This window comes from Gossypium raimondii, chromosome 6, assembly GCF_025698545.1.
Source record: "Gossypium raimondii isolate GPD5lz chromosome 6, ASM2569854v1, whole genome shotgun sequence".
In the NCBI taxonomy this organism is placed as follows: domain Eukaryota; kingdom Viridiplantae; phylum Streptophyta; class Magnoliopsida; order Malvales; family Malvaceae; genus Gossypium; species Gossypium raimondii.
Window position 1 is genome coordinate 19,810,436 of NC_068570.1, and position 72,089 is coordinate 19,882,524.

The following is a 72,089-nucleotide window of genomic DNA, read 5'->3' on the forward strand; positions in this document are numbered from 1 at the left end:
TATTAGGGCTAAATAAAATAAATAAATAAAATTCGCAGTGGTATCACCTTCTCCCTTTTTTAAATTCGTAAATAAGTAAAAAATAATCGAAAAAGAAAAAAAACAGTAAGCCACCTTTGAAAAACCGCCAATCGTTCTCCCTTTTTTATTGATTCTCTTTTTTTCTACAATGAAGGGAGAGACCTCTATTTATAGCTGAGCCTCCCCAAATCCAACGGTACAGACCAATTACATCAACGGCAAAGATTAAAGGGTATCTACAAATTAAATCTCTAATATTACAAAATCATATCTTCTAAGATTACATATCATATTTAAGATTGCATATATCATATCTAAGATTGCATATCCTCGAAGATTATGTTTCTATATGTGAGTCCAGACTAAAATTGGGTATTACAGCTGTCCCTCTTTGCTCGTTGTCGTGTAACAGGAACGGAGCAAAGACTTTAGAAATGGCCAATTTTTGCCCGGTCACGCTGGATCTTGGTGCTCTTCTTCTTCAAGCAGCCACATCCATCCTACTGCAGCTTCAGAGGTATAGGAATTGGTGTCTCGATCTACTCCACCGCAATGTCGGAGAGATAGGATTGGTAGCTTCGGCTTGATCTGCTGCAACTTAAAGATGAATTTGATGCGATCTGCTCTACTGTAATTTCAGAGAGATAAGATCCATCATTCTAATCCACTCCGCTACAACTTTAGGGAGATAGGATTTGTTTATTTAGCCTGATCCACTGCAACTTCAGGGAGATAAGACTAGATGCGTTCTGCTCTCTGCAACTTCAGAGAGATAAGATCCAAGGTTTTAATTCGCTTCACTGCAACTTCAGGGAGATAGGATTATCGGCTTTAATCTGCTCCACTGCAACTTCAGGGAGATAAAATTTACCATCTTCAATGTTAGGGAAACAAGATTCGCCGTCGTAGTTTCAATCTGTTCCATTACACCACCAGGGAAGTAAGATTCGCCGTTGCGGCTTCAATCTGCTCCACTGTAATGCCAAAGAGATAAGATTCGTTACCCACAGCTTCAATCTGTTCCACTTCAGCTAATCCAAGCCTTAATGCCAGGGAGATAAGATTCACCATCATGGCTTCAATCTTTTCCATTGAACATCAAGGCGATAGGACTGATGTCTTCGATCTGCTTCACTGTCGGTGCAGGAAGGCAAGATCTGCTATTTTCCACCTACTCCACTGCTACTCAGGGAGATAGGGTTCACAATCTTCAACCAATTTCGCTGTTGACCAGGGATATAGGACCTACAATCTTCAATCTATTCCACTGCTGCCCAGGGAGATAGAATTCTCAATCTTCAACCTATTCCACTGCTGACCAGGGAGATAAGATTCACAATCTTTAACCTATTCCACTATTGTCCAGGGAGATAGGATTCTTTAATCTATTCCACTACTACCCAGGGAGATAGAATTCTCAATCTTCAACTTATTCCACTACTGACCAGGGAGATAGGATTCACAATCTTTAACCTATTCCACTGTTGTCCAGGGAGATAGGATTCACAATATTTAACCTATAACACTGCTGACCAGGGAGATAGGGTTGGGGTCATCAATCTGCTTCACTGTCGGTGCAGGAAGGCAAGATCTGCTATTTTTAACCTGCTCCGCTGCAACCTAGGGAGGCAAGGCTGGTGTCTACGATTTGCTTCGCTGTCAGTGCTGGAAGGAAAGATCTGCTATTTTAAGTCTGCTCCACTGCAACCCAGGGAGGCAAGGCTGGTGACTTCGATCTGCTTCGTTGTCAGTGCAGGAAGGCAAGATCTGCTATTTTCAGCCTGCTCCGCTGCAACCCAAGGAGGCAAGGCTGGTATCTTCGATCTACTTCACTGTCGGTGCAGGACGGCAAGATCTGCTATTTTCAGCCTGCTCCGCTGCAACCCAGGGAGGCAAGACTGGTGTCTTCGACCTGCTTCGCTGTCGGTGCAAGAAGGCAAGATCTGCTATTTTTAGCCTGCTCCGCTGCCACTGAGGGAGGCAAGGCTAGTGTCTTCGATCTGGTTCACTGTCAGTATAGGAAGGCAAGATCTGTTATCTTCACTGATTTGTTCTCTGGGGAACATGACCTGTATAATGCATTTTATGAACCTAATTATGCCTAGAGATTAGGATATCATGATCAGAATGAATCAAATGCTCCTAACTAGACGTGTATGAATGATGTTTGCATGAATGCAGAGTTTTTTTTTTGAATGATCATTTTCAATGCTTAGGTTGTCATTGCTCACTATTCATCAAGGCTTTAAGATCGACACGTCAGAACGTCATTTTATTCGACTGGTATTTCCAAAAAAATACTCACAGATTGCCCCCACTGTAATCCTCCAGATTCAATCCACTGGGACATAAAATTTGTACCATCTTCCTCCCACTGATACCCAAGGGAAAAAAGATCTGGCATTTACTTAATCCTTTGCTATACAATTTTAAGGATATAGAATATGAAATTCTTTGGTCCTTTACACCATTCACAGGGTGTCATACCAAATGCCTATGCATAAATGAAAGATTCTCTTCTTCGAGAAAACCTCTTCTTATCACTCGGTGATCATTGCTTATTTGTTCATTGAAGCCTTGTCACCAACACGACATCTTGTCATTTTGTTCAATCAATGTTTGGACAAAAAAAATCCAAAGAGAAAATCCTAATTTAGATTTTTCCTTTTCAGATTTCCAACCTTTAAACATGGTGCGTTCTAAACAATAGTCCTGTTTCAGGTTCCTGTATTATTTAGAAACTTCTAAAGAAATATGCCAAACTTCCCTTGTGAAAGTTTTATTAGTCCATTAATCATTATTCCAATGCAACATGCTTGCAAAAAGGGTATAACAATGGATGAGAATACAATTGATTCTGAGCATAACTCGAAAAGAATAGATCATCAAAAAATAGTAAATAAGGATAACAAAGAAATTGATTGGGAATGTGTATCTTGGGACAGAATGAAGTATTCCAAGAACAACAAATTCAATATAAATAGTATGAAAATTGGGTGCCGCAGATATCGCAACTTGAGCTTCTCTGTACAAACTTTCTGAAGACCATTCTGAGTTTGACATGTGTTTAGGAGATCTACAGTACTTCGTCGATGTCCCAAGATGTCGTCTACCCTTTCCTGTTGATTCGGGTATAGCAAGATCACAACATGCCTTAATTTGATCAAAATTTGAGCTGCTCTGATCACCTCATGTCCCATTCTGATCAAAATTTGAGCCGCCCTTTTCGGGTTTTCAACTCAAATCCCCTTTGGTCTCAAGGCGTCATTTGCAGATTTTCACCTTGGCCTCTCCTCTTTTTTTTTAAATACTTTTTTGATTGAATCTGAACTCATAGGATTAGGCATGTCCTTGTTATCCTTTCTGATAAAAATCGACGCTCTTCCAGATAAGGCCTTCTACATAAGGTCCTTCCCAGCTTGGGATAAAGTTCTTTTTGTATGGGAAGGATTTTCTTCAATACCAGGTCCCTCTCAAGGAATTCTCTAGGACAGACCTTTTTTGTGAGCTCGCATCATTTGCTTTTGGCGCATTTGACCATGATGGATAACTTTGAACATTCCTCTTCAATCAAAATTGGATCCAAAAACTCAGAGAGAAAGAATCTTGTCTTCAATAGGCAAAACCGCGATAGGCCCAAGAGAAAGGCATTGCCCCGGTAGAGTTTTTTTTTGCTCCATCCTTTTTTTGGGAAATATGGCATTAATCGTGAACAGACTGCAAACTTTTGATATTGTGTTGTTGTTCAAATTTAGTACATTGTCAGATATGATCCTTTTGGCGTTCCATACTGACATATAATTCTTCACGAATTTGCTAACTATCGACTTTGTGACATTGGCCTATGAAGCAGCTTCCACCCATTTAGTAAATTAATTGACGACCACAAAGATGAATCGATGACCGTCAGATTCTTTTGGTGAGATCGACCAAATGACCTTCATGCCCCACATAAGGAGAAGTCATGTATCCCAATGATTCTTTGTAGGGTAAGATTCGTTTCTCGACTTGTTCTACCATCCTTAACAAGTTCGGAAATAGGTTAAAATCTATGTCATCTTCAAAGTCATGAGATCCCTCTAAACACATGCCTCGCTCAAAAGGAGATTCTGAATTTGTAGCAGCGTCACTCATGCCGTTGATATCCAGGGACCCATAGTAAATACCAAAGACTTTACAAAGGAATATATGAATTTATTTATACAATATGATCATGAAAAGAATGATTGTGGAAGAAAATCCAAAAGAATGAAAGAATAATTATTCAAAAAGAATGAAAAATATTGGCTCAAAAATAAATGCAAAGATATATTTTATTAGAATAATGATGTTCAGACATGAACCTTTTTCACAAAAGAATTTCTATCATTTTTAGGCTAAAAACAACAAAAATGTTCTGAACATTACTCTAAATAAGCTCTAAAAACTACAGGAATTTCTTTCGCAGTTCAATTGCTTAAAACACTCCAGATTTATAAGGGTAGATATCTAACAAGGTCCCTTTTCATTTGTGTCCTCATATATGTCATTGATGTGAACACTTCCCATCATTATGTGCATATTTTTCTCCTCTTTAATTTCCCCATAAAGCTTTATCTCCTTGTCGTCCATCATGCCCTGAATCAAGGTCTTCAATTTCACACTCTCCTGGGTCTCGTGCCCCTTCTCGTGATGGAACTCACAATGGTTCCTTGTCTTTCCATGGTTTCCTTCTGAATCAGAAATAACTAATCCCATTCCTGCCCTCACGTCTACCCCATTATCAATATGATTGGGTAGTGGATTTTCTGCGCTAAATGAGTCATCAAATATAACAACACCCATGTTAATGAGTCTTTCAACCAGTTTCTTGAAGGCGGTGCAATTCTCTATTGAGTGCCCCGTAATTCCTGCGTGGTATTCACACTGAGCATTTTCATTATACCATTTGGGAAATGGAGGCAACACTGGTTTCTGGTAGAAAGGGGACACCACATGCACATTAAATAGGTTTTGATATAACTCGCTATATGACATCGGTATAGGCGTAAACTGAGGCTTTTCTGTATTTGTCTTCGTGTAAGATTCTCGCTTTAAAAGACTCTGATGGCTGGTGGTTTCTGTCTTTGGCCGGCCTACAGCGATTGGTTTTAAGTGGCCCTTGTTATATCGGCCTGCATTATCCCTCTTATTCCCCTTTCTCTTTGGGGCTTTTATAGTATCTGAGTATTCTACCCTTGCCTGTTTTATTTCTGATGGATTATCAAGAGCAATAGGATTGACTAAATTGTTCTTCAGATTGGATCTTGAGCCTGTCGGGTGATTCATTGGTGTTAAGGTATTGGTCTGATATTGCTGGGATTTGATTGTAAAGGGTGCCCCTTGTGGGTGCATATCTGGCTGGACACTTATCGGGATAAAATTTGAGGGATAATTAGGGCCTTCTTTATCCTCCCCAAAGTGGACCACTAGGCTTTCCTCTCTTTCTAACCCTCTAGCCAATAACTGGGTTAACTGGTTTATCACATTGCTTTAGAATTCTAGCATCTGATCCTTCATATTTTGTTGAAATTTGGTCAATTGCTCTTGCATCTGTATTTGCATTTGCTCTATTCTTTCCAATCTTTGGTCCATGCCTCCTAACTTTGCTCGGGTACTATAACGGTGTTTGGCAGGTTGGTTGGTTTCCAAATTAGCTGAAGAATGATTTTAATCGATTAGGCTCTTTTAATGGATTTTAATGCGTATGATGTCATGTAACGCGAATGCATGCAATGAATGCATAAAGAGATGTTCATTCTGATTCAATTCCATTTAGAAAACTTTACTAGAAAACAAATCTCTTTACATAAAGTAGATATTTATACGGCCCTGCCCTCATAGGCGAAGATATTCGATCCTCTTCTTCATTCGAGCGTTAAGATAAATCTCACTAACTCTTCACAAAATGTCTCTTCTATCTCCTTTTTGCTTGATCCATGCCGTAACTTGTTGCTCACTCATCCTCGTGATGCTCGTTGGCTTCTCTTTAAGAAGGTTTAGCAGCTCTCGAATAATCTTTGTCATCTTGAATCCTTGGGCAACGGAGCCATAGTCGTGTAGTCCTCCATTAAATTATCATATTTCTTTTATCACATGTTCTTGGACCATATTCAAACAACCATATTGTCATCCTTTTTATCAAGAAACCCATTTCCTTATGACAAGCTCTCTATTTAGCAACTGAACGTGAATCAACACCTCTTTTTTAAGATGCAAATGCAATGCAATCATAATAAAAACAACATAAAAAAAAGTTAGTACAAAGTAAAAGCAAATGAATAAAGTACCTACTCGGGAAACCACTAGGGTTTGGTGTAATTATTCCTAAGGTGGGCAACTAGGGTTCACTATATATAGTTTGGCTCTATGGTAAGGGTACCTGAACTAGCAGATTCCTTGATCCTCACCCATTATAGGCTCATACGGACCAAGTTCAGTTCAGGAGAATACATTTCCCTATGGCTGCACGGAGATGAAAATCTCACGAAGACATAGGTACGGATGTATCCCGAAAGCAATCCGCTATCCTGCTCGGAGGTGAAGACCTCACGAAGGAAATAGCTTCTCACTCCCACTTAAAAGGATATAATCGAGTGGTTATGTAATGTAATATACAGAAACATCAAAATTCAAACCAATAAAGTAATTACAAACCAAAGTAATTATAATTGTAACAAACATGGACAAAATACAACAAAATGATCGTAAATTTAAACCAAGTTTTCGGGTGACCTCTAGGTATTCGGTGTGATTCTACATAGGGTAGGCTCCTAAGGCTCATTATATGCGGTTCGGTTCTAAAGTAAGGGTACCCGAACCAGCAGATTCCTCGACCTTCACCCATTATAGGCTCATATAGATCAAGTTCGGTTCAGGGGAACACATTTTCCCTATGACTATACGGAGATGATAATCTTACGAAGGCATAGGTACCGATGTATTCCGAAAGCGATTCACTATCCTATACGGAGGTGAAAACCTCACGAAGGAATAGTTTCTCACTCCCACTTAGAAGGGTAAAATCATTCAACTCGTGTAATGAATAATGCAAAGATCAATTAAGCAAGAAAATGAATTAATGCACAATGATCTCATGATTTTTAAAAAATTTATTGTCTCGACAATAAGACAGAAATTAATCAACTTTGCGGCTTGACTCTCGTATGTGTCCCCAGTGGATTCGCCAAGCTGTCGAAACTATTTTTTTGAAAAACAAAAATTTTAGGTTGTCGACTTTAAAAAATTGAAAATTGGGAGTCGCCACCAATCTTTTCTTGAGGTGTGATTGGATCACCTAAAAAAACGGCTTTGGTCTACGAGTTTTAGAAAAACGGATTCGGGAGTCGGTTACGTTCGAGGAAGGATTAGCACCCTCGTAACGCCCAAAATTGGTACCTAGTTAATTAATTAGTGTCTTAATGTCGAAAATTTGAAAAATATAATCCTTAGCAAAAACTTAAAAACGTTACTTATTAATACCCTTATTATTTCGGAGAAAGAAAATATCACACCCAATGCGTTAGGGCACAACATTCTAATTTCCTCAAAAAAGAATTAGTCTAAAACTCGTGTAATAAAAATTTAAAAGAATATTCATTTGTTTAAGATTTAAGAAATCGCGGCCCAATACGTTAGGGCACAATTCCTCAAAATCTCAAACTTGAAATATTTCCTTTATTATTTTTTTTTCAAAAAATCTTTGTCTCGAGAAATCAATACGTCACATCCAATACGCCAGGATACAACATATTTAACTCCCCAACAACAAGCTTTTATTTTATATATTTTTTATTAATGAGCAACCCTCGATCGTTGGATTTAACGAAGAAAATTGGAACCCAATACGTTAGGGCTCAATTTCCTTGAAAATCCTAAATACGAGTGTTATCTCAATTTTGAAAATTTTAAAATCGAAAAAAAAATGATGTGATGCTACATTAAATATAAAATATAATAATAAATACAACAATGGCATAGAAATAAATGAAATTAATGTACATAAACAACGACATGTAAAATATCAAATGAATATAAATGAAAACATAAATCAATAAGCAAATGAAGGAAATAAACAAAAATATAAAGAGAAAAAGGTACAAAATATATATACATTTGAAACTATGAAGAATAAAAGACATAAAGATAATTTACTCATAAAATTTTGGGTTATAAAACTTATATATATAAAATACATAATGCATTTATGAAAACAAGGAAAATATAAATATATACATATAAAATATATTCATGCATTTATAAAAAAATGAAACATATAAGTATAATATAAAAACGTGGAAAATATTTATAATAAGCTTTGAATGGAGTATAAATATATGTGTATATATTACAAAAATGTATAAACATATAAAAATCATAGAATACAAACGTATAAATATTATGAAATATAAATGTGTATATATATATGTATAAAAAACTATGAAAATAAAATAATAATAAAGTATGTATATAATATGTATATATATTAAAACATTTAAAATATATATGTATATATATTAACATGCATATGCTATATATATGTAGGTATAATAATAATAATAATAATAATAATAATATATAATATAATAATAATAATAATAATAATAATAATAATAATAATAATAATAACAAAATTAATAAAATGGACTAAAAACCTAAAATGAAAGATTAAGGATTAAATTGAAAATCAACAGAATTAAAAAAATGAAGGGCCCAATTAAAAGGCGCGAATAACTCATAGGGCTCGAATGGGAAAATATATTCATCCTTTGAAACGCGTCACTTTATTAGGGCTAAATAAAATAAATAAATAGAATTCGTAGTGGTATCACCTTCTCCCTTTTTTAAAATCGTAAATAAGTAAAAAATAATCGAAAAAGAAAAAAAACAGTAAGCCACCTTTAAAAAACTGTCAATCGTTCTCCCTTTTTTATTGATTCTCTTTTTTTCTACAATGAAGGGAGAGGCCTCTATTTATAGCTGAGTCTCCCCAAATCCAACGGTATAGATCAATTACATCAACGGCGGGTATCTACAAATTAAATCTCTAAGATTACAAAATCATATCTTCTAAGATTACATATCATATCTAAGATTGCATATCATATCTAAGATTGCATATCCTCGAAGATTATGTTTCCATATGTGAGTCCGGGCTAAAATTGGGTATTATAAAAGTGATAAAGAACACAATGCCACAAATCCAAACAAATATTAAATTTTTCCCACAAAAATATTTACAAATGTACCTTCAAACCAAATAAAACTACAAAATCAAACAAATATTTAGTACTAAAAAAATTGATTACAAAAATATTAACAAATAACTACAAAAATAAATTTACTTTTAAATAAAAATTTAGATGTTGTTTCCTCTCCTCCTTAAACAAAAAAATTAAAATAACAATAAACACTACTCTAAAAATTAAATAATTAAAATTACCTTTAAAAAGCAAAGAATTTAGAAAGCCTTAAACTAAACCCTAAAACACTTTGTTACCTTCTTCTTTTTTCCTTTCAAACCCTCTTCTTTCTCTTCTATTTCTCAACCAAGCTGAACCTTCTAAGCACACCTTTTTTTTCAACACCTTAAAACTATTTTTAAACTTCAAAACCCCACAACTGGTACCGCCTATCGGGAAGGCACCACCAAATCCCCACTGTATCCCGTATTTTTTACCCGTATAAAGCAATGTCGCCTCTACACCACCCTCAACCCTTAAAATATTATTTTTTTAAAAACAGAACGCTAATGAATGGGGTTGAAAATACACAGTTGGTGCCGCCCTTACACCACCCTCAACTACCCACGAAATACCATTTTGGTAAATAATGTGAGTGGAATACCATTTTGGTAAATAATGTGAGTGGAATACCATTTTGGTATTTTTCTTTTGTTTTTTTATATTATTAAAGTAAAAAAAAGCCTAATTTTGATAATTATAAAAAGGTGAATGTTATAACATTTGATACGTAAATTATATTTATTTTTAAATTTTAAATTTTAAATTTTAAATTTTAATATTATTAATTAATAAAATTTAAATAAAATTTTAATAAAATTTGTTAATATGGTTTCATTTATTAAAGATTATTTTCATTAATAAAATATGATTAATAAATCTATATGTAAAATTTAAATATTTTATTGAATTGATATCTTAACCAAACTTTATTTCAATTAGGGCTATAACCAATTTCCTAAAAAGGTTGTTATAAAGAATTAATTTAATAAAGAACATACCTCAAAGCTTATCAGTTTTATAACTAACTTAGTTGTTATATTAAAACGTTGTGTATACCAAAACTTTCAATCATTATAAGCACTTAACTAATTAAGTCACTCAATAGCTAAACTACATTCAAACTAATTAACTATAACTAGAATATGTACAAAGCCCAAATTTGCTCCAGCCCAACAAACTAAATTAAGTCCAATTACAGAAACAAATCCCAGTGGCCCAAAATGTTTTGACATTTTCAGAATGCCAGAAACTCTAGGGTTTTTGGCGCCGTTCCCCTGCTGCTACCCATGTGCGCCTTCAGCGCGCACCACGCCCGAGGCCTACCACCACCAGCCGGCCTTGCACCAGTATAGTAAGTTGACTTCGCCCGAACTTGCAACAAACGACAAACCAATGCAGCAAAAGAAGACCTGCAAACAGTCACAAAAACAAAAAGAAACAGTAACAAAGAACAAAAAAATAGTAGTCGGCTATAAGAGCCGAACACAAACAATGTAAAAGGGGGGATTTTGGATTGAAAAAAATATTGAAATCAATAAAATCAAAAATCTTTGAACAGAAGGTTTCTTTTTTTTTATCCTTTTCATTCTTTTTTTTTTGATTTGTTTCTGTCTTTCTCTTTTTATTATGTATGTATATATATGTATATAAGAATATATATAAAGAACGAGATGCAATCTTACCTGGACTGGTGCGCCGTCAAAAGCCTCCATCTCCTCTACTCAGATCGGAGAGAAAAGGGGAAGGTTTTGAGCCGAAACGGCGCTCTTAGGAGGCCTTTAGTTTTATTTTTTGAGTATTGTTTAAAGAGGGATAAGGTTTAGGGTTTTCTGAAGTAGTTTAGAAGAGGGATTAAACGACGCCGTATAGAGCCTGCTTCAGTGGCTCTAAAACGGCGTCGTATGAGGCCTTTAACCCGCGCGTGTGACCCGACCCAGGGGAGGATCCGCGTGTTTTCTTCAAATGGAATATTTTCGCAATTAGTCCTTTTTATTTTATAGCGCTTCCATGGAAGTTTTCCGCATATTTGTGATTTGGCCACAAAGTTTTATTTTTGATTCATTTTAGTCCACATCTAAGCGCAGCGTTTTGGGGCTTCGGGATATTTACCATTTTGGTCCCCCCTTTTCGGCGCGTTATATAATTTAGCCTTTTTTTGTTTTTTATTTCAGTTCCGCCCCATACTTTAGACTTCACTTCGATTTAGTCCCCTTTTAACATTTACACCATTTTCTTCATATTTGTATCATTATCATTATTATTATTATCATTATTATTATTGTTAATGTTATTATTACTAGTAACTATTATTCATTTGCTTATACTTTTTAAAAACTTTAGGTGTTGCTATTTATATAACAATGTATCCATACATATTTTTATTTGTTTTTTTTTTTTGTATATATATATACTTATATATTATTTTATTTGATACTTTATACTCTATGTACATATATATTCCGTAACTTTTTATATTTGTATGTATACACACATACTTATATTATATATATATATATATATATATGTGTGTTTTAACTTAAGTACATACCTATATATATATACCCACCCTTTTATAATCTATATATATACGTGCCTATTTTTATAATTTATATGTATTTATATATTTTCACACATTTTTAAATTGTTTATATATATGTATATATCCATATTTTCACAAACACATTAATACCTGCTTATATATTGTTTTATACTTTATAATTCCAACATACGTACATATATATGTATTATATTTCTATTCCTTACAATTGTTTTATTTTGTATTTATTTCATTTTCTTTATTATTTTGAATAAATATTTTAATTTATTTGTATATGTATGTTTTTTTATGATTATAAGTATGACTTCTATTTATTTTGTATTGCTGCTATTGCTCGCATCATTTTCATACTTCTGCCTGCATTATGATTTTATCAACTCTCGTATTTTTACTACGATTTTCGTATTTCATTTTGCTCGATAACAACATTTGTTTAAAAATGGTGTTTCGTGTTTAGGTTTGAGAAAATTATACCCTAACTTACTGGGTTTCGATTTTCACGATAAATCTAAATGCACGAATTTTTTTTTACCCAAGTTTTAAATAATCTCGGGATTTTAAAAAGAAACACGTCCTAACTTACTGGTCATGATCACATTTTCAAGCCTGAGATGATTAAAATATCTTTTCAACGAACAAAATTTTGGAGTTTTTACGTATCGGGAATTCGATACATCGTGTCCTAACTTACTGGATATGATGTTTTCTTTCTCGAATAACGTGAAATATGCCCATGTTCCTAAAAATTTCCAACATTTTAATACGGGGATCGTACTTTTAAAATTCTTCAAAGTTCTCAATTTTCGACACTAAGACACTAATTAATCAGCTAGGTACCAATTTTGGGCGCATCGAGGGTGCTAATCCTTCCTCGTGCGTAACCGACTCCCGAACCCCTTTTTTGAATTTCGTAGACCAAAATCGTTATTTTGATAAAAATTAAATCGTTTATTAAAAACAACTACTTTTCGAGGTGACCCGATCACACCTCACCAAAAAAGATTGGTGGCGACTCCCGTTTTTAGTTTTCATTTTCAAAACCCAAGTCGACCCCGTTTTCATCCAAAAAATGGTGTCAACAGAATAAATTTGGAGAAGAACAAATACATTCATATAATGTGATACTCAAATTTGAGATATCAAAGTTTCCAAGAACTCAACCAATAAACCGTATCATTCAGTCAAAGCTTTTTCAACAAATAGAGCTCTCTTAAAGGAGGCTAAGGTAGATACCTAGATGTACTTTAGAATTGAAGTAGATTTATCAATTTTGATATGATCTTGAAAATTTGATCTGATTAATACGATTCTAATCTCCATCAAATTTGATTTGTCAGTAAACTTTTCCATGATGCAATGATCAAAAGGAAAAACTTTGGGCCGGGTCAACAAGTGTTACTTTTCAACTTCTACCTTATATTGTTTCCTGGAAAACTAAGGTCACAATGATCTAGGCCATACACTGCCAACTGTGTATTGGCCAATAAAGCTATTGAGCTCACAACGAAAGACGATCAACTGTTCTTAGTGAATGGGGAAAGGGTGAAACCATACCTAGGGGGCACAATGGACACGTTTAAAGAAGTTCAATACTTAGATTGTAGTCCCTACAGTGAAATAGATGACCAAATGATTGAGAAGGATGACGACACCGAAGGGTGTGTTGTCTTATCATCTAGGTTTAATGCTACCAAAGGCTTCCGTAATAATATTTTTTGTGTGCCATTGGCATTTGAACGTTGTGTAAATAATTAAATTATTGGAGACGAGACTCTATTTATTTTTGCTTATTTCATGTTTAGGATTAAGACCTAGTATAGGAATTTTTGTGTAGCTGGGGATTTTGGAGTTGAAAAACTAATATTTGTGTGCAAGTTACAGTGGTGTCGTGACTCCCAACTTAGGGTGCTGGGCCACCGTTGGTAGTTTTAGGGCAGGGCCTAAAACACTTTTAGTGTTACGACATTGACTTGTTAGTGTTACGACATGCAAAATAGACGCAAAGAAAAAAAAAATTGTTCAAAAGTACAGGGATGTCACTACATCAAGATGTGGAAGTTGTGACACTAAAGACAATTTACTTCTAGTATCGTGGCACTAGGCCCTTAATGTCGCGACACCCTTATCAGGTATGTAAGAGACTCGGTTTTAATATCGTGACCCGGTGTCTTTTAGTCTATTTAACAGCCAAAACACCCCTAAAATCACCCAATTCTCTTAGTTTTATATTTTGAACTCTCCCAAATCATTTTCCCCTTTTTGTTTCTCTCAATATATGTAACAGGCTAACAGCCCATGCCAGCTCGATTTTCTGATTCGGGAATGGAACGCCACAGGTTAACCCATTAGAAAACAAGTTATTTTTCTTTTTTAAAACCATTATCCATTTTGGTAGATACCCCCGTTATTAGAGCGGTATTCCACTAGTTTAAGACTACACTTACTTGGAAACATATTAAAAATGGTACCATGCAATATTTAAAGATACAAGAAATAGTTTTTGGCGGCCTCTTAAACAACATTTATAAATCACAAATAACGATATGCCAACAAGGCTTCCGATCAACATTCGAAGTTTTCAAAATAACGATTCAATATAGATTAATGGTTTTAAAATGATGATATCTAGCAATTTTCCTAACACTTCCAACAAATACATGTTACCCACAAAAATAAGAAGGCTCACAAATGGCTACAAATCTGGTTGTATCTGTAACAACCCGTTTTCCAGTGGTGTCGAAAATAGTGCTTTCGAGAAATCAAACAAGTGAGTTTGTAAATATTATTATTTAATATTTATGAGTCAATTATAATATTATATTACATTTTGGTTTAATATTTTTTTGCGAATTGAACGAATAGTTAAGTTCAAATGATTGTCCCTAAAGTCAAGTGATTTTAGAAAATGAGGTTTTGGGACCTTATTTTCATAAATCGAGCTCGTAAATATTTTTATTATATATTTATATAGTTATATAGGTAAATTAAAATTTGGTCTAGAAATTTTTGTGATTAGATAGTTAATCAAAGAAAAGGACTAAATTGTAAATGTCGCAAAAGTCAATCGCTATTAATTTAAAAGGGTTAATTGATTATAAAACATAATTTGATGGTTTTAAATGGTAAATAAACATTATTACTGTATAATGGACGGTTGTGAATGAAAATAATAATATATACGTTGCTTTTATATTAAAATGTTAATTAATTTATAATAAAATAACAGAAAAACATTACCATTTTTTCACCATCTTCCTCTTAAAACTAAATTCTCCATTGTTGTAGTAGGAAGCTTTTGGCTAAGCTTCAAATCTCTTGCATGGTATGTGTTTTGAGTCCGTTTTTAGTTATTTTTATGTTTTTGATATCATTATAGGTTAATCTAGCAAACCCAGGGACTAATTCGTAAAAATATTAAATATTTTAAATTATTTCATTGATGAATTTGTGATGTTTTGAATTTTAATGATATATTTATAAGCTTGGTTGTTAAATAGAACTATTTTGTAAAGTGATTTTGGTTCGTTTTAATTTTAAGGACTAAATTGATAAAATAATAAATTTAGCATGAAATTATTGTGAAATTTCAAAATTATGGTTTGTATATGTATAAGTAAAAATTTGGCTAGCTTAGTTTTGGGCCTAATTGTGGTAATTGTAAAAGTTGCAGGTTTAGGAACTAAATTGAATAAAAGGTAAAATTTTAGGGTAAAAGTGTAAAATGTTGACAATGAGTTATATATGTGAATTTAAGTGTTTTGAAGTATTTGAATTGATTAATTGAATGGAAATATTATGTTTAGATCTAGAATCGAATCAGTTGGTTGATAACCACGGGAAAGGAAAAGTCGTTGAGTAGTTAACATTAAAGTGTTCATAGCTATTGTGATTAGGTATGTAACAGACCGATTTTCAGTGGTGACGAAACAGCGGTTTCAAGATCACAAATTTCCATCGTTTTGATTCATAAATATTATTTATAGAATATTTACGGAGTCATTGGAGTCGTATTAAAATTTGGTTAAGAAATTTTAACGTTTAGATAGCTAATTAAGAAAAAAAATGACTAAATTATAAAATGTGCAAAACTTAGTAATTATTGCATTTAGATGATTTAATAGCTTAATTAATAAATGTGGATGAGCCAAAAAGGCAATTAGTCCTGATATAAAATAAGTGGACGGTCAAGTGTGGTTTTGATGAAATTTTAATTAATTTTAAAGGTTAAAAAGGTAAATAAATATTTAATAAACAAAACAAAAACATGGAATTGTCATCTTCTTCATAAATTCTTCATGTTCAACCGAATATCAATGGTCTTTTAAGCTTGGAGAACCAACCAAATTCAATTCTTTGCATGTGAGTGATTTCCTTACCCAATTTTTGTAATTTTTTTATTTTTGAGATCGTTGCAACTAGGTCTAACTAGCCTGTACCTTTTGTAAGGCCCAATTTTAGCCCGGGCCCATGTAGATTAAATAAACAAAAAAAATAAAACAATAAACAATGTCTAGTTTTTTTTACAAACCCAAAATCAATACAGCCCAAACCTAAACCCATTAAGCCTAGCCCGGCCCAACCTAGCCCAAAATATTCCCCAAACCCTGAAACCCTAGCCTTTAGCATCACTGCCCTCCAACCGCCACAACATTGGCCTCCTCACACCGCCACGCACGCCACGTTGGCATCCGTACATCCCAGCTGGCCCCCGTACGACCGTACATGCGGCAAACAACAAGACAACAGCAAAAAAAAGAAGGAAGAAAAAGCAAAAAAAAAATAGCAACAGAAAAAGAAAAAGAGAAAAAAGATAGCAGGAAAAAAAAAGAGAGATGTATTTTTGATTTATTATTATTATTTTCCTTTTCTTCTCAATTTGGCTATAAAAAAGCCGATTTGAAATCTGTAAAGATCCTTTTTTTTCCACACATATATTGAATACAAGAAAATCAAAAAAGATTGAAAGAGGATCGAAATAAAAAGAGATTCGTAAGGTGATTGAAAATTTTTCTTCAATTTTCTCTGTTTTTGTTTTTGAGTTATTTTGTTCATTAATAGGATAGAAATAAAAAAGAAAGAAAGGGGAGAGAGCGAAGAGTTTACCTGGCGATCGATTCCTTGCTTACTCCGTTGCAATCGGAGATCGAGTGAGGGATCTTGGAAAGGCCAGCTTGAGAGCATGAGAAGGAGGCTATGACTTTGAGAGATTTTGAAACGGCGCAGCCATGAACAAAAGGGACTAGGGTTTTCCTTGTTTAAACTGGCCGGATGTTAGTTTAACCTATGTTTTGTATCAATTGTGCAACGGCGTCATTTAGGCCAACTTCAATGGCTCTAAAACAGCGCCGTACAGGCCATGTCCAGTGACCCGATCCGAACTAAATTCCCGGTCCGCGCGTTTTGGCTTAATGGCTTATTTCCGCAATTAGTCCTCTGCTTTTGTAATATGCTTATATTGATCCTTTTACGGCTTTTAAATTTTGCCACATGTTTTCATTGTCTGTTTCGATTTGGTCCATGCTAAAATGTAGCGTTTTGGGCCTGGGGATATTGTCCTCTTTAGTCCCAATGTTATTTGCGTGTGCTTTTTTGGTCCTCCATTCTGCTTTACTTTCATTTTTTCTCCTTTTAATTTTAAATTAAATACATTTTAATCCATATTTATTTAATTAAATCTATTGTATTTTTATTTTGTTTAAATTTTATTTTTTATTTTTAGATATATCTATTTTTTTTAAAACTAACATTCTTTTTATGATTAGGTTTAATATAATTTAAGTTATTATCATATATTAGTACTTAATCTTATTATATACTTTTTTTAGTTATAATGTACTATTATTGGTATTATAAGCCTATTATGTATTATCATCTTATATTAATTACGTATTATTGTTTTAAAACTTGTTATATATGTATTATTATTGTAAATATATCATTGCATTTTTATCTTTTCATGAAAATTTGATATGTTTGTATACTTTCTTAATATTTTCTATTTATAATAATTCTTTAATTCATTTTTATTCTCTTTTATATATTGAAGATACTCTACATAATATTATTATTTTTATGTATGTATATTTTTTAATATATTTCTCTTAATTCATTTTTATATAAAGATGTTTTATAGAATATCATTTTATATATATATACAAATTTTTTATTTTATATATAATATTTTCCATATGTAAATTTTTTTGTACATACAATTTATTTTAAAGATTTCGTATGTATACCTTATTAATTTACAATTTCCATTTCTTTTATGCCATTTTTATTATTTCAAAACTTGTACATTTGGTTCGCATTTGCATTAATCGGCTTTTTTATTAGTTTTTGAACGTTGATATTGATATTGACATAATGTACAATTAAGATTATTGTTGTTATGTTTGTCGATATTAATTTATTATTTATTCATTATTCTTTAGTATGTGTTTGGATTATATATTATCTCTTATGTCGTACATCACCATTTAAATATGTTATATTTGTAAGAATTATATTTTATTAAAGCACTACAATCCTTTTATTTTAAAAGTTTTAAAAAAGAGGCTTGGTGTTCTTAATTTCCGAGAAAATTGCGCCCTAACTTACTGGGTTTCAATTCTTCTCGATGAATTTAAATAGCCAATTTTTTTATTTTATTAAAACCATACAATCTTTAAAATAAAGTTTTTAAGATTTCAAAATGTTGGATCCTAACTTACTGAATACAGCATTTTGTTATCTCGATTTTAAAATAAAGGCAATGTTTGATGTTTAGGAATTTCGAGAATTTGAACCCTAATTTACTGGACTTTGATTTCTCGATTGACTTAAATAATCGAATAACCTTCTTAAAACATATGCTTTTCAAAAAAGAGAGACAATTTTAATTTCGGGTTAAGGGACTAAATTGCAAAAGTTGTAAAAGTTAGGGGTAATTGTGTAAATTTTAAAAATAAAAGGGTATACAATGTAAAGTGATTTGAAAGGTGAAATTTAAGCTAATAATTGAGAGATTTTACATGTTAGATCAAGACCCTGTTGACATACGTGGAAAAGGAAAAATCATGGATTAGTCCCTAAACTTCTGCAACTATTACAATTTAGTCTAGGTAAGTTGTACGGTTTATAATTTAATATCTATGTGAAATGTGTGATGATATAATATTTATAATTGTTTTTATCATTGATGTAAAGTTGTTTGAAAAATATTGATGAATTTCAATACTTGAATCAGATGAGCGCGAGATAGAGTACAATCGAATTATGGCGTGTTATGAAGGGATTGGAGTGGAGATTGTTGTAGAGTGATATATATTTCCCTAGTAGATCGAGGTTTAGCATTTTTTGTGAATTCTCGTGTTATACTCTCTGTTTTAGCGTGTTTTCTATTGGACTAGCTCTTATGAGCATCTGGTATGTTGTCGGGTGGATTAGCTCTTATGAGCATCTGGCGTGTTATCGGGTGGATTAGCTCTTATGAGCGATTGGCATGTTTTGGTTGGAATATCTATGTACTCATATCTGTAAGTCATTCATCAAATCGTAAATCTTTGAATCATAACTTGTTTAGTGATTTTGATTGTTATAACATGTATTTGAGCTTTGAATTGAACTATGCAATTCACCCGAAGATTTTGGTTGACAAGGAACACATGTAGTTGACTTATTATTGAATGATTTATTTTCTTACATCGGTAAGATTTATCTTTTTGTACGTCAACTTACTAAGCTTCAATGAGCTTATTTGTGTTATTTTCTGATATTGTAGATTCTTTGAAGGTTGGACGGTCGGATTGGCACTCAAGTCACACTATCCTCATGTTTTTGGTAGTTTTTGGAACGTTCATTTTGGATTATATGGCATGTAATAGGCTTGTTTGTCATTTCCATTATTTTTATATATGAAACTTTAATGTATGATATTAAATGCAAGTAGTTAACCTAATATGATATATGTGAACTAATGAAGATGTTTTAGTGTAAGTTTATTGTTTGTCTTAATGAAATGTTGTGATTGAGGTGCCTATAATTGGCATATTGGTTGAATGTTAGATTGTGTGAATTAACATGCTTTGAGTGAACGTTCATTTTGTTGTGGAACTGTATATACTTGTGGTACCAATGAGGGTACATTGGTTAGGCACTTAGGATGGTTGATTTAACATGTTTTGAGCTTGTTTAATGCCATTCTTTTTAAATAGGTATTTTGGCTAGTAAATGGATTACTTAGGGTCCAAGTAAGCTTGAAATGGTAAACTTGTCATTTAAGGTTCATTTGGGTCCATATAGCCTGAAACACGGGCGTGTGACTCAGCCGTGTGAGACACATGGCCTGGCAACGCACCTGTGTGTCATCTGATGATTTCTTTAGGGTACAAGTCAGTGAGTTACACGGCCTGGCACACGGGCGTGTAGGGCAACTCAGAGAGTTACACGGCCTAACATACGGGCATGTGACACAGCTTGGCACACGAGCGTGTGACACAGCCTGGCACATGGGCGTGTGACACGGTCTTGTGACCCTACTCAGTGAGTTACACGGGTGTAGACACAGGCGTGTGAGGCACACGGCCGTGTGAGCCCTATTTTGAAAATTTTGCATCTTTTTCCTAAACTTTCCAAATTGTTTCAAATTGGTCCCAAATTATTTCTAGGTTACTTTTAGGGTCTCGAGAGCTCGATTTAGGGACAACATGCATGTGTATGAATGGTTTATTATGTGTTTTTAATATTGAATTATTTAAGATTCAATTTTTTTGATTGTTTAATAATACTCCGTAACCCTAATCCGACGATAGAGACAAGTTAGGGGTGTTACAAGGTAAGTTCATAAATTAGTTAAAATAATTAATTGTTTATGTGATATAATATCTATCTATATATGTTGTGATTGAGTTCATTTACTTATTAAATGGTAAGAGATGGAATGGGCTAAGTTGTAATGTTAATTAAATTAAAGGTTATGTTTGAAAATGAGAAACTACATGGATGAATTCTTCCAATGAAATAATGTGTATATGAATAAATGATATAGATATGAAACACGGCCCGTATGAACCTCGTGAATGCTTAGGATAAAAATGGCATGTCATTAGGGTTATTTACCGATTCGGGTGCTGGTCTTAGATGCCTTACTGATGGCTGAGGTCCTGCATTTGTTATGAATTCTCCATAGCTTGTGTGAGTAGCATCAAGTAGCCTAACATTCCGACCCACAACTCGTGTGAGCAGGCCCATTCCATATCTTGTGTGAGCATTTACAGTTATAGCTCGTGTGATCAATTACAATTACAACTTGTGTTAGTAATATTCTCGTGTATCCAATGCTATTTCATTATGGTTGATCAAGTGGAAAATGAATATATAAAATGATTATATGAATCGATTATATGGAGAATGAATATATAAAATGGTAATATGAATTAGTTAAATGGAAATGATATATGGAATGATTATATAAATCGGTTATATGGATAGATATTTAAAAAGGACATTTGAAATGAATCTGGGAGCGAAAATGTGAAATTTTAAGCAAATATGAGATGATTGAATTGAGCTTTGAATGTATTTACTTATATATGTTTTATGACATGAAGAAGTTACACATTTTGTATATGTGAATTTACTAATCTTGTGAGACTTATGATGTGTATAGGCAATTAAATGAATGCATGATCTTGATTATGATTATTATTATGAAAGGTTTAGGTTAAGTCATTTACAGTAAGTTAAATTTTACATTCAATACGAACTTATTAATATTTACGCAAGCTTACCTCATTTTGGTTTTTCTTCCTTGTAGATCATCGATTTTGAGTTGTCGATTGGATTACTTTTGGAGATCACACTATCCGAAAACTTGTTCGATAATTAATTTTTCCCTTTGGTCTAGTTAAAAGTGGCATGTAAATAAGGTTTTGATATATATGTTATGAGTAATTGGTTATGTTTTGATCCTTTTGGTATATGAACCAATGTAATAATGGTAAGTTTTAATGGTTGTGTTGATGAATGTAATGGTGTAAATCTATTTAGTGTTGTTCATGCTATTTAAGTAAAGAAATGCGCATAAGTTTTGGTTATTTGGTGAACTTAGTTTATGAATGTGAACATGATTTTATGACAATAAATTTAATAGTTGAATAAGTAAGGAATGTTTGATTTATATGCTTGTGTTGTGCTTTGGTGATGATATGGTCATTTTGCTTTAGGTAACTTGGTGAACTTTGGATGATATATGTTAGCAATGTGAGCAATGGTGTTATGTGTTTAATTGGGTATTGAATTCATGGAATGGAAGGTGTGAATTCATGGAATGGAAGGTGTGGTTAACTAATGGTTTATGTTTGAACAATCTATGTTTAAACATTTGAATTGTGGTGCTAATGAGAGCATATTGGTTAGGCACTTAGGTTGAATGTTTTTGGTATGTTTAAATGTGTTTTGAATAGGTAAAAATGGTTGGAAATGGTTTGACTTGAGACCGAAGAAATGGTTGTTGAAATGACTTGTTTTTGAAGTTATTTTAATTGCACATGGCCTAGGACTCGGTCTACCACACTGCGGTATGCCACACACGGCCACTTCACACGACTGTGTGTCTTATTGATTTTTTGTACAGGTTTGTCCACACGGTCTTAGAGAGTTACACAGCCTAGCGACACGGTCGTGTGACCCTAAGTTACACAGACTCAAATTATTACACGGTTTGGCCACACGGCCATGTCTTTGAGCTACACGGTCTGGGCTCTATTACATGGCCTGGCCACACGACCGTGTGACCCTTGTTTTCATTTTTTGCCATATTTTTCTGCTTTGTTTCAGATTAGAGGTGTTCATGGGCGGCGGCTCGGCTGACCCGACTGATTCCTTTCGAAATATGGGAGGGTTTGGGTAAAAATATAGGCCCGAAATATGGGCTTAGGTAAAAAACGAGGCCCGTTTTAAAAACGGGCCGGGCCTTGGGCAAAATTTTTTGGGCCCGGGCCCGGCCCGGCCCGAATATAATATATATTTTTTAAAATATATATTTAAAATTTGTTTAAACATATTTCTTTTCCCGTGCCCCCACATTTCTTTTCTCGTCCCCCCCACTCCCAACTTGTCACTTTTCCCAAACCATTTCCCCTATTTCCCTCTTCCTCAAATCCCTAGCCCTCCATTTTTTTTCTCAACCTTCACCTTCAACTCCGACAGCAGTCCTCCACCACCGGTCCACCTCCAGTCATTTTTCTTTCCAAAATCACAGGTTAGTTTTCTTTATTTTTTCTTTCTCTGATATTTACTGTAAATATAAGTTTCATCTATTGAAGTTGCTGTAAATATAAGTTTGTTTTATTTTTTCTTTCTCTGATATCCAGTACAGTAGTGTATGAATAATGATTTTGTTTTACTTTTCCCCCCCGGTATCCATAACCTAACCTTAATATTTGTTAAGACTTGAGGTTGAAAGAAGGGGAATGGGTGTAGAATAACCCTTCCACTTTCAAAACTAAAATAAATATAAAGCTTGTATGAAATGTAAGAGATTTTTGAGACCCAAGATGTTCTACCATGAACCAGATCCAGAGCCAATGTAAAGAACAATTTTTTTTATAATCAATGTAAATGGGATTCCAACAAGCAATCGTGAGTCGATATGACTAGTATGTTAATTTAGAATGGTATAATGTAGGCGATGAAAAGCGAATAAAATAAAATTACACCAAATCAATGTTTGGCTATCAAATTGCATATTATATCGAGTTTACGTATATATTTGGGAGATTTATCACAATGCTTAACGAAAAAAGTAAAATGAATGAAAAGATTAAATTTGGGGCCAACAAAAACATTTTAATAAAATCATAATATCCCTACATTAAATGTCATACCGTATTATCAAAGAAAATAAAATAAAATCCATCATGATACTTATATATCTCGCTTGTTCAGCAACTCAATAATGTCCAATTTTAAATAACAAAAATGCATATTTTCTAAGGAAAACAAGAAATGAAATAAGACCGGAAAGATGTCACAACACTTGTAAAAGGACTTATCTATGCCTCTCGTAATGGGAAGTCAAACACAACATCCTTCCCAAAGAAGCTTAGGTAAAGCTGCAGAAAAGGTCTCGAGCTTATACTCGGTGTTGTTTCGTTCCTTGGGGTCCAAAAACACCTGCCCATGATGTGTCAGAAAAAGATTACAGAAACATTAGCCTTCAATTTAAATTTAAAATAATTACTTACCGTTTTTAATAAAATACTAGAATAAGCGTATATATGCTTGCATGTATATAATTACTTCATGAATATAATTTTAATACATGAATATATATAATATATTCAATAACTGAGTTATAAATAATATTATTTTTGGATTTCAGGACTTGAATTTTTATGACTATGGCTAGTTCAAACACTCCTATACCTGTGGACGATGGGTTTAATGAGTATGAAAGTGCTATCAAACGTCAAAAGTCTACCACTTCAAAGGTGTGGGATGAAATGACAAAGCTTGAATGCGAGAACAAAAATGAATTGAAGGCACAATGTAATCACTGTAAGACTATCGTCTCTGCTAAGTCTTCTAGTGGAACCTCTCATTTAAGACGTCATCTAAATAGCTGTTTGAAAAAAGTTAACAAGGACATCACTCAATACACCATAGGCATTCAACCATCACCAAAAGGTATTCCATCTATAAAAAAACTACAAGTTTGATGCTGATGAGTGTCGTAAAGCTATTTCCACTTTTCTTGTGTGTGGCAAGCATTCATTTAGGATAGTTGAAGAACCGGGATTTAGATACATGATGAGAATTGCTAGTCCTAATTTTAAGAATATAAGTAGATATACAGCTGCTAGGGATGTCCTAATGTATTATGCAAAAGAGAGAGATCGTGTTAAAGAAGAGTTGGCTAAAGCACACGGTTTAATTTGTCTAACCCGATAATTGGAATTGAACATACTAATGATGAATATATTTGCGTTCTTGCTCATTGGGTTGACAAAGATTGGAAGCTACAAAGAGAATCATAAGGTTTGGAGCTTTATTTCCTCCGTATGATGGTTTGAACATAGCGGATGAACTTGTTTTATGTTTATCTCAATGGGGCATAGATAAGAAAATTTTAGCATCACTTTGGATAATTCTTCTTATAATGATGTTATGGTTTCTTGTCTTAAAAATCGTTTCGTTAAACCGAGCTATTTTGTGTAATGGTGTTTTTTTTCAAGTTAGATGTTGTGCACATATATTGAATCTTATAGTTAAAGCTGGTTTGGAACTTGCTGATGATGTTGTTGGTAAGATTCGAAATGGGATTAGGTACATAAAAAAGTCAGGAATTCGTAGGAAAAGATTTTATGATGTGGCCGACAAAAGTTTTCATTTGAATGTGACCAAAAAGTTGCGTCAAGATGTGTGTGTGAGATGGAATTCTACTTATTTGATGCTTGAATCTTCTCTTTACTATAAAGATGTGCTAGATTATTGGGGCCAACGGGATAAAGATTATCAAATGTTTGCACTTTCTGACGACGAGTGGAGAAAAGTTACTATTATTTGCAAATTTTTGAAAGTCTTTTATGATGTGACTTGTGTTTTTTCTGGTTCTAATTATCCAACGGCTAATCTTTATTTTAGAAGGGTTTGGAAGGTTTACAAGTTCTTGCTTGATACAGTTAAAGGTCCTTATTCGTTTTTAACTCCAATAGTTAAGCAAATGCAAGAAAAATTTAATAAGTATTGGGCTAAGTATTCGTTGATATTGTCATGTGCTGCAATTTTAGATCCTCGTTACAAGTTGAATTATGTGTAGTATTGCTTTAATACAATCTATGGTGTTCATGCTTCAGATTTTGTTGAGACCATTCTTAGCAATCTTAGACTCTTGTTTGATGAGTATGTTAAGAAATCCAAATCCACGTCTTCCTCTTTGGCTGGGAGTTCTAATGTTTCGGATAAAAATCCTGTTGATTCTGGTTTGGATGAACACAATGATAATAGTGATGATTTTGGGGGATGTTTTGATGAGAGTGATGATTATAAACGGTATTTAAATGAATCTAGCACTAGGGTGAGAAGTCACAGTTGGACATTTATTTGGAAGAACCGAGCTTGAGTTGAATAGTCAAATAGATGTTTTAGATTATTGGAGCAAAAGTTCGATTCGATACAATGAGCTTTCGTTATTGGCTCGTGATCTTTGGCAATTCAATATCGATTGTAGCTTCGAATCGGCTTTTAGCATGGGTAAGAAAGTTATCACACCTTTGAGGAGTTCACTTAAGCCAAAAACGGTTCAAGCCGTTGTTTGCTTGGATGATTGGATGCGAGCTAAGGGATTTTCAGCAGGTAATTGTTATTCTCATTTTATTGTTCAAATTTTATATTATTTTTTCATCAGTTTGATTATCTAATTATTTATTCTTATTTAATGTTAGACAATGCTTGCAAAAAGGACGATGACGACGATGAGGACGATGAGGACGATGAGGATGATGATGTTTCTTCGGTAGCTTTTTAAGATACTTTCTTTCTAAATGTTTAAAATTTAATTTAGCTTACAATTTATATTTTGTTATGAAATTAAATATGTTGATGGATTAATGTATGAATATTATGGTTTGTTGCTTAATTTTCCGAAGTCATTTTGGACTTTGAAGGTATGTGTACCTGTGGGGTTTAACTTATATTCTTATCTCAAAGATGGTTTGAAGCAAAATTAGAGATTGGGATTTATATAATGACTAGAATTAGTGAATGATAAAGCTCAAATTGATTTAATATGATTTAATATGCTTATGGATGTGCTATCTATATGTATATGTGATTTGAAGGAAAGTTTTGAGTTCGCTATCTAATTCAGAAAGAGAAAAAGTTTGTTGAGCAAATATTTGTATGCTTTGCTTCTCCATTCAATTTCGAACTTTTTACATAAAAGCAATAATGAATATTTAATTAATTTAATTATGTTATTATGCATAGATAATATGCTACTTATTGCCCAATGATAATATGTTGCTAGTCCTAATTACTTGTATAATTATTTTTATTTTTATTCTCTTTTTTAAGAATTGATTGTTACCTAAATGTCACAAATGTGTAATTATATACAATTAAAGAACATTTAAATTCAATTAGTTGGTAATTTTTAAACAACTCTAGTGGACATGAGGTTCATTATTTATTAAGAATCAAAACTTAGAATATAATACTACATCAATTCTATTATAAAATTTATAGATAACATGAAAGCTATGCATTTTGTTCTTTAAATAAGTAATTTTATTTTAATTTTTTTTCATTATATACAAAAAATATATATAATTTGATATTTGATATAATTTTAATAACAATTAATTTTAATATTAGTTTTAAGCACTTAAAAAAACGGGCCAGACCCAGGCTTCATATTCTTTCCACGGGCCGGGCCGGGCCCAGGCCTAGTAAGCGAGCTGAAAATTTTTTTTGGGCCCGGCCCGCCCATGCACACCTCTATTTTAGATTAGTCTATTTTCATTTCTCAACTAATTTTAGGGTTCCTAATGCTTGGTTTAAGTCTCAGTTTAGAATGTATGCTATGAATGATGATTTTTTATTAATTTATAATGTTTAAATTAATTTTTAAATTGTGTTAATGTATTACCGATCTTGTTAACTATCGTTATATCCCGTAACCTTAATCCAGCAATGAAGATGGGTTAGGGGTGTTAAAATATCCTTCCAATCACCACTTTCAACCTAAAAACCTAAGAGGAAAAAGAAACTCGGCAAGTTCACGTGAACTTAGTGAGTTCCTAGGAAGAACAATCTCACCCTAATTACTATCAGACATTAAGGAAAGGGACTCAAGCTGTCAAATTAGTTTGCCATATTTTACGAATACATTACTCTAGTCTTTAGATCAGTTTGCAGACACTATTGGAATCAAACTCAGCCTATTGGCGAATCACATTGGTTTCTAAACTCGTATGTGACGGCTACTTCGCGAATACACCACTTGCGTGGACTACCATTTATGACTGACATGCTCATTGTTTACGTTTTCATGCAACATGCACTACAACATGCACCTTTTTCTCACGTACTCCCTTCCTTGTGCTAGCTTCTGATCCCGGCTCTCGAAGAACCAATTTTTCTTGTATTTTCATATCCGCTCATTAGAGCTATATAACAACATCACCTTTGTATCCTCCTAACTCCCCCCATTGTTTAAACACATAGGTGTTCACCCGCAAGGTCGGGTTTTCACCAATCACAGTTTGCATCAAAGTGTCAAACCAGAGGCAAAACATTTTATCCTGTGCCTTCTTTATCATTATACACAACATCCCTCTGTTGCCTCCTTACACCAGTCTGGATACAGAGCTTGTGCACAAAGGAAGGAATACTTATACCATTTATATACCAGGTTTTTTTTACCATAAATAACCATGCATGCTCTGAATCTTTGAATTTCTTCAGACATGAACATTAGAGACAAATGAAAAAGCCACTAACCTAGTTGTACAGTGTTTAGAAGTAAACGAATTAACACAGATACCAGACACAAGGTACAGAGGAACTCACCAGAATACTTTACTAAAAGCTTTGTCTACTCTACTGGTTTCTTCCCTTTAATATTAGGACCTTCTCCCATTTCTTTAGCTAAAACAATAAAAAACTTCATTAAACATAAAAAATGACCAAAAGCTTATGATATAACAAGAATCTATAAGCATGCAAACAATTTATGAATAGAAGTTTCCTTCCTACCCAACATTCAAAGAAATCCTACCAAACCCTTTTATGTTAGTTTCTATCTATCTAGTAAAGGTTAAAGGAAGGTTAAGAATTTACTAGCACAAAAGTTCTTTTAAGCTTCTCTCGTTAACACCCTCGTTAGTAAAGAAGAACTCTCTTGGTTTCTTCGATGATAACAAAGTCTAGTAGAGAAGATGAATTAGAAATCTTCTCTCTACTATCACGTTAGAAATCTTCTCTCTACTATCACGCTATCTTATTTATAGGTAATTTACGTCCAAATCTCAATCAAGATTACCTCTAATCACATCCTATAAGGCTCTCCAAGTGTCCTAGTTACTGACACGTTGCCTCCACAAGGATGTCAGGTGACTTAAACGTATCCTACAAGTCATCGTACTTACTTTAGTAACGACACTAAAAACACGGGTGGCGATCTTATTTGTGGAAAAGTCCGCCTAATAAGGTTCTCGACCTAACTATAATCTTACCATTAGCTAGAACTCGTCATCCCGTGATATAGAATTTTTCATTATTAGTGAAGTTCTACGAAGTACTCCCCCACAAAGTTACTCACATTATCTGGTCTAACTTTTGTAACTTAGGCGGTCTTCACTAGCATAGTCTCTCGAACTGATTCGGTTCACCAAACCAGGGTGTGACAACTCCCCCACTCTAAAAAAATTTATTCCTAGTAATTTCGTACCTATCAAAATATGCGTATAATGCTCTATCATGGTACTTTCTCTCTTCCATGTAGCTTCTTCTACCTTATGGTTCCACCAGAAAACCTTAACCAAAGGAATTTTTTATTCCTGAGTGTTTTAATCTCTCGGTCTATAATACATACAGGTTCTTCCTTGTAGGGCAAATTTGGTTCCACCTCCAACATCTCCAATTGAACTACATGATCTAGACCAGAGCAATATCTCCGTAACATTGACACATGACATATGTCGTGAATTTTAGATAGTTCTGGTGGAAGGGCTAAATAATATGTTACTGGCCCAATACACTTCAAGATTTCGTAAGGTCCAATGAACCTTGGGCTAAGTTTCCCCTTTAATATAAAATGAATAAACTTTTTTAGGGCGAAACTTTAAGGAACACTTTGTAGCCAACTTAATAATATATATCTTTCCTCCTTTTATCCATGTATACCTTTTGGCGGTCTTGGGCCAACTTCAAGTGATTCTTCATGGCCATTACTTTTTCTTCCATTTCGTGAATTAGATCTGGGCCAACTAGCTTGTTTAAAAAAATCTGGTTTGAAAACAATCTTCTTGCACTGTGGAAAATTGAAAATTTGAAAATCGACCCGGTTTGTGATATTTATAGCAATAAACCTAACCGACCTCATACTTATGTTTTTGGCTTAGAGAACGTTTGTTGTTCTTAACTTTCAATCAAATGATCTTCTTTGCTATTCTCGTACCACAAAGTACTTTGAATATGGGCTCGAACCAATTGAATTGAAAAATAGAACTAGAAAAAGTTTTCTCTCTTTTATTTGGTGTGAAAACGAAAATTCTCTCTTTTTTAATAGAAACAAATAGATTTGTTATTCTGAAAAAAATATATCTAATAGTTGAGCATAAATTCTCTCTATTTTCGGTAGAGTAACAATCTCTCAAAGTTACGTAAATAACTCTACCAATGCCATCTATTTATAAGGAAAGAAGGTAGAACCCTTATTGAGTTGTAGTGGTTTATTTCAAATAGAAAAACAACTTCCTACTTAAAGTAGGAAGGGGGTGGATGGCACACCCTAATATTCTTACTAGGGTTGTTGCCCCCTTCATGTCATATGTTTGGGCCTCACTCACATTAGGTCCAATTACGAGTATTTCTTGGGCCTTTTGACCTAGTACTCTGTAATGTGATCCAACCCGATTTAGTTTTTCTATTTCCAAAAATAAACTTTAATATTTTATATTAAACAATTTCCTCATCCCTATTTTACCCCTATTAAAAATTTAACGATTTTACCCTTGATAATTTTTTTTACAATTTTACCCTTATTAAAATTTTTAGAAAATATGTTCAATATTTCATAACTCAACATGTTCATTATGATGAATGATTTATTTTCATTTTCGGCTTCAAAATAGCTCAAAACATAAACTCATTCTTGATCATTTTAAGTAATCCATATAGAATTCCAAATGGATCATGTCAATTTTCATTTTCTGAAACCTACATTCATTTCCAAATGATTTCATTTTTTCATTTCAGAAAAAACCATAATCGTTCCTAAATGTTTTTCATTTCTCTTTTCTTATTCATTCTGTTTATTTCTATTAAAAGTCGCAATTCATTTCTAGTTTCAACGAGCTAACTGAGGGACCGATTGGAAATATATAATTAGGGCTCAAATGATTTATAATTAAGTTTCGACTTTTCATCTATTAATTATAAACTCATTTAGTCATGAACTCATTCCACTATAGTATTGTGACTAAACTCTTCCTAACGACATATCATCAGGAAAGCAACTACTTAGTGCTCGTCCAATAACCTTGTCATAAGTGCGTTACCCTTATTGGATACACTTGATCTCTTTAGGATAATATCTACTCTCCCAATATGATCTTATTTTATCTCATGGTAACCATTACATCTTCCTTCATGAAAAGTCAATTACTATTAAATAGTAATCAAGTCGTTCATCATAAAGACGAACGAACCATGGCCACGTTTACTTTTCATCAACCATGTAATGTCAATGATAGGATATCATTTACCCATGTCTCCAGCTATGAATTCTACTATTGTGAATGACGCTACGTACTACAAAAGTCATACACCCAACACACCAGCTTTCGGTTCTTTATCTATTTGAACTCAGGATTTTACTTACATCAAAGTGTACAAGTCGTGCATACATAATCTACCATCCATTCAGGATTTAGGTATGCCACACTATGAACGTCACAAGTGAATAAATCCATAAACAGATTCAGGATATATTTTGCTTGGGTCATGTTCGATGTACTGTTAGTTCAGTCAGTCAAATTTATGTCACTATCTTCTAGGAGTCATTCGCTCCGATGCCCAAGACAAAGAATCTCCCCAATTGGACTTGATAGACGGAATATTAGTTGTTCAAATGGTTTGCTCATTTTCGATTAGACTAAGGATATGTTTAGGTTCATCTACTTATACAAGTTGTCTTTCCGTATTACGATCCGACCACGTAATACCGCTTTAGCTTTTACTAGATGGTATTCGATGGTCAAGTCATAATATTTTAACAACTCGATCCATCTTTATTGACATACGTTCAGCTCCTTCTAAGTGAGCAGAATTTTAAGATCTTGTGGTCAAAGAATATACGACATTTCTCCCCATAGAGATAATGCCTCCAAATCTTTAGGACTACCATAACTACCAGTTCTAAATCATGAGTTGGGTATTTCCTCTCATGAAGCTTGAGTTGGCATGACACATAAGTAATCACATTTCCTTTCTACATAAGTACACAACCTAAGCCATTCAAGGATGCATCTGTAAACACAACATATTCCACTCCCAATTTTGTTTGACTCAACACTAGAGCTTCATCAACTCATCAAAACTATGTTGACATTCTTCAAACTAGTGGAACTTCTCATCTTTCCTTAGCAACCATGTTAATGGTGTTGCCATTATACAGAACCCTTTCACGAACCTTCAATAATAACCCATCAATCCAAGGAAACTACTCACCTTGGCAACGTTTTTCGGTGGATTCCAATCAAGTATAGTCTGTATCTTTTAAGATCTTCCTTAATTCCTTCTATGGAGATAATATGGCCTAAGAAATGGACATCCTTCAGCCAAAATTTGCACTTGTTGAATTGGGCGTACAACTTATTCTATCGAAGAACACTTAAAACTATCTACAAGTGTTTCTCGTGCTCTGCATTCCTCTTTGAGTAAACCAGAATGTCACCAATAAAGACTACAACACAACGGTCGAGGTAAGGCTAGAATACTCTGTTCAAATAGGTCCATAAATACTGTTGGCACGTTGGTCAAAGCAAAGAACATCACTAAAAATTTATAATGACCATAACGCATACGAAATGCAGTCTTTGGAATATCATCCCCTTTAATTTTTACCTGATAATATCCAAACTGCAAATCAATATTTGAAAACACCTTAGCTTCACTAAGCTGGTCAAACAAGCCTCAATTTTGGGCAACGAATACTTGTTCTTTATGATTACCTTGTTCAACTGCCTGTAGTCAATACACAACCGAAGGGTCCTATCATTCTTCTTAACAAATAGTATTGGCGCACCCCAAGGTGAAACACTTGGTCTGATAAACCCCTTATCCAACAATTCTTGCAGCTGAGTTTTCAAATCCTTCAACTCTATTGGAACCAAGGCGCACTTGAGATATGAGTAGTTCTTGGCATCACCTCAATAGAGAATTCCACATCTCTGTTTGGTGGAATCCCCGAAATTCTTCTGGAAAGACATTAGAAAATTCATTCATAATTGGTACATGTCTGAAGTCTTCCCTCACCAACTTAGAATCCAGGATATATGTCAAATCGTACGTTAAGCGATAAAGCTTGTAACCTCGAGATTCACCTATACTCGCACACAGAATAAACAAACCGTATGTTGAGCGATAAAGCTCAGTGTTACTTCCATGATTCAAGTCAATTAAACATCAATAGCATTATATATATAACACAACTCATTGCTACAACTAGTTCCAACCAAAATAGTTACAAATCATATATCAAATCCGAGATTATGTACATTCACATTTGAATACAATTCCATAATCAATCACTTATACCATTTCAGCGTAACATATCATACTTTTGCATCTATTTATCAACAATACATTCAATTTTAATTCAATACCAACCATTATTTCATTTCATTATTCAAAGTCAGTATTGAATCCATTGATTCATCATATTTCCGTATCAGTCCTCTGAGCTCGTATAACCAGTTCCCATGGTCTTTCACATGCTCTCAATATTTGTATATCGCAAATATACATTTGTAGTATCATTACTTATTATCAAATTAATATGAGCATTATTTAATCAACTTATGTTTTATATTCCCTATAAACATGACTCGAACAGATGCACAGATTCCAACCAACACACCAATTTGGCACCTAGTGCCTCATTGGAACGTCTGAAGTATATAGATTGAGTCCATCGCTCATCGGTATAATCAAAAGTAAAAGTTGTGCCCAGCACTCATCGAAACGTTTAAAGGAAAATGCACCCAGCGCTCATCGACATATAGTCAAGGTAACCTATACTCAATCTATCCTATAGCATGCCAACTATATTTGGCTCTACCTGAACAGTTAATAGGGTATCAATAATCCGGTTTTCATTATACAATCCATTTCATATATAAGTTCACATTCAATTTCATAATCTCATTACAATTCAACATCAATACACAAATATCTCATATCATATAGTATGTTTCAATCCATTTTCATGTCTCAACTAAATCAAGCTACTTTCTATTTTATTCAATTTAGTCAATTATTTAGATACTCAATACTAATCATAGCAAATGAATTCGTACAACCATTATTAACTCACCTCGATACTCAATCATGCAATTTAACATGAATATGCAAATAGATAGATTGATCTCAAATAATAAAAGTACAAATTAAAATCTCGCGTCACTCGTCAACGACGCTCGCTTTTCCTTTCCCTCTCAATGGCTTGACGTTGTCTTTAGTTACGTAAAATAATACGACAAATAAACTATATCAATTTTCATCAAATTCACATTTAAATTCAAAGTCAAGCATATTTTGCATTTTATTTAATTTAGTTCCTAACTCGGGATATGTATATCTTTCGATTTATAACTTCGGATCAAAATCTAATTCCATATTCTTTCATTAAGGACCCTATATTTTCAATTTATAATGAAATCTCATGACAGATTTTCAATTTATTCAATTTGACCCGTAATGTAAGAAAGTTAACGACCAAGCTTATTAAGCTTTACAATTTAGTCATTATCATAATCTAAGCTTAATTTCTATAAATTTCAAGCTTATTCATCAATTTCTCAACAATGACAACTTGCTAAAATTTCAACAATTGAACAAGTTGATACATGGGCCAACTAAATCAAGCTCTCATGATCATAAATCTATAAAAAATGACTTAGGGACTTACTTGTAATAGTGGTCGAATGCTTAAGAATTTCAAAGCTTTTCTCTCAGCGATTGGATTTTTAAATTTAGCCCCTAACCTTTAATTAATTACTTTTTCGACTAAATTACTTAACCGAACTTTAATATATTTTTATATTAACTCTACAAATATTCTTATTTTATATTTACGAACTCAGTTTACAAAAATGTGGTTACGAAATCATATTTTCTGACACCATTGAAATTCGGGTCGTTACAATGAATATGACATCATCCACTCTTGCCTCACTCCATTGTCATCCTTAACAATCCTACCATGTGTATATGCTTTGTGTGAGTTTGTTCTGGTTCTTTATCCTTTATGTTTTGTACTAATTTAATTTTATGTTGTAATTTATCTAACATATATGTTTATTTGTATTATGCTTATAAATACTAAATTTCTTTTTTGAAAATGCCAACTTGTGCCATAAATGCTTGGAGACAACCAGTTACATCTTCACCATACATTTGCTGCTCAACTAAAGGCCAGAAAACGGTGCCTAGGGAATCACAAAACAGCCTAAAAAATTAAAAACAAATCAAGTCCTAACAAACAAAAGTAGTAACTGAAGCAAAGCAAGTAAAAAATAAAAAATGAAACGTCACCAGATCTGAAAATCCCTTCATCTCCAAAAGCCTTCCAACCCCCCTGTGCATCAATAAACATAGAGGCCACCAGATCCTTACATCATATCAGGTGCATCACACTGGTAATCAGCCTCTTCATCAAGCCATCGAGTTCCTCGAACTATCAATCACTTCCGAGCTTGGACTCAGCCTTCACAGTTACTCGCTCTCCACAAATCCTCTCCTATCTCTGTCAACGAGCTTTTCCACCTCCCTTGGGACTTCCTCCAACCAGTACATGGGGTAGTCGTTCCTCTTACCTTCCATCGCCATTCCATGCGCTAACACATTCGCCGCTTGGGGTACAAACCTGAACTATAAACTTCTAAAATTGGGTGTTCTTCCCTTAATCTCTATTATCAGATTGCTAATTCTAGATTTGTCCTCTTCTACAGCATTTATACTCTTGATAACAATTAAAGCATCTCCTTCGATGCAAACCTCACGAAAACCCAACTCCTCTATGAAGGTAACTGCCTGCAAGCACGTTCAAGCCTCTGCCATGGTCGAATCCAAAATATTCTCTTACAGATAGGTACAAGACACCATTACCATTCCTACCTTGTCACGTGCTATAATACCCGAGCTTGAAATGCGTACCTAGTGATTATAAAAAGCATCAAAGTTAAACTTTATAACCTCCCCCTCTAATGGCTCCCAAACAGAAACGCTTGGATTATCCAAAGTAATCGACAACTTGCCCAACTGCTCAATTTCTAGGTTATATGCATTTATAAACCCCACTATATCTTGATCTCGTTCCTTAATCCCCTCATGATAAATTTTGTTCCTATTATACCATAAAGCCCAAAAAGAAATGGCTAAAATTATGCATACCACCATATTACTGTTTATAAATTCCACCGCTAACCACTGTTTCCAATTGTGTTCCATGTTGGTTGTTGAGAAAACCACACCGACTCCCTCCAAGACTTGCCTCAAAAAGACATAGTATCGGAACAAATGGGACATTGTCTCTTCCTTCGTCTTACAGACCGGGCAAAGTGTGTTCACAGCAAGGTTACGTGACTTCAGCGTACACAACGTAGGCACAAATTCATTTGCTACCTTCCAGCATTGTATACGAATTTTGCTAGGAATATTTAGGCTCCACAGTCTTTTGTAAAAATTAGATAGATTAATCGATTGTAAATTATGATTACCTCCCATCAAATTGTCCTCCTCTATAATGAGCCATCCGTAACCACTCTTTGCTGTAAATTCCCCTATATTATCTCCCTTCTAAACCACTTGGTCCTTCTGTGCGCTATTCACCAGTGGAATCAATAACATTTTCTCCAATTGTTCATCACCAAATAAATTCTTAATTACCTCTCTCTTCCAGATAAATATTTCCGCATCTATTAGATCTGCAACAGTACTATATCTAATGTCGATTTCTGAACATGTACTCTGCCATTTCCAAGACCTGGCAGCCACACATCATTCCAGATGTTCACAACTGTGCCATTCCCAATCCTCCAACCTAAACCTTCTTCCAGCAACCTACGGGCTCCCCAGATACTTTGCCAGGTATACGAAGAGTAAGATCCCAAGCATGCACTCATAAAATCCCCCCGTGGGAAATACTTCGCCTTTATTACTCGTGCAAACAAACTATTAGGCTGCGTAAGCAATTTCCATCCATGCTTTCCTAACAGGGCTATATTAAATTTATTAGGCTCCTTAAAACCCAACCCTCCTTACGATTTAGGAGTTCACAAAGTGCTCTTGCACCAATGAATACCCTTCGCAGTCTTCATATTACTCCACCAAAACTTAATCATCATATTTTCCAACTCACGACACAAAGAAATAGGCAGCATGAAACATTGCACGAGATAGCTTGCAGAATTGACTTTATGAACACTTCTTTACCCCCCTCCAACGATACGTTTCGCACACTCTAGCTATTCATCTTCATAATAAACTTCTTTAAATCCACAAAAGCATGTTTTTTTTCTACGACCCACCATCGTTGGCAAACCAAGGTACCTTTTTGGATTATTTGAAATCCACACCCCAAGACTCTTCCTATTTGTTCCCTTACCCCATGTTCCACATTCCCACTGAAATATATGAGAGACTTATCATAATTAACAACCTACCCCGAAACTCCTTCATACTCAAACACCATTGATTTCATAATATTTGCCCTTTCAACTGAAGCATCGCTGGATAAGATGTTGTCATCAGCAAAAAATAAATGAGTAACTGATAAGCTACTCTTGCCCACCCAGGCCCCTTTAATCCTCCTATCCCCTTTAGCCATATTAAGCAACCTAGAAAAGCCTTCAGCATAAAGTATAAACAAATAAGGGCTTAGAGGGTCTCTTTGCCTGAACCCTAGTGTAGGCCGAAACTCATCTCCCTGAAACCCATTAAACCCCAGTGAATACGACACACTAGAGAAACACCTCATAACAAGCGAAATTCATGCTTCGTAAAATCCTAGAGCACCCATCACACTTTTCAAGAAACTCCATTCAACCCTGTCATAGGCTTTGCTCATATCAAGTTTAAGAGAAAAAGAACTAGTTGAACCCCATTTTCTTATTAAAAGAATGTCGAATTTCGTAAGCCACAATTATATTATCAGTGATTTGCCTTCCTACCACAAACGCCTCTTGTGCTTCATCGATACATACACTAAAGACCCCTCAAAATCTATTAACAATCACCTTTGAAATGACTTTGTAAATTACATTACATAAACTAACAGGTCTAAACTAGCTCATATTCTTTAGCGTCACTACTTTTGGAATAAGCACTATGTTTGTACGATTCACTTCCTCTACATCGCAAAATATATTTAGTACATGATTTTCAATCCACTTAACAAATAATGGGTTATTTATTAATACATGCATATTAAATAATTTTTTTCTTTAAATTATTAAATTAATAATCAAATGAGACGTTAAGTATAAGTCTTAGGTAAATATTATTTTATAATAGTGAATCTTATAAAAGGAAAACTGTTTTTGAGTTTTATAATCTGCTCCGCTTTGTCACTCATGAAAAGATTTCCTATAAATATACATAGGGACTGTTGACTTGAAATTACTTTGAACTACTTTGACATTATATTTTATACTGTTTTTCCATTAAAATTAACTTACGGAACACTCAGTGAAAAATATATAATTACATTATATAAACTAAATGATATTTTAGTTAACATAATAAAGTTGAAATTTATAGTAATTGTAATTTAAATTTCATCATATATATTTTATTGATTTATGAAAATATAAAAAATTCTTATAATAATATAACTTATTTTCTAATGTAAAAAGAATGGTAATTTTCCAACTGTGAAAAATAATTCTCAACTAAGTAAACAAACGAGGCTTTAGTTAAAAGGAATGATAATTCCCATTTAAGTAAATAAATGAGGCTTTTATTGAAATGGTGAAATAAAATATTTAAAATTGAATTTTGGGTTTAAATTTTTTTCCCATTTTGATACATAAATTCCTCTTTTATATATAAAAGATACATAAATTCCTCTTTTATATATAAAAGATATAAATATAAATAACTGGATTGTAAGCCCTTTGGATTTCATCGCATCTAGGGTTGAGTAAGAAACCAAGAAAATCAATATAATGTTCTTACTACCAAAATGCGATTTAATCCTTTACTAATCAAAATTTATACTATTACTTAATATTAATTTAAATTTATTTCACCGTTTAATATAAATATGGAGTATTTTATATATATATATATATATATATATATATATATATACACACACGCATATCTTAATATAATGTCTTTACCGATCATTTTATATTTTTACTTCATTATCACCGTTACAATTGAATCCAAACACATATCTTATCACTAGTTTTAATCTCATCACTATAATAACTAATTTCACCGCCACTCCTATTTTTAATCTCACCAAAGTTAATTAATCACACTGATCATCCAAAGAAAAACGGGCCAAATAGGCACAAATTGGCACTATCCAACAAAACTATTGAGGTTTAACTTGTTAAAAATAAAAATCAATAAATCTATACTTAAATTTCAACATTAATTTTTTTTTACATAAACTACTATTATTAATAAATAAATAAATGAACAGGCCACATCGCCAACTCAAGAACTGGTTGCTAAGCCTACAACCACTTGTGAAAAGAATTTTTATAACTCCAGGTAGGAACAAATTATTACCGACACACCCATACATCACAAGTAATCACTATAACTCAAACTTGGGACATGAATTTTAAAGTGAACTCCCCTACCCAACAACGGGGTTCCACTAGTCGATGCAACCTTATTCACTCAAATCTATGTACACCTAAATAATGTGAAAGAAACAAATTTTTGTACTCAAAAAGTACCTCTCTCAAACATTGTGAAAAGGATTTAAATTGATATTAATTGAAAACTTGATGACTCTGTGGGTTTGTAAAAAAGGAACTTACCTTGGCTTTTCCATTTGGAGAACTCTATTGTACCAAACTGAATGGAGAATCATATGAAATATATCATATTTCACTGGTCTAGGATGCCAAAGAAAATGTTGTTGTGCCTTTTTAACGCTCAGCTGCATCTGCCTATACCTCTCGTCTGGGATTGACAAGAGGATCTTCTTCAAATTAGGAATATCCTTCTCCAAAACGAAGACTGCTAATGATTCCCAATTCAAAACCTCGAAAAAAGGAGGAATGAAATTGTCAGATATGATAACCGGAACACATTCATAAAATATGGCCTCCACCACGCGTGGACTGTTAACCTCGTAACCTCTAGGACAAATGCAGTACTTGCTCCTCTTCATGTGCTGGGCGTAGTTCAGTTTCCCCTTACCATTATGCATTGTACCAAAGATTTTCATGTCCGGATCTTTGTTTCCCCACTGTTGTAATAGAATTGGCCTTAAATAACCATGCATGCCTCCTGCAAAGAAAGCTAGAATTGATCTCTTCGAAGGAGGTTCACCACCGAGGTCTCGGAGGGGTCTCTGAGGGTTCCGAATGGTGGTCTCTGGAAGAGAGACATCCTTCCCAAAAATATAACCTTCTCTAATGTCGGAATTGCAGAGGGCTCTTATGCAATTGGCCATGTATTCCTTTGTTTCAGATGTTGCCTGAGAAAGTAGAGATTATTAGAAGATAGTATAAGAACAAATTGTTAAACTACCTAACATGTCCTTATACCATGCCTTGAAGAATAAATTAGTCTCTCTATTATACATATCATTTTGAAGCAAAAAGGTAATATTTTATATGGCAGTTAACTTGATCTTTAAAAAAAAAAAAAAAAAGCGCTCAAGTGTAATGTTTTAAAATGATATGAAATTTTTTAAAAGAAAACCATAATTCAACATTTGCTATCCTATTTCATTGTACTATTAAAACACAACAAATCAGCATTTTTTAACGTTCAACCTTATGGTTATTTGCTCAAAAATTTAAATATACAAGGAATATATGGATTCTAGATAGTTTAACCTAAGAAAAAAACTGAAAATCGTAGCAAGAACTTACTACTGAAGAAAAAATCAACAGTTTTATCATGCAAATTGCAACAAAGTAAGAGCTCAAGTGGTTTCAAATTCCAGGAAAAAATAGCCAAGTAAAACCCAAGAAAGCATGAAAACCATACCCAGTCATGGCAAGCGACCAGAAAATGATCAGCTCCTTGAGTTCTGTTCCAGTAAGGATATTTTGCTGCAATCGTGTCCGCATAGTTCTTCAAATACTCTACAAGGTTCTGGATACTGTGAGAATCAGGGACATATAATGTCTCTTCCAACATTCTAGAACTAAAAGGTAAGTAAAACAGTTGGGCTTCTCTTGGTTTTTTAGTAACAAAGTTTCTATTAGCTTGCAGTTGTTTCATGAACCATCCTTCAGAGGCATAAATACCCTTGAGAACCGGCTTATGGAATATGGGTTTTTTTCCTTCCTTGTAGATATATACTTTGAGTGTGCTTTCCATCAATTCATAGCTCCTGTAATTTATGATGAAAATTGTTTATATATTATGCACTTGAGTAGAAGTAACTAATTTTGTGTTACCACAAAATAATAGAGTTTTTTAGTGGAGCGAGCAGAATATACCTTTTGAACATAGAAACATTCCGATAAAGAGGTGCATAAAGTTGCTGATCGTTCTCTAAAATAGGTGCTTTCTCAATCTGCGATCTTACATTTAATAGCACTTTGTCTGCTGCTGAAGCCCATCTTGGTGTCTACAAACAAATGGACAGAGGAAAAAGAACATTGAAGTACAGAAACAAATTTATTCCTTGACAAGAATGGAAAATAGATGTTTAAGCATACCGTGGAATGATATGAAACACGACTCCGATAAAGCAAATTGTTCATATCAGCTATAGTAGTCGGTGCCTCCTTTGCAACAGTCTTATTATTGTAACTTTCAGGATAGTCCTCAAATTCCTCTGATGAAGACTTCCTACCAGAATTGTTATCATTATCTAATATGGAATCACTATTCTGATCTTTGTCATTTACTTCATAGGTCCCAAAATCATTAGTTGCTTCATTAACAGCACTAGTTTGGTTCAAGCTATCTAGAGTTGCCATGTTATTTTCCTTGCTTAACTCCAATGATAGACCACCTTCCACCTCTGCTGTAGTCATATTTTTGGAACTTTCAGCATCATACACTGTAGAATTCTTAATTAAATCTACCAATTCCTCACTTAAAGACTCTTTTGGAGATTCACTGCCTTCCTCAAATGTAGAAGATTTATTCAAGTCCACATCGGTTTCTGATATAACATCATCATTCGAATCCATGTCCCTTTCTTCAGAGACCTCATTACCATGAACTGTCTCACTACCAGCATATGTTCCATTATACTCCAAACCAATTGAATGAGTCACATAACGTATTGTCCCATCTGGCTCAGTCGATGATGGAGCACTGGCTAAGAAACTACTTTGTCCCTCAACAGAGATCTTACCAGAAGGAACTACCGCCGACAACACATTCTCGCTCGAAAGTTCAAGATACTGGAATGTTATAATCACCATGATCGCACATATAAGCCATATCAATTTCCTCGCATCTAATTGAAACCAAGATTTAAGGTCATGCCCCATTGAGTAACAACTTGACTACTTGTCAGCTCAGTTCCAATGCTAAATATCATCCCTGCATTCTGTTCCTTAGCCCCTGAATTTAGTCACAATGAAAGTCCTTCACCGATTAATGAACCTAACTCAAGCAAAGAGTAAAATGATTCAAAAAACTAATAATCAGCATACATGAACAATTGTTGAACCTATTTTAGCAGTCAATGAATCAAGTAGGAAAAAAAAGTCAACAAATTAGAGAGTACAAAAACACCGGTTCATATTTTAAACCATTAAATACAGATCTAACGCCGATTCTTTCATTAATCAAAATCCAGAAAATATAGAGAGAAGTGACGAAGCAACAAGAAGTAGAAAAATAAACTAAAATAAGAAAGCGAAAAGAATAATGCTTACGAATTTCGCTCGTCGAACTCTCACTCTTCAGTTAGGTGGAAAAGAATCCAATTAAGAAAACGAAAACTCTACAACTCAAGAAAATAGAGAAGCAAAGAATCAGCATACTTATAATTGTATATCTGTTTTAGCGGTCAACTAATCAACTAGCAAAAAGAAGTCAACGATGTAGAGACTAGAGAGTACAAATCACCGGTTCGTATTTTAAACCATTAAATGCAGATCTAACCCCAATTATTTCACTAATCAGAATGCAAATCCAGAAAATACAGAGAGAAGCGAAGAAACAATCAGGAATACAAAATTCAACTAAAACAAGAAAGTAAAGAAAAAAATGCTTACGAATTTCGCTCGTCGAACTCTTGCTCTTCAGTTTGGTGGAAAAGAAGCTAATGATGAAAGCGAGAAATCTAAAGTTCAGGAAAATAAAGAAGCAAGGAATCTTCTCCAAGAGGCGCGCAGTTGTAAAACTAGAGAGATGAAATTCTTCTTCCTCTTTACTCCGTTTTCTTTTTGCTTTTGCTTGTGATGAACTCTTTTCTTTTTCTTTTTTTTTTTCTTGAGCAGCCAAACCGTAAGATGTTGAGAATTTGAATGGGAATTTAAAAGCTTCAATGCCCTGCAGCTTCCTTGTTACTGAGAATTTTTTTTTTCTTTTGGCTTTACCAATAAGTTGGAAACAAAGAACCTCTCCTGGTCGGCTTTTATTTTTACTCTGGTAAATGATAGAAGTTTTTGGACGAGAAAGGACAGTCGTTTATTATTATATTTCGTTATTACAGCAGCTAACTTTTGACTTCGCTGTGCCTAACCGATTCCTTTAACATACCATGACTATTTGCTAACTTCATCCATCAATCACCTAGTTACTACATTCTTAATAAAGGAATTAGTCGTTACTATTGACCCATCTAGATTGCCCTAAAAAATTTAAGATATTTAACTTTTTAGATTCATGATTGAACCATATGTAACATCACATGTGTAATTTCTAAGTAATTTTTTCTTCTTTTGTAATTATAAAAATTTGACTACCAAATGTAATTTTATTTTGGAAAATAAAATCTTAATCCCACCCAAGCCAGTCTCCCTTGCTTCGCAGTTTTATTCTGAACAGGCCTCTTCCCAAATGGCCCATAACTCTGGTGATGTTTTCTATTAATTCCTTTCGAACTCAAATTTGACATGATTTTCTTACTTTTATTAGAAACCCCCATTTCCTTCCCAGAAATCGAAACCAGCTCACCAGTGTTTGTATCCAAAAAAAACTAACGCATTAAATCGTAATCCCAGAAAAGTCTCCTCTTGATTTTTTTGCCCCTATTTTTTGGAGTCTCGTGATTTCCTTCACGATTTTCCCTCGACCAACATCTAACATCTAAGGCCCGTATGCCTCCTCCCTCTCCGTCACACCGGGTTTCATCGACGACCTGTCATTCGGCAAAACCTCATTGCCTGCTGATTTGATACTAAGGGAGTCCTTAGACACAACTCTTTCAAGTGTATGTAACGTCCGCAACAAAAACACCATTGGTAACAGTTCATACTCAATACGTTGAGTGATGCCATTTATCGAAACTTGAGATACGAGAGGTAAATAATAGGAAAACGGTAATTACTAATATTTTTAGTCCTCGTGGATACGATATCTTTATTCACCGTAGTTATACTATTTATCGATAGGTGCAATTACCTTCGTTGTATTTTTAGTTGATTTTGTGACACATCAACACCCTATCACTTGATCTAGGGGATCCCATTAACAACCGACCTTGTGACATCCCCTTTTAAAAGTTCAAAATCATCATCATCGTCAAGCCCCTTCGGGTTAATCGACTTCCTAGATTCAAACAATACCTTACCCCAATAACTTATCTTTCCACAATAGTGTTGCTTCAGCCGGTGTGTCGACGGCTATATCTATGGCTATTACTACCATACCATCCTTGAACTGCACTTTCTTAGTGCCTCGATCTTCATTAGAACATGGCTCAGTTTGTAACACCCCCATACCGACCCGGTCATCGGGTCAAGGTACCAGAATGTCACATTCGTTGCTGAAGCAACTATAGAAATTTCAAATCGATTTATCATATTATTTGATTATAAAAAATCATTTTACTCATTTTAATAATAAATGAATTTTTGAAAGAACTATTTATGAGTTAAATGAGCTCATTAAAACATGATATTCAATCAAAGATAACAAAGTTTATAAATTAACACAATTATTAAAGTTTTACAAATAAGTCCATAGGAGGACTTGCACTTTCTAAAATAGTTTACCCACTTTATGTATATTTCATATTTATTTCCAAATTAAGCCAATTAATTTAATTATTCATAAAGTTTTAGTCAAGATTCCAAAATCATATCAATTAACAATTATTCACTTATTATTTTATCAATTCGTTTAAACATTATCACACGTTTTAATCATTCCATCACTTATAACCATTTTGTAACATTTGAAATTCATTTACTATTTTTGCCCTCCTCCTCTTCTCTATTCCACACCCTTTATGTATATACATTAGAATCTTTAGCTTTTAGTATGATATGCTTATATGTAACATTAACTATAATTTCACTATTTACTTATGTGTTCATATCAAAGTTGTCAACTTGTGTCATAGTCACTAAATTAATTATATCTTAAGCTAAAGAATTCGAAATTATGATTTGCTTGTTATATTTGAAATTAGACTCAATGAACTTTTCACCATAAAAAATTCAGAATTTCCACATAAGCCAATTAATACGGTTCATTTTTCAAATTTTCCCATGTTCTGCTACTTAACAGCCTTGACGCTTCTTCACTGAAAATTAATTATATTTTAGTTCGGGATTTGTATCATGTTACTATTTGTTTCAATTGAAAAGGACTCATTAATATTTTTGGAATATTAATTCCATCTCCTAAATATTTTTTTACAATTTTTATGATTTTTCAAAGTTAGAATAGGGAACCCTAATCCATTACGACATTGTCCTATAAAACTAATATATCTCAAAATCTACAATTTCGTTGTTTACACGTTTCTTTCATAAAAAATTAGACTCAATAATATTTAATTTAATATTTAATTCAACCTCTAACTAAATTTATATGATTTTCGGTGAATTTTCAAAGTTAAGCTACTGCTACTATCCAAACTATTTTAATGAAAATATTTTCTTTCCATGGTTCTTTGCACTATCATTCATTCAATCATGCAGAATCATCATACTTTTGATTACTATTCAATCTAATAACTTATGTTTATATGTAGATTACATATTCATTTCTTAATCTTAGTACTTTCATAATACAAATCACATTCTTTCCTACTTATCAATTTATTGTTTTAAGTCTTTATACTTCATCAAATACTTTCTTTTCTACTATTTAGCTTAAAATATATGTTTCATACTCCTCATTCACAACATAATTAACTCAACTATTAAGATACAAGTAGGGTTAGTATGAAACTTATCTCCTTCATCAAGAATTCCTTCCTTTCTTCTTCTTTTCCATTCCTTTCTCATCTTCACTGCTTTCCTTCCCTTTTCTTCTCATTTTCTTCACTTTCATCTACTATTTTCTTACTTCTAAATTGATGAAAATATTCTATAGAATCTCTACTTTATCTTTTCTCTTTGGTGTCTATGGAATTTTTCAAGAACTTTGGATGAAAAAGTGGATTTTCATGGCAAATGATCAAATTGAAAAAAAAAAAAAAAAAACTTTCCCTTTTCTAGCTCTCTCTCACGTTGGAGCATGGAAGGATGATAATTTCTCATCTTTCATCCCTTTTTATACTAATATTTTCATAATAAAATATTAATAAAAATCTAATTATAACATTAATATTATAACATTTATCTAATTATTTAATTTAAAACATCATTGAAATATCTCGCATGTCATCATTACACTCTAAAACTCCCTCTCATGCTAATTGATCATTTGCCCTTTACAATCCTTAAAAATTTCATCCTTAAATCACTACTTAATTTAATGAAATTTTGATTTAGTCCCTCATATTGATCATTTGCCCTTTATAATCCTTAAATCATCATTTAATTTAATAAAATTATGATTTAGTCCTCATAATTCTTCATTTATTCAATTTAGTCCGTATTCATCCATTTTCCTTATTTCCTAGACTCTTCCATCCTTAAGATATTTTCATTATTGGCCCTTCAAATTTTCTATATTTATACTTTAACCCCTCACATTTTAATATTTACACTTGAACCACAAAACTTTTCATATCTTTACGATTTAGTCTCTAACTCAAATTTGTATTTCACAACATACTTCTTATTTCATTTTCTCTAACATCCCTTATCCTTTACTTTCTTTATATCTTATTTCATTAAAAGTCTCTCATATTATTTTCTACTAAAGGGATTTTGAGGATGTTACACGACTCCATCATCATCAAAAGAAAAATTCCCCATCAATTTATAGCATAGTGTTCCTAATTTTAGTCCTATTTCATTAATTTTGGATCATGATCTATTTAGTGAGCAGGAACATAAAATAATTTCTTTCGTAAAATAACGAGCTTGTTTAACCTTTTGTTCAACTTTGGATGGGTAAATTTTGTATTTTCTATGTCACTATCATCTACAAGCACGTTCCAACCACAAGGTTCGCGTTTTTAATTTCTCAATCTCATACCATTTTCAGTTCCTTCTTCTTTGATTTTGAACTCTTCAAGTTATTTTAAACATGGCTTCAATTTTTTTAAGAATTACTTTATAGTTGAGTTGTTATTGAGTAATTTTAGGAGAAAATTTCCTATAATGTGTTAGAACAGCGTAAATCCGTATTAAACTTCTCTCCTTCTATTTGAAATTTATTAGAATAAAGCTTTTCAATCTATAAATAGAAGTAGTTAAGACTCTTCTTGTATCATCCGAATTTCAACATTAGTTAATTTTCTTCTTCTTTACTCGTGGTTTTTCCGAAAGAGTTTCCACATAAAATTTGTATATTTTTTTCTTTTTTTTCTTTTACGACCGTTCTATATTATCATTATCGACATTTAATTTTTACACTATACTTATAGGTTTGGATAGAAGTGTTAATGGGTGAATTAAGGTCGGATTTTAAAAAAAATCAAGCTTAAACTTGATTTACCTAAATAATCAATTTTTCGATAAAAGTTTAGTTATAAAAATATATAATATTAATACAAATTATATATATATATTGATTATTTTAAATAATAAAATAAACTAGACTGAATTGATTTTGGATTGAGAAATAGAAACCCAAACATGACCTATGAACACCTTTAAATACTTGATAAACAATTACAAACACTATTTATATACAATGCCAACATTGTTTAAGGTGGTTCACATTACATTTTTTTTGATACATTACAAATTGGGAGAGAGAATAATGTTGCTAGATTTTTAACCTTAAATTTTGAGGTGCCAACAAATAATTCTTAATCACGAATTGCTGGCAAATTAAATAAATAATATTTGAGAAATGAATTAATTTATCTTAATTTTTTGTTAATGCAATAAAATTATATACACTTTAACATCAATATAAAATCTAAAAAGTAATCAAAAATTTCAAAAGAGTAGCTAAGAATATCATGTATATAAGCACTCTCAAGAAATTTTAAAATTTTATTTTATTTAATAAATTATTCAAATCAACATAAAATGTAAATTAGTTTATATTTTTTAAATAGTTTTACTTTGGGTAAAATATTAAAATAAAGGGCTTTATGAGTAAAAACCATAAGTTAAGGGATTATTTAACTACAAAAATAGGTTAAGGGCTTGTTTAAAAACAATATAGTGAGTTGAAGGGGAATAAAAAGAAAATAATAAATAAGGAGGGCTTACAAGGCAATTAACCATATTTAAAGTTTGGTTCCGGCACACGTCAGGCGCCACCCTTTCACTTTTCTTCTAGTAGCCACTCTAAATGGAAAATTTTCATAATAGGTCCCTAAATACTTTAGATCATTACATTTCAGTCTAGTGCCGCCAATTTGATAGGCGGCACCAGTAAAACTATACCATTTTGGTAAATAATCTTATGGGCATACTATTTCAATTATTAATATTATTTTTTGTATTATTTAGGTGAAAAGCCTTAACTTTTACTTAGTTTATCCATTATTGAAATTTCTATATTGAAAATTTAAATTTTAAAACATTAAAATCAATTAAATAAAAGATAAAATACAAAATGATCATTAAATTATTCTTCATGTTTCATTTTAGCCACTGAACTTTTAAATTTTTTATTTTAGTCATTAAACTGTACAAAATCAAATATTTTGATCACTGAACATTAATCGTCGTTCGTTTGAATAGTAATGGAAGTGCTGATGTAAGTTTTTTTTTTTGTTGATCTAATAACAAATTTAACCCTCTAATAATCCCGTAATAAACACATCTAGAACTTTTTGCTCACACAAATTTACTAAAACAGCACAATAATATCTTGGACACTCAAAATTAAAATAAGATAATTCAAAATATGTTTTAAAGTTAAAATATAATTTTTCTTTTTGGTGAATTATAAGATGAGGGCAAAGCCCTAACAACAACCCAACTAGCACAACTCGACTCAGGCTATATTTAAAGCGATAAACACCCTAACCATCTAAATAAAAAATGCCTAAATCACCCTCAAACTTGAAAAGCATCAGCATTCTTTGCTTGGGTGATGGTCCTCCAATCACAATATTTTTTTTATTTGAAAATTCTTTGAAACAAAATCTTGTAAGACCTTGTTTAGTATTGCTTAAAAAAAAAACATTTTTAGAAAAAAGGTTGTGCTAAACAAGTTTTTTTTTTTTTTGAAAATTTTGGCTTTTGAAAAGGAAACGCTAAAATTTTTAATTTTTCCTTGATGCTTAATTATTTTTCACCCTTCTAACAACAAGATACTTTCCTTCTTCTTTTTTTTTTTTTTTGTTCTTAATGCTTAATTACAAATGTATTAATATCTAATTACAAATATTTAATGGTTATATTTAATTATTTAAAATATAGTTTATATATTCTAATTAAATTTTATAAATAATTAATATTTGTTGCTTAAAAATATTTAAAATTTATATTTCATATATTAAAATATTAACAATAAGTTATAATAAATTATTTTTATTTTCTTACTAAAATATAATAATATTAACTAATTTGAACATTATTTAAACTCATATTTGTTACTTGATAATACCATGTCTAAAATGAATATTTTATTTTTAAAAGTACTTTTGACAATAATTCTAAACACTAAAGGCAAGTTTGGTTCGCTGTAATGGAATAGAACTGTAATGGAATAGAGCTATAATGGAATAGAGGCATAATAGTAATTCAATTGTTTGGTTGAATGAAATGATGTTGTAATAGCATAAGGAAAAAAACTAAAATGACTAGAATACCCTTAGCGAATTTTTTAGGTAGATGATTATTGTTATTGTTATTGTTATTAAATTTTAATAAAATTATTGTTAAATATATTTTATTAAAATAATAATAAATAATTTAATCATATTTTAACATAATTATTATTAAATATAATTTAATAAAATAATATACAATTTATTAACATTCTTAATATAATTATTATATGAATTAAAAATCATAATATATAATATTATTAAATTAATATATAATTTACTTTATTATTTTTAAACTGCATTACAATTTTATGTGCTAAAAGTAGAGGAAAAGTTAAAAATTATTTTAAAGGTTAAAATGAATAATTAATTTATAAGAGATCAAATTATAATTTTATAATTATATTAATTTATGATTTCATAAAATTTAAAAAGTTTTTATAACAAATTTACCAGTCAAGTCTTCATGACTTTATTATTACGATATAAATTGAATTTATTCAAGGAATACCTTTGCATAATATCTATATGAGGAATATATTATGTCCAATCAATTATAAAACTTACAAAATTATATTTCAGCAAAATTATCAGAAATTCATTAAAAATAGAAAAAGTAAAAAGATTATTAAAAAAATCTTAGTATGGAATAATATTAAAATTTTGGATCAATACGTACATGTGAATACAAAATAAAACAATAACAATACCAATATTTTCTTTCTCAAAATTATAACATGCTAGAGAGATGGACTAGTGGTTCTATACGGAGCTACCATTTTTTTTTTCATTTTGTCAAATTCATTTTTTGAGCAAATAGCATATAGTATTATTAAAATTTAAACATGGATCTTTTAAGAATTTTGCATACAAAAATCTCAAAAATATTGAATAGACCTACACTAGATACATCATACATACCCTACTCAACACCTACAATCGAATGAATACAAATAACATAAATCGTAGATGGTGCAGATTATGTTGAACCCAGATAACAGCTTTATTCAAAGTATACTTTGTATCCACGCCATCAATCTCTTCCTTCGTTTCAGCTTCATTGAGAGACTTTGATATTGATTCGAATAACTGCTTATTCAAAGTATACTTTTCACTGTTATCAATCTTCAGACATTCCTCATCGTAAATTTTCCTTTGGTGCATCTGAAGCACAATCTTACGCTTCTGAAAGAGCAACCACATTTGTCTAATTCTTTTATAATCCAAAGTACCTGAAAATAATGCAGTAAATAGAACTTGTTCTTGGAAGTCACACTTTCAGTATACCATCACAGTATAAAGACCATTATTATGGCTCAGCCATTGATCAAGGCATCTGAGCCACTCTTGACTCTTGGCACATAAGCAAAAATTTAATAAAAAACTTACCTTATGAAATCCATCATTCCTGAAATTATAGAAATTTAATGATACAAAATAACATCAATGACAAATTTACAGCTCACTTGCAAAAGAGTTGGGGCACATAATTTACAAATTTCACCTAGATTTGATGAAATGAACAAAAATTCCTACTTACACAGCGTGGAATGTATTACCACCAAGATTTGATTAGTCAAAGCACACATATAATGATCACCGTGATCCAATAATATATAACCAGCTTCAAACCAGAAATAATTACCAAAAATTGATATAACTACCAAGAACCTTGGAAAAACTCAAGCAAGCCATTAACCTCATGCAATAAATAATGAAAAAAATGCAACAAATAATTCCTACAAAATTAATTATGGAAAAACCTCATCTATAGATATAAGGAGGAGAAACAACTTTCAGTAAAAGAATTAGCACAAATAGTGTTTAAAGATGCCACAGCAAGGAACAAGGATGAAAGCATTTGGAACCTTAATAATTATATCCCTATGATAGTACTTATAGAAAGAAAATGAACTCTGTATGTCTGGTGTATCTTTGACAGGGCGAGGGGATTTTTAATTGGAATAGCCTGTAAAAATCAAATATCATAAAATGAACTCTTTCTAAAAGTTCCTGGATTTTCTTCCTGATCTAAATTTCTTCCAAGTCTAAACCTCCATCATTTCATTAAGACACATTCAAGAATACAATACCTCCTTAAAAACAACATGTTCTTTCAGAAAAAGCCGATAGTGTTGCACCTGAGGAACATCAACATCATCAGCATACAAGGAAGAAAGTGTCTTCAGTCTTAATGAAACCATGGTATAAACTATCAAGCAAATAATCAATTTTGGGGCATGTAGACAAGAACATCATATGAACACTAAGCAGAAAATCCAAAATTTAACAAAATGCGGCAGATACTAAATGGTGAACCAACATGCAGCTCAGAAAAGTAACCAATTTTGAAGCAACAAACACAGGTTTAAACAGGCTTCACCTAATTACCAATGAAAGATGGATTGCTCTGCCTAAAGATTCATGTAAAAATTTACTTGAATTATCAATCACTTGCAAAAGCTTACATTTATTCCTCAATAACAACATAAAATTTCACATTATCAAAACTTACCATGACAGTACGAGTATCTTGGCAGTTCCGTGAAAGTTTTAGACTATTAAGTTATTATGTAGAAACTAAAACTCTAGTTACAGATATAGTAGGTCATAATTTAAAAACTGAATTAAAAAATAACACAAAGAACCATGCACTTGAAAAGAGAAAGCAAACAAGCAGGAAACATAGGAACTCTCAGAAAATCCCAAAATATAACAAAGTTATTTGCATAAAGAAGTGCCGTGCCAATAATATAAGTAAATTTTCAAATTAGACATTGAATTCAATCAACAATAGTCACCAATAATAAATCCCACATTGCTTATTGCTTATTGCTTTTGTGGATCCTTCACAAAACTTACTCGAAGTTGAAACACCTATCATTTCAACAATTACCCAACAATGCAAAACTATCAAATTAACAACAAGAAGAAGAATCAAAGGAAGAAGAAGATAAAGAAGAGAACTTATAGCCCATAAATATCAACTGCTCGAACCCAGAACTGAAATGAACGATGCCAAGGTCTTAAATGAAGGGAAACCTTATCTTGAATCGCTTTGAACTCAAAACCAGAATGTAATGTGTTCTTCAATTAAGTCTGGATTTTTTTCCTTGCTGAAGATTTTGCCCTTAATTGGGAAATTTCTACGATCTCGATTGCTACGAGGAAAAGATTGAAAAAATTGGTGAGGGGCAATGGTGTTTAGAGCTTTATAAATGGAGAAGGTAATGAACGTAGAGGCTGTAGTTGAAACTGCAGAAAGGATGATGATGAAAAATGAGGCTAAAAATGAAAAAGAAAGAAGGTAATCTCTCAGCATTCCTACCGTGCTCTGAACGGCAATAAGAAGGCGAACAGAAACAGTAGCAGCAGATGGGGAAATAAGAAGGAAAAAAAAGGGAAACGCAGAGATGGAAAGGAAAGGAGAAGATGAAGCTGAGGGCAAAAAATGAAAATGGAAAAAAAAAATTTACTCCCGTGGAATGGAATGGCTATGGCTATTCACTGGTGAAGGAAGGGAATGCCTGTTCAACGTTTTCCCGTAATAGAGCTGGAATGGATTCAGGCTGTAATACCATTACAGCCAACCAAACTAATGTTTGGTGGTGGGCCCACCGAATTGGGAGAATGCATTCCTATTCCCCAACCAAACATGCTGGAAGGCTTAGTTTGGATAAGCAGTGTGTTTATCTTCGATGTGATTAAAAATAGCGGTAGTAGTGAGATTAGTTATTGTAGCGGTGAGATTGGATATTGTAGCAGTGAGATTAGAAACAATGTTAGAGTGTGTGTTTAGATTCAAACGCAGCTGTAGCGGTGAGAATAAAAAATGACTATTAATGACATCAGATTAGAATTGATATATAATAGAAGTTTTTTAAATTATTTTAATTTTTTAAAATTATTAAAATATGTGAATTTATAAATTCATTTAATAAAATATTAAAATGTATCTTCCAATATTTTAATGAATTATCTAATCAATTTAAATTATTTATTAGATAAAATGATAATTATTTTAATTTTTATAGTTAAATATTTTTATAATAATGATAATTATTATTTTCACAAATAGTAACATTATAATTGGATCAAATTTTGAAGTATCTAAACAGATGATTTTTAATAAAAAATATAGTAACATAAGACATAACAAGTTTCATTATTACTAGAAATTAGGTTATGATACAAAATGTTTTTACAAATATGGATTCATTAAACTAGTTGCAATGGTTTCCCTTAACATCGTGATTTCAAGGTCACTTTCTCTGTTAGAAGAACTCAATTCACCTCTATCAAAATGGCTTGAAGAGACTGACATATCGGGTATATTCTCAAATTCTCGAAAATCCTCATCATTTGACCAAGCATGTCTTCAAATGTAATTATGCAAAACCATTGTTGCAATAACTATTAAAACTTGCTTGTTGAATGAATAACTTGGAATATCTCTTAATATTGCCCATTTTTTTCCACACTCCAAATGTTCGTTCAATCACAGAGCGTAACGAAGAATGGGCATGATTAAAGATTTCATTTTTCTAGATACTTGATGATTACCTCGACGAAAATCAAATAAATGATATCGTTCCCCCTATATGGACCTAGAAAACATGTCATTTGTGGATATCCTGAATCCACAAGATAATATTTTCCTACAAAAAAGTAAAACATAATATCAAGTTTAAAAATAAATTAAAAATTTTAATATTTTTTTATGTAAAAATTAATTAAAAAATTAAAGTTCAACCTGGTGGAGGGTGTGGAAACTTTAACTCTTGTTTTCTAAGTACTTGCAAAAAAATTCTACTATCATGTGCTATTCCTTCCTAACTAGGAAATGCAAAAATAAAGCACATGTTGAAGTCAGAAACTGCCATAATATTTTGAGTTGGTTCACCTTTCCGTCCGATATAAGGTATTTGACAAGAAGGCAAAATGCATGCTTTTATGTGTGTTCCATCTATGACCCCAATACAATCCTTTAAAATAAATACAAGTAATGAGATAAAAGTTAGAAATAATTTATATTTTAAAAATATAAAGATTGTGTAAATTTTACCTTAAAGTGAGGCCAATATCTTGTATCATGTCGAATATGGTTCGGTACTTCCTCGAATTGACCTTCAGTGGGTTTAATCGCATATGGTTCGGTACTTCTCGAATTGACCTTCAGTGGGTTTAATCGTGTCTATTCCCATTCAAGCAAATATATGCAACATATCAGTAAAAATTCGACTAACAGTTTCCCCAGATCGTTGAAATCGCTCTGTTGCATTTGAATTTGATTCTCTATTTCCAAGAATGTACAATGATAATGCTAACTTCTCCATCGCCGATACTTTCCCATGCTTTAAGCCATAATTTGTTTGCAAATCATGTAACAAGTTGTGAAATATATTTTTTGGCATCCTAAAACTATTCATGCAACGATCATCATGCCCATTTAATACTTCGTCCACCCACATTTGACCTGTATAATTTGAATCCATATGTGGTTGCATAGTGAAATAAGTTTCATGGTGTACCAATACACTGCTTAACACATATTCTTCCTCTTCATGATAATTGTTGTGCTCAACTTGGGTAACAATTGTGGCTATTCCTCGTTGAGCTTCTTCACTTAATTCAGGGGTATCATAATTTATATCAAAACTATTATACATATTGTTAAATTCATCCATAACCTGAAAAAGTAATCAAATGAAAATAAATTAATATTTCGTGACATTCTATACAACACAGAAACTTGATTAAAAGCATAGCATAAAAATACCAAACATAAAAAATATCATACATTAGTTTTACATATAAAAAAGTAGTATAGTTATATTACAATAATAATTCTAAGGAGCTTATGGTAGAGGTGGTTGATGGTATGGTTGGAAGGGAAATGAGGATGTTGCTACCAAGGATGAAAAGGATGCAATTGGATTTTGTTCAGCATACTCACGTCGAAGCCACCAAACCCTATCATCTGGATCTAAGTTCAAAAATACTTCTTGTTTCACCGGTATTTGGAACATTTTGATGGCAAAATAGTACGTACAATTCATCTTTTTTTGGAATTTCATCTCTCAAAGCACGCAAAGCATCCATTGCATTTGAAATAGTATATTGAGAGTAAGGAAAAATAATTTCATTCACTGACTTCCTTGGACTAGCCATACTCTCACACAATTTCTCAATATGAGTAGTTAATGTATTTCTTGATGATTTTCTACTTGAACTTGATTTTTTTCTTTACCGTGTACAACCCCAAGTGTTTGCTTTCTTCGATTAGGAGTTTCATGAGAAGGGTTTGATGATACCTCATTAGGATGAATACTTTCATTCTCATTACTATGTTCATCTGAATCACCAAATCCCTCATTAGGTGTATCATCTCCCATAGGAACCCCATTTGGAAGAACACCAGATGAAGGTGCCCATGCTTTCTCTCTAGGGGCTACAATGTCACCAAACATTTGCCACATTAACTCATTCAATCGTGGTTCAATTCATTTATTCTTAAATCCTTTAAAATCAAGATTTTCCTACATAACATGTTAAATGTTAAATGTTATACTAAGATTTTTATAATTGTAAATTATTAATTTCCGTAAACTTTATGCATTAAAATAATGATAAAGTTAACACTAACCTGTATTTTTTCAGCCCACCATTCTTTGGTAGTATCGACCATCTTTTTAGATGGACACCATCCAATATCCGTAGATTCCTTAAGCAACTCCCTCCATAACCTTCATTCCTTTTTTAATGTATCCCACTTATTTTTCAATTAAGGTTTTCCATAATTTTTTTTATGTTTTTGCTTGAAAAAGAGCAATGACATTTTCCCATCCTTTTGAGTTTAGATGAGTTGTCGGTCTATTACCAGCATTGGCTTCATTCATGCAAAGTTCACAAAATATCAACGTCAGCTCATCATCCCAAACAGCTTTTGTTGCTAAGGTACTATCTCCCTCCACAAAATTCCGTGTCTTTACCATCTATTATTATTTTGATTTTAAATGTCAACCGACATAAAACCATAAATATATAATTATATATAATAATATAGTTTCATAAAAAATAAGAATAATGCATCATGAATGGATGAAACCCATAAGATGAACACTAAAGTAAAAATTCTCAAAGATCCATGGTAAACAATAACGATGATATAGAAAGGATAATTGAAACAAGAACTATCGAAAGAGAAAAAAATGATTACCAAAAAAAAATGAGAAAGAGAGAAAAGAATAAGGAATATACTTAGTAACATTACTTTTAGTTTGGAAAACAGACAGGGTCCTGGAAACATTCAAAATAAACATCCACATAGAAGTTCGCAGGAATCAAACCTTCTAGTTATTTTAATAATGACTCAGTCACAACTAGGATTTCTAATGCCAACTACCATAGGGCTATCTAGAGCATGGACTAATCTTAATGGAGCATGCATTAGAAATTTATGGCAATGGAACACATATTACTGTGAAAATTTTGAAAGCTTAGGCTAAGGACGCATGACAAAGGCAATAGTAAAAGAAAACTCAAAATAACCACAAACGAAACTACTATGTGGCTCTGCTCTTAGTTTTCCCTAAAATTTTCATGTCAAGACACATATTTGACTCCTCAAAATGGACTCTGTTACTGTTGAAAGCATAGCCTTGTCTAAAGTTTGTACCACATCAGAGCATCATATGATGAAGTGACAATCAGAGCCCAGAAAATTAAACTACATGATTTTGCACAAAATTCCATCTCTGTAATAAGAATTAAGAATATGCTATAGTTTCAGTCATAGACAGAGATAAAATGGTTAATATGTTGACAAGGGAGAAAAAAGAACATGAATTCACCTAAAAGGATGTGTAACAAACAATATGAGATCCTACATATACATTAATCTGAAGCAACTGAGAAGTGAATAGAAAGCACAGAATATTCTATTTGAATAGAAAGCACCGAATATGCTATAGTTTCAGTCATAGCAAGAATACTTCTCAAACTTTGACTCCCATTTTATAACTTGAGGAAAGTATCCAAACTTTGACTACCTTACGGTTCCAGATAAACACACCGTCAGGCTTGATTCTTCCAAAATTCCTAAACTCCTGCTCAATTTCAGTAGCAAAAAAGAGGGGAGAAACCAACAAATGAAAAACAAAACGCCTGTGAAGTTCCCAAATCTGAAAACAAATAAGGTTGGGAAAGAAATTAGTTTAACTTTCAAGGATAAAATGGTAAAATAATAAATAAAAGTATGGGCATTTTTGTCTGCTAAAAAAGCTGACTGCCCACTATGGATAGACTGGAGCTTTTAGCTCCGGTCCAAAATGAAACTAGTAGTGATTGAAATTTTCAACTGCACCTCACCATTATTTATCCAAACATCAAAACAATGTAGTGAAAAAGAATATTCTCTCAACATTCCATCTCACCATGGCTTATTTTGCATCCAAAAGGAGCCTAAATCTTAAACCAAAATTTTCAAAAATAATTTTCCACGGCACTTTTTAAAAACACTTTTCAAAAGTAATATTAAACTAGCCCTAAATAAATGTTTAATTTCAACTTAGCTTCGATTTTTACCTTGCGATACTAATTCTTTTAAGCCTATCGTGCATGCATAAAAAAAAGTCTAACTAATCCTCTTACTTTAAGCCCAATTGAGTAATAATATCATAATCATGAATTGAATTTGCATGTTCAGACTAACAAAATTTGCCTTTGAACACATATACATCACAGGTGGAAATAGACTTGTTCATGGTTTGGGTTACTCGTATAGGTTCGAAGGCCTATCTGAAATTTGGGAAGGTTTGATAAAAATATTAGATCCGAAAAATGGACTTGAACAAAAAATATTAAACCTGTTTAAATTACAGGCTGAGCTCGAGTTTGAACATTTAGTGCGCGACCCAACCCAGCCCAGCCCATTTTAAGTTTATGATATTTTATATTATGTTATTTTTATATATTATGTATGTAACACCCTATTTTTGGCCCGGATCTAAAGGGCCCGAGGTGGCCCAAACCCAACTGAGGCCCAAACCAAACAGAAGCCCAAAGCAGATTTGGAAGCCCCTAGGGTTTCTAGGGCAGATCCTCGCGCCGCAACCATCAGCAAGAGCCGAATCTTCATGCCTGCACGAAAATGGAAACAAAAAAAGTATATGGAAAATCAAATCAGAGATTTGCATATCAAATCAAAAGAAAGCAGATATTGTTTCTTCTTTTAATGGTTTTATTCGGCTATATAAAAAGCCACCAAAGCACTGTAATAAGGATCGATGGGAAATCAATAAAAAAATAATTACTTTCACAGCCAAAAACAGTGAATACAATACAGAGCAAAAGATTAAAAGGTTTACATTCACATTTTTTTTATTTTGTTCTATTCTAATTTACTGTTATTTTTTTATTTTAATTCGTACGTAAATAAAACAAATAAAAAAGGCTTACCTTCGTTTACCTTTGAAACGCCGTTAGAAGATCGAGGAGCCACCCCGAGGATCGATGGTAGGAAACAGAGGGTTTTCGCAATTTCTTTGCGTTTCTCATTGGATTTTGGTATTTTGAGCCAGTGCAGGCTTAGGAAGGTCTAGAAAGCCGAAAGGGTCATTTTCCCCTTTTTCGGCCACCGCAGATGGCGGTGCCGGCGCCGGTGATCAGCGGCCAGCGCGGTGGCCATTCACCGGCCGATGACCGGACCAAGCCTGGAGGACTGGGGAAAGGGGAGAGCATTTTAAAAGTTTTTTTTTTGTTTTTTTTAAGAACAGGCTTAAAATGAAAATTTTTGGGAAAGTTAGTGGTTTAAATAGCCCTTCAAAACGGCGTCATTTTGGACACGGGTCGACCCGATCCGGCCTAGGGTCCGCGCGTTTTTGAGCGGAGGGGAAAATTGCGCTTTTGGCCCCTCTACCTTTTAATATATTTTCAATTAAGTTTTCTTCATTTCTTAAATTTACCCCTTTATTTATTCTCAATTCCAATTTCGTCCTAATGGAACGACGCCGTTTTGAGGGAAAGGGGAAATTTCCCTTTCAGCCCCTCTGAATTATCAGCGTGTTCAATAGGGTCCTTCGGTCTCCATTTATTTACAGATTTGCCTCAGAATTTTTATTTACAATTCAAATTAGCCCTTTTTTTTCATTTTCTTTATTTTTTTTATTAATTAGTTTTTTATTCTTTTTCATATTAAATTATTTATATATATATATTTACATACGCATATTTATTTTTGTAGTATAATATAATTATTTTTATTTTTATTATATGTAATTATTTTTATAACCTATATGTATATATTTATTTTAGTATATATGTGTGTGTATACATATTAATATTTTAACCAATATATATATATGAATATATTTATTTTTTAAAATGCAAATATATGTTTTTATATACACTTTATAATTTATATTTTCCTTTTATTTTCACAAACGCATCATATGTGTATAAATTTCATAGCCCTAAATTTATTTGTAAATTGTATGTATATTTTAATCTTCATAATTTCCATGTGTATATTATATGTCTTGATCTTTATTTATTTTGTTTGCTATCCCATCCATTGTATAATTGTGTTTACATTTAATATTTTGCATGTCATGGATTACCCTTTTTATTTCGTTTATTCATTTGCTTATATTATTTTTTATGTCGATGATGTATTTATTATTGTTATTATTATTATTATAGCATTTGTATGTATACAATCACATTACATCATATTTTACTCAAATTTAAAGATAAAAAATTTTCTCAAAATTGAGATAATGTTCGTATTTAGGATTTTCAAGAGAATTGAGCCCTAACGTATTGGGTTCCGATTTTCTTCGTTAAATCCGACAATCGAGCATTTCTCTTCAATCAAAAAATAAAAACTCATTATTGGGAATTCAACACGTTGTGTCCTAACGTATTGGATGTGACGTATTGATTTCTCGAAATGAAGATTTTTTTTAAAATAATAAAGGAAATATTCGGAGTTTGGGATTTTAAAGGAATTGTGCCCTAACGTATTGGGTGTGATTTCTTAAATCTTGGATAAGTGGATGTTCTTTTAAAGTAAAGGAAATATTCTGAGTTTGAGATTCTAAAGGAATCGTGCCCTAACGTATTGCGTGTGATTTCTTAAATCTTGGATAAGTGGATGTTCTTTTAAAGTTTTATTGTACAAGTATTTTGGGGAAAATTAGAATGTTGTGCCCTAACGCATTGGGTGTGGTATCTTCTTTATCTGAAATAATAAGGGTCTTAATACGTAACCTTTTAAGTTTTGCTAAGGATTACGTTTTTTCAAAATTCTCGACCTTAAGACACTAATTAATTAACTAGGTACCAATTTTGGGCGTTACGAGGGTGCTAATCCTTCCTCGTACGTAACTGACTCCCGGATCCGTTTTTCTAAAACTCGTAGACCAAAGCCATTTTTTTAGGTGATCCAATCACACCTCAATAAAAGATTGGTGGCAACTCCCAATTTTTATTTTTTAAAGTCGACAACCTAAAATATTTTTATTTTTCAAAAAAATGGTTTCGACAGCTTGGCGACTCCACTGGGGATTTTTTTTTTAAAATAAGAGAGTCGAGCCACAAAGTTGATTAATTTTTGTCTTATGGTCGAGAAAATATTTAAAAAAAAACTCTCATGACATCCTTTTGCATTCATTATCTTATTGTCTAAATATTGTTTGCATTATACATTTCATGAGTTGAACAATGTTACCCTTTTAAGTGGGAGTGAGAAACTATGCCTTCGTGAGGTTTTTACCTCCGTGTAGGGTAGTGGATTGCTTTCGGGATACATCCGTACCTATGTCTTCGTGAGATTTTTCATCTCCGTGCAGCCATAGGGAAATGTATTCATTGAATCGAACTTCGGTCCATATGAGCCTATAATGGGTGAGGATTGAGGAATCTGCTGGTTCGGGTACCTTTACTCTAGAAGCCAAACTTCATATAATGAACCTTAGAAATCCACCTTAGGTAGAATCATACTAAACCCTAGTAGATATCCAATTAGGAATCTTTATTATTTCTTGATTATATCTTGTGTTTCTATGTTATACTGACTTTTGGTGTTTTATTTGCATGACATGACATTTCATTTCGTCATAAAAGGCGTCAATTCAAATTCAGTTGCTAGATAGAAGGCTTATCATGGAAAGCGAGTTTCTTGATAAAGTAGAGGACAATGCGGCTGTTCGAACTTGGTCTAAAACAACGCAGCAAGAAAAGGGTGATAGTTTGGCTGATGGGCATGTATCGGAGTTATGGGACTTTACGCATATCAGTGCAACTCAAAACAATTTGCAAGAATTGAAGGAAATTTGGGGTCAATGGAGTGATGAGGTTAGACAGCTCTTTTATGATAATTATGGGGATCTGCCTTATTTGCTTGATGTAAAGGTAGACAAGCATTTGTTTCAAGCCCTCGCCCAATTCTGGAATCCTGCTTACAGCTGCTTTACGTTCGGGAAGGTCGATTTAGTGCATACGATAGAAGAGTATTTGGCTTTACTACGTTGTTCAAAGTTTCAAGTGGAAGGGTCTATTCGAGAGCGGTAAATGTGCCAACCTTTTCCAAGAAGCTGATGAGTGTAATAGGAATGAGTGAGCAGTGGGTTGTCACACGAATTAAGCAAAAGGGGATAGTAAGTGCGTTCCTTGGAGAGGCTTGAAAGATGCAATTCTCACACACCCAGATGTCAGGAAAATGTTAGATGTTTTTGCTTTAAGTATATACGGCTTGGTTGTCTTCCCTAAAGCCTTGGGGTATGTGGATGAAACAGTCACTGATTTATTCGACCGGCTCGATAAGAAAGTTACACCGATTCCAACAATTTTGGCGAAACTTTCGGTCATTGAGTGCATGCTTGAAGACGGGTGAAGGTAGATTTATTGGATGTGCACAGCTTCTACTCGCGTGGTTTCACAGTCACTTTTGGAAGGTGGATAAAGTTTCATATCGGGTTTTCTCTGAAAATTATTCACCACTAAAGGAAATAGTCGCTACGTCCAGGAGAGACGACATTTCGAAGGAGAAGTGGATAGCAATTCTTCAAAATCTTCGAGAGGAGGACATTGAGTGAAGAGCTCCTTGGTTACTTCCAGATGAGATCCTGTATAGGTGTGGTAGTTTTGATTGGGTTCCTTTGCTAGGGGTTTGGGGAGCTACTGGATACGCCCCATTATTGGTGCTAAGACAATATAGGTCAAGGCAATTTGTACCTGCGACCCAAGGGATAGCTGATTGTGAATTTTCGTACAATGATGGTGGTTATAGAAAGAAGATTCAAGAGATGGCTAATGCGTGGAAACAAACTCGTCGAATGAAGAGGCTAGCTGTGGGTCCAATGACAACTCCTGAGTATCATCAATGGTGGGCTAGAAGGATAAATGATAATACACCTAAGTTAAATTAGGAAGAAAGCCAGTCAATAGAAGAGCATTTGCGAGTCATTCCTTCTGAGTTGGAAATGGTAAGACAAGATTTTAAGAGGAAGAACACGGATTTAGAGAAAAGGATAGAGCAAATGGAGACGGAAAAGATAAACTTGAGATTGGACATAGACGTTCAGAAGCTTGAGAATGAGAGGTTGAAGAAAGAGAAAAACAAGGCTGAGGAAGAGCTGGGTAGTCTGAAGATGGATTATAAAAAAATGCGTTTGTCAATGAGAACTGCTGGGCTGGGAAAGACTTCTGAACAATAGCGAGCAGAAATCCGAGAAGAAAAGGACAAAGCCGATAGATGGGAACAGAAATTTCTGGAGATACAAAGACACAACGAATTTTTAGAAAAAAGTTTGTCAGAAAGCCAAAAGGAAAAAGGCGAGCTAAAAGATAAGGTGGTTGTGTTGGAAGGATGTCTTCGTCAATATCGAAATCGAAATTTGGCAAAAGAGTTGAAAGCTAGCTTGAGCAAAATTGAAGAAATGAAGAAAAGAATTGAAGAGCTAGAAACGGAGCTGCAAAATTGTGAGATCCAGATCAAGGAGTTGAAAGCAAATGAGAGTCATAATAATGAACAGCTTCACCATTTTTAGAGTCAAGTTAGAAGCAGAGATCATCTTATCGAGGAAGCTGTGGTCCAGATTCAAGAAGTAGCTGACCATATACAGACTTTAGCAGTACAAGCTGACACGCTGAGTGTGAAGTATGAATTAGAATCAGATCGGGGGCAAGAATTAGCTTTGTTACTTAGAAAGATTAGAGTTCTGGGTACTAGGGCAAAGTCTTATTTGTAATTCACTTTATGTAAATGAATTTAATTTCTAGTAAAGTTTTCTTATATAGAATTGAATCAAAATTGATGCCTTTTCTGCATTCATTTCATGTATTGCATTGTTTCATATACCTTAATAAATACATTAAGGGATTCTAATTAATCTAAATCATTCCCCAGCTAATCTGGAAACCAATCAACCTACCAAGCACCACTACAGTACTCGATCAAAAACCAAGGATATAGATCAAAGAATGGAAAGATTAGAACAAACCCAAAAGGAAATGCAGGAGCTGCTTCAAAAGCAAATGAATGAGCAGCAAAAGATGATAGACAAAATGATGGAGTATCAAGGGAGTATGATGGCTCAGTTAACTCAGTGGTTCAATAAAGGAATTGATAAAGGAAAGGGTTCTGTGCTCAATATTGAAGAAGGAGACAATGAGGGACTTGTTTATCCTCCAGACTTTACACCCCAACAAGTTGAGATGTACCCTTGTAGGTCCTCTGTTACCATTAATCCTCCGGGTGACGCTGCAACGCAAATGAATTTCCAGATGGGATTAGGCTCTAACCCCGGTGCCAATTTTGTTAATCCTGCTATTTCTGATTTTGATGAGACGGCTGGAAAGGAAAAAATGAATGATGAATTATCAAAACAGCTCGAGGAAAAGTATAAATGGCTGGAGGAAAAACTTAAAGTGATAGAAGGTACTGAGAGCTACCATGGAATTGATGCTAGAGAATTGAGCTTGGTTTCAGGTCTGGTACTTCCTCACAAATTTAAAACGCCAGAGTTCGAGAAGTACAACGGGACTAGTAGCCCCGAAGTACATATTACTATGTGCTGCAGGAGGATGACTGGATATGTTAATAATGACCGATTCTTGATACATTGCTTCCAGGATGCCTCACATTGCATCCAAATGGTACAATCAACTGAGCCGTACCCAGATTAATTCATGGAGAGATCTAGCACAGGCATTCTTAAAACAGTACAGCCATGTGACTGACATGGTACCTGATAGAATTACTCTGCAGAACATGAAGAAAAAAACCTGGTGAAAGTTTCAGGCATTACGCACAGAGATGGAGGGAGGTTGCTGTCCAAGTTCAGCCATCTCTTCTAGAAAGAGAGATGACGATGCTTTTCGTCAACATATTGAAGGCACCATTTATTACACATATGTTAGGAAGCGCTACTAAAAGTTTTTCTGACATAGTTTTGAATGGCGAGATGATAGAAAACGCTATCAGAAGTGGGAAAATAGATGCTGGAGAAAGTAGCAGAAGGACGGCCTCGAAGAAGAAAGAGAACGAGGTTAACAACACGAGTTCATATTCGAAGATAGTTACAGTGAATCAACCGGGAAATGTGGCTGTTAATCAGCTAGGATCATCGAAGCAGAGATCTGATACAAGATAAAATACAGAGAAAATTCAATTTACGCCAATTCCAATGACATATAAGGAGCTATATCAGAATCTATTCAATGCACACGTGGTTGCCCCTTTCCACTTGAAACCACTGCAGCCTCCATACCCCAAGTGGTACGATGCAAATGCACGGTGCGACTATCACGCGGGAATTGAGGGGCATTCTATAGAACATTGTATGGCGTTCAAAAAGGTGGTGGAAAGACTTATAAGCTTGGGCGTGGTAAAATTGGATGATTCACCCAATACGGAAAATTCGTTACCTGATCATAACGGAGTGAACATGATAGGTGAGAGCATGGGTGAAAGATCAAGGAAGACATATCAGAGGTGAAAATTCATTTAAGGTGGGTCTAGAAAAATATGGTGAAAAGGGGATTGATCATCCCGAGTTCAGAGAAACGCTTCGAAATGGTGGAAAATTACTGTGAGTTCCATCACGAGGAGGGACATAAAATCCAGGAATGCGCAAAATTCAAAGCCTTGGTTCAAGACCTGATGGATAACAAGGAGATGGAATTTTATGAAGAAGTTAAAGAGGAGGGGAGCATTTGCGCATCAGAGGGTTCGAAGGTTCCAAGAATAGTGCAGCCTGTGGTCATTATCTCGCGACCCAAGAAGGATGAGGTGAGAGCACCAGCAATGCCAATGATCATAATAAAGAAACCTGTAACTTTTCCTTACCAAAACAGTAAGAAGGTCTCATGGAATAACGAGTGCAATACGACTGTCCCAGGAAAAAAAGACGGCAAAGAGCCAATGTGGGAGTACCAATCCAGAGTCTATGAAAGATGCTATAATAGGGGAGCAAAAAGGGAAAGTAGTTGAGCCAGTGAAGGAGGAAGAAGCTGTGGAATTCCTCAAATTTTTAAAGCATAGTGAGTATAATGTCGTTGAGCAGTTGCATAAACAATCGGCCCGCATATCTGTACTGTCCTTACTCTTGAATTCAGAAGTGCATCGAAATACGTTGATGAAGATGCTAAATGAGACCTATGTGTCCAAGGATATTTCTATCAGTAAGCTAGATCAGTTGGTCAATAATATCAGTGCTGATAATTTCATATTTTAAATGATGATGAAATACCTTCTGGGGGCATGGGATCTACTAAAGCTTTGCATATCACTGCACGATGCAAGGGGCGTATTTTGCCAGTAGTACTAATTGATAATGGATCAGCTTTGAACGTATTACCGTTATTCACACTTAACAGGCTACCCGTAGACAATTCGCACATGAAAACTTGTCAAATTGTAGTGAGGGCATTTGACGGTACAGAAAGGAAGGTCATGGGAAGAATTGATGTACCCTTACTGATCGGTCCAACAGTTTATGAGGTAGATTTTATTGTGATAGACATCAAACCTTCCTATAATTGCTTATTAAGAAGACCATGGATACATTCGGCAGGGGCAGTACCGTCATCATTACATCAGATGTTGAAGTTAGTGTCAGATGGTCGGTTAGTGACAATAAAAGCCAAAGAGGATATAATAACAGCTGTATCCAATGAGACGCCATACGTGGAAACCAATGACGAGTCAGTTGAGTGCTCATTTCGATCTTTAGAGTTTGTAAATGCGGCATTTGTTCCTGAAGGGAGCAAAATTTTGGCTCCAAAATTATCCAAAACCACAGAGATGGGTTTACAATTGTTGGTAGGAAAAGGAGCTTTACCTAGAAGAGGGCTGGGGAGATATCTTCAAGGGAGGACTGAGATTCCAGTACTGAAAGAAAAGTAGGATCACTTTGGCTTAGGATATAAGCCAGATAGAGGATAGAGAAAGAAAGAAATAGAAAAAAGGCAGGAAAAGAGAATAGCGCGTTTGAATGGGGAAGAAGCTAAGTGGGAGCCAATGATAATTCCCCACATATCCAAAACTTTTGTATCTGGAGGAGTTATTTACCAGGAGAGAAGGAAATCGGTTGAGAAAAGCATTGAGGAAACGTTAGGAAATATGCACATCAATGCCATTCATGAGCATGAGGATGAGGAAAGAAGCTGGCTGGACATTCGCCATTATGAGCCCGGAAGTGTTCTAGACAATTGGACCGCGGAAGAAATACCTAAAGTCTTTAGAAATGGCTCAGAGTAATGTTCAGAACAAACTTGTTGTTTTAGCCTAGAAATAACAAGAATTCTTTTGTGAAATATGCCTATGTTTGAATATCATTATTTTAATAAAACATCTTTGCAATCTTTTTGAACAAATATTCTTTCATTCTTTCCATATATTCTGTCATCATTGCACAAATATTGTACAGAAATTCATACATTCTTTTGTAACCCTATTAGGTCCTTATGTATCAATGACGTGAATGACGCTGTTACGAGCTCAGAGTGCCCTTTTGAACGAAACGTGTGTTTAGAGGGATCGCATGACTTTGAAGGTGATGAAGATAGTGGTTTATCTTTGGACTTGTTGAGGATGGTAAAACAAGAGGAAAATCAAATCCTACCTCACAAAGAATCAGTAGAAAGTGTGAGCTTGGAGGAAGAAAAAGAGGTGAAAATTGGAACTGAGATCTATGCAAAGACAAGACGAGACCTCATTGAGTTACTTCAAGAATTTAAAGATGTCTTCGCATGGTCCTACCAAGATATGCCCGAATTGAGTGCTGATATTGTAGTGCATCGCCTACCTATAAACGAGGGTTGCAAACCCGTCAACAGAAGATCAAAAGGATGAGGCCTGATATTGTGCTCAAAATAAAAAATGAGGTTAGGAAACAGTTTGATGCTGGGTTTTTGCAGGAGATCAAATACTCTGAATGGGTAGCCAACATCATTCCAGTCCCTAAAAAAGATGGAAAAGTATGAATGTACGTAGATTACAGGGATTTGAACAAAGCAAGCCCAAAGGACAACTTCCCATTGCCACATGTTGATAATCTGGTGGATAATACAGCGGGATTTTTGCTGTTTTCTTTTATGGATGGGTTCTCAGGATATAATCAGATAAAGATGGACCCAGAAGATATGAGGAAGACTACGTTCATTACTTTATGGGGAACATTTTGCTATAAGGTGATACCATTCGGATTAAAAAATGCGGGAGCAACATATCAGAGAGCCATGGTAGCCTTGTTTCATGATATTATGCACAAAGAAATTGAAGTATATGTTGATGATATGATTGCCAAATCCAGAACAGAGGAGGAACATGTGCAGGTCTTGAGAAGATTGTTCTTAAGATTAAGGAAATTTCAGCTCAAGCTTAATCCGACAAAATGCACTTTTGGAGCCAGGTCAGGAAAGCTGTTAGGCTTTGTAGTCAGTGAAAAGGGAATTGAGATTGATCCAGACAAAGTCAAGGCAATACGAGATTTATCGCCACCACGTACCCAGAAAGAAGTTTGAGGTTTCTTGGGAAGACTGAATTACATTGCTCGGTTTATTTCACAGTTGACCGAGAAATGTGATCCCATATTTGGCCTTTTAAAGAAACATAATCCTGATGTCTGGAACGAAGAATGTCAGAAAGCCTTTGAGAAGATAAAGCAATACTTATCTAACACTCCAGTGCTATCACCACCTAGCCCAGACAGACCCTTGATTTTGTATTTATCGGTGTTCGACAACTCTATGGGATGTGTACTGGGTCAACATGATGCGACTGGAAAGAAGGAAAAGGCGATTTACTATCTCAGCAAGAAATTCACTGATTGTGAAATGAGATATTCGCCTATCGAAAAATTGTGTTGCACCCTGATTTGGACGACCAAGAGGTTGAGGCAATACTTACTCTATCATACGACTTGGCTAATATCAAAATTAGACCCTTTGAACTATATGATGGAGTCGGCAGCATTGAATGGAAGAATGGCTAGATGGCAAATCTTGCTCTCTGAGTTTGATATCGTATACGTAAGTTAGAAGGCCATCAAGGGAAGTACGATAGCAGATTTCTTGGCTAGCAGGGCTCTGAAAGATTATGAGCCTCTAGACTTTGATTTCCCAAATGAAGATTTGATGTATGTGGCAAATGCTGAAGAGAATCCCCAGGAGAATCATTCTTGGTGATTAAACTTTGACGGAGCATCGAATGTATTAGACAATGGGATTGGGGCAGTCTTGGTATCTCCGAATGGAGATTATCATCCTTTCACCAGTAAATTAGACTTTGATTGCACTAATAACATGGCTGAGTATGAAGCTTGCATCATGAGTCTACGGGCAGCCATAGAGCGGAAAATCAAGACATTAGAGGTGTACGGAGACTCAGCATTGGTAATATACCAGCTAAGAGGGGAATGGGAGACAAGGGACCCTAAATTGATTCGTTATCAGAGATTGGTTTTGGAATTGATCGAAGAATTTGACAACATTACCTTCTGTTATCTCCCACGAGAAGAAAATCAAATGGCGGATGCTCTTGCTACTTTAGTTTCCATGATTAAGGTAAATCAATTAGATAACATGAAGCCTATTCAAATTAGTATCTATGAGATCCCAGCCCACTGTTACAGCATTGAGGAGGTGGAGAATGATAATCCTCCCTGATACCAAGATATATTGCAATATGTGAAGAATCGTGAATATCCTAATCAGGCAACGGAGAATGATAAGAGGACATTGAGGAGGCTAGCTATTGACTATGTCTTAGATAGGGAAATCCTATACAAAAGGGGAAATGATCAAGTACTGTTGAGATGTGTAGACGCTGTAGAGGCTAAAAAAATTTTAGAAGAAGTCCGTGAGGGTGTTTATGGAACGCACGCTAATGGATTCACCGTGGCTAGACAGATTATGAGATTCGGGTATTACTGGTCCACTATGGAAGGAGATTGCATCAATCATGCCAAGAAATGCCATAAATGCCAAATTTATGGGGATAAAATGCACGCGCCTCCTTCTCCTCTTCATGTTATGACTTCTCCATGGCCTTTCTCCATGTGGGGTATGGATGTCATTGGACCAATATCACCGAAGGCTTCTAATGGACATCGTTTCATTTTTGTGGTTATTGACTACTTCACTAAGTGGGTAGAGGCAGCCTCATATGCTAATGTCACGAAGTCAGCAGTCAGTAAGTTTTTGAAGAAGGAGATCATATGTCGATATGGAATGCCTGAAAGGATCATATCAGACAATGCGTTGAATTTGAATAACAGCACAATAGCAGAAGTCTGTGAACAGTTCAATATCAGACACCATAATTCATCACCGTATTGCCCGAAAATGAATGGTGCAGTGGAAGCGGCAAATAAAAATATCAAGAAAATCGTGGCGAAAATGGCTGAAACTTACAAAGATTGGCATGAGAAGTTACCTTTTGCTCTTCTTGCCTACCGAACATCTATCAGGACTTCTACTGGGGCAACACCTTTTTCGTTGGTTTATGGAATGGAGGCAGTTTTACCCATTGAGGTTAAAATTCCTTCTCTCCGAGTTTTGGCTGAGTTAAAATTAGATGAGGCTGAATGGATCCAATCTCGGTATGACCAACTGAACCTGATTGAAGAGAAAAGATTAAAAGCCATTCGTCATGGCCAAATGTATCAGAAGCGAATGATGCGAGCTTACAATAAGAAGGTTCGTCCCAGAGAATTTCATGAAGGGGATTTGGTTCTGAAAAAAATCCTCCCTTTACAAAAGGATTTCAGAGGGAAATGGATGCCAAACTGGGAAGGACCTTATGTTGTGAAAAAGGCTTTTTCTGGAGGCACTTTGATTTTGAGTGAAATGGATGGCAAGAGTCTTCCCAATCCTGTAAATTCAGATTCAGTCAAGAAATATTTCACTTGAAGGAAGAGAGGAATCAAAGTGAAAACCCGCAAAGGGCACTCTGATTTCCAAAAAAAAAAGGGAGAGGCCAAGGAGAACCCGAAAATGGCACCTTGAAACCAAAGGGGGTTTGAGTTGAAAACTCGAAAAGGGCGGCTCAAACATTGTCAGATTGGGGCATATGGTGATCTTACTTCACTTAAGTCAACAAGGATATACGACGTCTTGAGGCATCGACAGAGTACTGTGGATCCCCTAAACACATGTTAAATTCAGAATAGTTCTTGACTTGCACGGAAAAGTTCAAGCGGCGATATCCAAAGCACCTAGTCTTCATGTTATTTGTACCAAGTTTGTTGGTTCTTGTAAATACTTCATTCTTTGCTGTTCTTGAATACTTTTTCTTTTCAAGACATTTACTATCAATAAATTCCTGAATTAATTCATCTCTTAC

At 33.7% G+C, this 72,089-nt stretch overlaps 1 protein-coding gene and 1 long non-coding RNA gene across 3 annotated transcripts; both read right to left on the reverse strand.

The window, feature by feature from the left end:
* Nucleotides 1-23,922: 23,922 nt before the first annotated feature.
* Nucleotides 23,923-43,602, reverse strand: LOC105773891 (probable glycosyltransferase At3g07620). Of its 2 annotated transcripts, XM_052632374.1 has the most exons (8): nucleotides 43,212-43,602; nucleotides 42,870-42,937; nucleotides 41,694-42,594; nucleotides 41,472-41,602; nucleotides 41,014-41,362; nucleotides 39,831-40,495; nucleotides 28,396-28,473; nucleotides 23,923-23,997 (listed from the first exon to the last, which is right to left on the reverse strand). In XM_052632374.1, the coding sequence occupies exons 3-7, from the start codon at nucleotides 42,477-42,479 to the stop codon at nucleotides 28,470-28,472; spliced, it is 1,935 nt and encodes a 644-aa protein (XP_052488334.1). In that variant the 5' UTR covers nucleotides 42,480-42,594; nucleotides 42,870-42,937; nucleotides 43,212-43,602; the 3' UTR covers nucleotides 23,923-23,997; nucleotides 28,396-28,469. The 2 variants fall into 2 exon arrangements, with proteins under 2 accessions (XP_052488334.1, XP_012451535.1); XM_012596081.2 differs by lacking the exons at nucleotides 23,923-23,997; nucleotides 28,396-28,473 and having other exon boundaries at nucleotides 39,377-40,495; nucleotides 43,212-43,601.
* A 7,976-nt stretch (nucleotides 43,603-51,578) lies between these two features.
* LOC128041664 (uncharacterized) lies at nucleotides 51,579-53,799 on the reverse strand. The gene is made up of 2 exons (XR_008196610.1): nucleotides 52,333-53,799; nucleotides 51,579-52,208 (listed from the first exon to the last, which is right to left on the reverse strand). It is a non-coding gene; the product is annotated as an uncharacterized LOC128041664 (long non-coding RNA).
* Between the last annotated feature and the right edge of the window lie 18,290 nt (nucleotides 53,800-72,089).

Coding starts and splice junctions, on each gene's coding strand:
- LOC105773891 (XM_052632374.1), bottom strand. CDS start 42,479: ATGGGGCATGACCTTAAATCTTGGTTTCAATTAGATGCGAGGAAATTG. Junction 41,603..41,693: donor GTGTTTCATATCATTCCACG/GTATGCTTAAAC, acceptor ATTTGTTTGTAG/ACACCAAGATGGGCTTCAGC. Junction 40,496..41,013: donor TGGTCGCTTGCCATGACTGG/GTATGGTTTTCA, acceptor CTACTTTCTCAG/GCAACATCTGAAACAAAGGA.